This window comes from Cricetulus griseus, chromosome 2, assembly GCF_003668045.3.
Source record: "Cricetulus griseus strain 17A/GY chromosome 2, alternate assembly CriGri-PICRH-1.0, whole genome shotgun sequence".
NCBI classification, from domain to species: Eukaryota; Metazoa; Chordata; class Mammalia; order Rodentia; family Cricetidae; genus Cricetulus; species Cricetulus griseus.
In genome coordinates this window covers 38,045,363-38,117,451 of record NC_048595.1, presented here as the reverse complement: position 1 = coordinate 38,117,451, position 72,089 = coordinate 38,045,363, and the positions used below count along the sequence as shown (strand labels likewise).

Below are 72,089 nucleotides of genomic sequence, written 5' to 3'. Positions count from 1 at the left end.
CCCAAACAGACTCATGAATGTTTTTCATCTTAGAAATGTTGAACTTGGGCATCACCCAGATGCTGGGTGAAGGCTATAAGATGGCATATAAATCAGTCATCAATCTCATTATCAGGGGAGGGCATTTAAGGTAGCCTCTCCTCTGTTGCTTAGATTATTATTTGGTGTCATCTTTGCAGATCTCCAGACATTTTGCTAGTGCCTGATTTCTCCTTAAACCTACAATGTCTCCTTCTACTTTAGTATCTCTTATCTTGCTCTTATTTATTTTTCCCCATACTCAACCTTCCTGCTCCCACATGTCCTCCTCACCCCTCCTCTTTTCCCCTTCTCATCCTCCTAGCTCCTTCTCCCCTCCCCCAGGCTCCCAATTTGCTCAGGAAATCTTGTCCCTTTCTTCTTCTCTGGGGGACCATGCATGTCTCTCTTAGAGTCCTCCTTGCTTCCTAGCTTCTCTGGCGGTGTGGATTGTGGGCTAGTAATCTTTGCCCTATGTCTAAAATCCATATATGAGTAAGTATCTACCATGTTTGTCTTTTTGTGACTGGGTTACACTGAACTGAACTGGAATCCAGTTGCAGAGAAGGAGGAGTGATGAGCAAAGGGATCCAGATCATGCTGGTGAAACCCACAGAAACAGCTGACCTGAACACCCGGGAGCTCTTGGTCCCCAGACTGAGCTGGGAAACTAGCATGGGACTGATCCAGACTCCATGAACATGGGTGTCAGTGAGACATCAGAAATCTATGGGGCCTCCTGTAGTAGATCAGTACTTATCCCTAGCATAGGTATGGACTTTGGGAGCCCATTCCACATAGAGGGATACTCCCTGAGCATAGACACACAGGGGATGGGCCTAGGCTCTATCCTAAAGGATATGACAGACTCTGAAGACCCCCTATGGAAGGCCTCACCCTCCCTGGGGAGCAGAAAGGGTATGGGATAGGTAGGGTGTTAGTTGGGGGGGTCGCATGGGAGGAGGGAATGAGAGGGAACTGGAATTGACATGTAAAATAATCTTGTTTCTAATTCAAATAAAAAATGGTGAAAAAAAGAAATGTTGAACTTTTGCACTGATAAATTTGAGATTACTAAACCATGGCTGTTCTTAGGGATGGTGTCTATTTACATGACTTATAACCTTTTCATTCCTATAGTCACTTTTATACCTCTGTAGGAGCATACAATGAGGTAATAAAATAAATGAAAAATTAAATCTTGAAAACTAAAAGAATAATTTCCCTTTCAAGAAGAAGTTCAGCTCAAAATGGAATAGACTCAATTTGTGCTGCTTCAAGTCCAGGCCTGCTAGTGCAGCAATTCTATCTCATTCCGTATTTCCATTAGCTACAAACCAAACTTTCATATGGATCTCTATTAGGTCAAGCAGATCCTGCATTCCAATGGAGTTTTCTGTAGTGGAGTATCCTACAATCATGTGTTCCTCTTTCTCCATCCTACCCTTCTCTGTTCTAGGGTCTACAACTAATCGTCAACATCAGTGTCACCGTGTATTTAACCCAGAGCCTATTCAAATACTGAGTTTCTTAATCTGTACTATAGTACTCTTTGCTGTATATCTACCACTTCGGAGCAGAGGTAAATGGGATTAGTGGCTGTGGGATGTTTCTTAGTTGTCTAATTTTCCTACAAACAGTTTCCTTAAGATTTATGTGAGAATTCCATCATTACCAGGAGAACCTGTAGTTTAGGTGACAGCTCAGAGGACCATTTTCCCGCATTAAAATTATGGATGTCAAGGGCTAGGGCTGCTCTGAGTCTACAGCACTTTCGGCTGTGCTGGAAATCAGATCCTCCTGTTTCTTCTGCTATAACAACAACAACAAAATGTCCAGAATACATGCTTAAATTCAATGACTCACTTTTATGTATTTCCTGGGGTCACTTAACTGTCAGTATGAATTTGTGAATTTATGAGAGTAAGTTAGGTTTCAGTGTGTGTTGAGCCCAACAGTCTACACTGAAAGTATGCTAGATATTGACTTTCGTGACTGATTTTTCAGCACTAGAAATATATATATATATATATATATATATATATATATGTGTGTGTGTGTGTGTGTGTGTGTGTGTGTGTGTGTGTGTGTGTGTGTGTGTGTATTCAGGATACATTTATGCTAAGATATGGCCATTACTTAAAAGTAAATTAATGATTGATGTTATTATACTAGTTGTTTTTGATGCTTTGACAATTCTCCATTATTTAGAGGCTTATAGAGAAATGCATGTAGATGAGATTATCACAAATCAAAGCACAGAAACATTTTAGTTTTAGCATGACTTACCAACAGTAAGTGAGAATTTTATAGTTATAGGGGTTCCAAGAGGGCTTTCTTTATTCCTGTATTTCCCATAATATTTCTGGACAGGCCTTGGAAAAGAATAAGTATAGTCAGGTATTTCAAGCATCTCCATTGAAAATTACAACATTCTAAATTGGGATTTATAAAACATGTGATAAAAGAAAGTACTGTTAATTATTGTCCAATGAAAATAAATATATTGACATTCAAAATGTAAACACAGAGATCCAAGTTGAGAAAAAAAATCATCAAAACCCAATCTCCTCTGGATATTTTTATTCAACCTGTGCTTCTTGTCACACCTAAGGATCCTGTAGGAGAAAATATAAGGATCCACAAAACCAGAACCAAAGCCATTATAGCTTCTAAATTATCCCTGATTACAAAGGTCTTTTTCAAATTTAGTGACCATACAGGGATATTAGAAATGTCTTTGGAAATGATAACTGTAAATTGAACTGGATTATATGTTGAATATATGTAGAACCCTGTAAGCAACTATTAAGATGCATCAATTTACATATCACTAACAATGAACAAGGGAGCACTTGCCATTGAATTACGTGTTTCATATGTGTTAATCTTTGATCATATATATGGGTTACAAGTAATTCCCCCTTCTCTCATTTCAGTAGTTGTCTTTTCACTCTGATTTGTTTCTTTTGTTGTGCAAATTGCCTTCCAGTCATTTTTTTCTTTTGTGTCTATCTTTGTTGTTGTGTTCAAGAAATCATTGCCAAGTCAATGCCAACCAATTCCTTTATGTTTTCTTTTATACAACTTATGGTTTCAAGTATTAGCTTTACATGTTTAATCTATTGATTCAATATTTTTGGCATATGGTGTAATACAGAGGACTGTCATCATTCCTTTACATGTGGGCATCTATTTTTTTCCCAGAATCATTCATTAAGGACACCATTCTGTTTTCATTGTATATATTTGGTACCATTGTCAACTTCAATTGACTACAAACATATGAGTGTATTCTAGGTTCTCTCTTCTGGTATACTGACGCATATATTTGTTTCTATGTTAGCATTACATACACTGTTTAGAGTCTGCATTCAGTCTTTATTACTGAAAAAATATGTAGTTTGAAGTATAATGTCTCCAACTTTGATTTTCATGTGCAAGATCCCTTGGCCTACTTAGGAATCTCTTATGGTGCCATACTTTCTTTGGAATTGTTTTATTTACTTATGAAATTTAAATCATTTTTTTCTTCCATAGATGACTCCTATAATTATATAATTTCCATTCTTTCCTTTTTTACCTCCAAATTCTCTTGTAACACCCTTGTATCTCAAATTTATGATCCCCTTTTCTTTATTATTTACTCTTTTATATGTGTATATAAATATGGTACAAAAATATTACCTGTTGAGTCCATTTATGTTGCTCATACATATATGTATTTATAGCTAACTATTTGGGACTTGATAACTTATCCGGGGATTCATCCCTAGAGAAGACCAATTTTTTTTTCTTGCTCGGTAGCCATCAATTGTTTGTAGTTCTTCATTTAGGGGTAGGGCCTTGTGAGATTTTTGTGAATGATACTAACATGTCAACTGTTGTTTTCATTGAGCAAATATTGTTTAAGAGATTATACTGATGTGGTTTTGTGGGTCTGTCAACCTCCTAAATACAACATGCATAATAATTGACCCAGTGACTGATATTGGGGTTCAAACTTCAAGCTGGATATCAGAAAAGAATAGCAGTTGATAAATAGCGTCTTATCCTTACCTCAGGCTGAATGGGCTGATTTTGTCTCCATGATCTCTCACCAAGTCTCAGCGTGGCTGGAGAATGAATGCTCCTATCATCAGCATGGCAGGAGAATGAATGCTCTCTGAGACCTTGCTCTGTCTTATATACTTCCCTAATGTTGGGATTAAAGGTGTGAGCTATAATTCTCTTTTATACTGATTAACTCTTTTGTAGATCTGGGTGGCCTAGGACTCTAAAATATCTGTCTATCTCTTAATCCTGAGTCCTAAATTAAGGGTGTGTACCACCACGTCCTAGCTTCTGGCTGCTTGGATTAAAGGTGTGTATCACTGCTGCCTGATCTCTATAGCTTGATTCTGATTTTGCTTTTATGAATCTTCAGTCAAGCTTTAATAAATCATAAATAATATATCACCACACCTAAATGCTGATATTACAGGTGTGCATCACAGTTCTCAGCCCTAAAGTGAGACATTCTATAACATGTAAAGGAATATTAAATGTTATTTTTAAGAATTGATCCTGTAGTACACACCTGTAGTACACAATATTACTAGTTTCCTAATTTTTTCACTTTCTTTAGTCTCTATTTCAGATCCTCAATTTTCCTTATACAACTCCTGGATAACAGAATTGCTATTTGTGATATTTTTCCTGGTGATATGTTTCATCTTACCAATCATTATATCATTATTGAAAGAACGTGGAGGTTTCAATCAATGCAGAAGAAGACTCAGAAACTTAACTTCCATGAGACCTCAATCCTACACAAAGAACTGTAGGCAACTGAGGAAAGCTGGAAGCAGAAGAGGTGTTTTCCACGGGGAAGTGCTACCAATTGATTGTCCATTGACAAATCATTAGCCATAAAAACACATATAAGTCACTTTATATGAACTGAACAGGTTATATTTAAGATTGTATATTTTGGCTATACATGTTAACACACATGCACACACACACATGCAAGCAATAAAAACTATTAATGAAGAAGCCATGAATTTGAAGGACAGCTGGGAATCATATATCAGGATGTTTAAAGGAAGATTTAAAATATAATAATTGAATTATAACTTGAAAAGTTTTTACAAAGTTTTATAAAAATAGAAAAATATTTGAGAAAAGAATGACTGATATAGCCTATTGGTACTAATTTACCGATTTGATGTAATCTTATTATAAGACCCTAGTTTATGAATAACTATTATCTAAAGTTCTGCCTAGTCCTAAGATAAAGAAGGTATATGTAGTACATGAGTTTATTTAAGTAACATATTAGAAATCTGAGGGAAATTTTCAATTTTATCTTCCATGATTAACTTATTTTTTACTGTAATTGTGTCATCACAGAGGGCTGGAGCTTCTTTTACACTGTCTTTTCAAAAGTAACTCATGAAGTCATTACTGTGCATCTGAGTTGGTTTTTAATTCTTCTCTTTCAATATATAGGTCAGTTTTTTCCTGTTGAGTATCTATCTCAGCATCTTCTAGTTTGTCTATGCAGATAATAACTCTCCAAGCACATTCTGTGATACAGATCATTTTACACTGCAATTATGTATTCCAGTTACTTAAAATTATGTTTTAATCTTCCTTGGTTATTCTTTACACACTCACCCCTTAAAAACTCTTTCCTGTTGCTGAGAAGGGATATCATGACCGAGGCAATTTATAGAAGAGTTTATTGTGGCTTCCTTACAGTTTCAGAGGTTGAATCTATAACTATCATATGGGAAGCAACTCAACAAGCAGATAGGCATGGTTCTGGAGCAGTAGACAAGAGCTTACATCTTATCTATAAGTTGAAGGGAAGGAGGACAGGTGGGAGGGAGGGATAGAGGGAGGGTAGAAGGACAGGAGGGTGACAACAGACAGACTAAATGACCTGGGCCTATTTTGTGTTTTTGAAAGCTCAAACCAATCCCCAGTGACACCTCCTCCCACAAGGCTATACCTTCTAATTCTTCTGAAAACAGTTTCACCAACAAAGTACCAAACATTCAAATATATGAGCCTTTGGAGAACATTCTTTTTTGCATTTCCATAGAATCCTTGAACATATTTCACAATTTTCATACAGAGTATCTTGTCAGAAATGTTAACTAGGAACTGACAATAGTCTTATTCTTGAATTATTTCTGTATAAATGGAATGCAATCTGTCCTCAGATATATATCCTTATGTGAATAGTTGTGTACTAAGGTGGTAATTCATAAAGCCATGACAAATTCCTTCTGATTTCTTGATAGAATATTTCTTTTTTCTATTTTTTAATTTAAATTGGAAACAAGCTTGTTTTACATGTCAATCCCAGTTCCCTCTCTCCTCCCTCCTCCCTGCTCCCAACTAGCACTGCATTCCATCTCCTTTCTGCTCCCCAGGGAGGGTGAGGTCTTCAATGGGGAATCTTCAAAGTTTTTATAGAATATTTCTAAATGAGCATGATATTAAGTAAGTATTTAGCACATAATTTCTATCACTATATGTTAGAAACAATATTATTGAATTCTGAGGGAAAATGCTTTGAGCTCATAGTGTACTTAAATTATTCCAAATAATTTGTCATAAATACAAACAAAAATTATGTAAATCTTATTAAAAATTTTTTTGTTACTGTTGATCTTACAAAAAGCACTTCAAAATTTTGCCATAAATAAAATGAGAATATATAAGAAAAATGCTTCCGGGCACAGGTGGCATACACCTTTAATCCCAACACTCATGATGCAGAGGCAGGCAGATCTTTGTGTTAGAGGCCAGCCTGGTCTACAGAATGAGTTAGAGGACAGCAAGGACTAATCAGAGAAATCCTTTCCTGAAAAAAAAAGCATGCTAACATGTAATAATTAATCCTGTAAAATAGTTTAAATGATTATTTATAGTATAGTTTCAATGTAATCAATGTACCCACTTTTTGTTTCTTTGATTAAAACAAAACCTGGTAACTAGTGATATAGCTCATCAGATAAGGGTGATTGCTACCAAATCAGTAGACCTGAGTTTTATCCCTGTAACACACATGGTAGTAGGAGACAACTGACTTCCTCAAGTTGTTTTCTTACCTCCACATGTGTACTATGGTATGCATGCCACACACACACACACAGAGAGAGAGAGAGAGAGAGAGAGAGAGAAAGAGAGAGAGAGAGAGAGGGAGAGACTAAATGAATAATCAATTAAAATTAAAGTCTGATTAAATATCTAATACAGAAGTTCTCAATCTGTGAGTCATGACCCCCATGATATTGAATGACACTTCCACAGGGGTCACCTAGGACCATATGCATATTAGATATTTTCATAACCATAGCAAAATTATGGTTATGAAATAGAAGTTGGAAATAATTTTAGGGTTGGGGGTCTCCACAACATGAGGAACTATATTAATGGGTCACAGTATTAGGAAGATTGAGAGCCACTGCTCTAATCCAATCTCTGATTTTAAAAAATCTAAGAATGAGATAAAAATGAGAGATACACTCACGTCAAAAAAGGTCCAGTTATTCCCATTCACTGTAGAAGATAATCTCTCCCAGGATGAATAGAAAATCCACTGCCTATTGTAAAGAATGATACCACTGTAGATGGTTGTTTATCTAGTGAGGAGGAATCAAATATAACTAGACGAAGCAAAAAATGCAAATTTTTGCTAACTTCTATAAAGGATCTGAGGCCTCAGTTAAAAGAATGAATAATGAAGTGATTATTGGTTTGGTAGACACTGGGGCTGACTTAACTATTATAACCAAAAGTCTTGGCCTCCAAGTTGGCATCTACAAGAGGTAAATGTTCAATTCTTAGGTATTGGAACCCAATCTCAAGTACAACAGAGCACAATATGGGTTGATGGCATAGGACCAGAGGGGTAGAGAGGAAGACTAAAGCCATATGTGGCAGACATCACAATAAATCTCTGGGGTCGTGACCTTTTACAGCATTGGAATACCCAGATTAACATTTCTCCAGTAACAGATACAAATCATAAACAAGCTCTAGATGGTAAAAAAATATTGTAAGGCACTATAGAAAACAGATACCAACCATTCAGGCTGTGTATAGCAGAATACAAATGCCAAACCTACAGAAGAACCAAAAGCCCTACCCTTAAACTGGCTAACTGATGAAACTGTCTGGGTAGGACAATGGCCTATAACCTCTGAGAAGCTAGAGGCCTTAGAAAAGCTAGTTCAGGAACAGCTAAATGCTGGGCCTATCAAAGAATCTACTATTCCTTGGAATTGTCCTGTATTTCTTATCAAAAACAAGTCTGGAAAATGGAGAATGTTGATAGACCTGAGAGCCATCAATAAAGTAATTCAGCCTATAGGCTCTCTTACAGCCTGGGATGCCCTTGCCTTTCTTGATACCTGAAAATGGCAATCATAGTCATTGATCTAAAAGATTGCTTCCTCACTATACCATTACAAGAAAAAGATAGGGAAAAATTTGGCTTCACAATGCCTACTTATAGTAATTCTCTGCCAGTTAAGAGATTTCAATGGAAGGTTTTGCCACAGGTAATGTTAAATAGTACTACCCAGTGTCAATATTTTGTACAAAAACCTTTGGAAATAATTTGTAAACAATTTCCACAATCAATAATATACCATTATATGGATGACATATTGTTGGCTGACTCTAAGAATGAAATGTTGAAAAAGATGTTTGAGACAGTAAAGGAAGTTTTATCTCACTGGGGATTACAGATTGGCCCTTAAGAGATACAAAGAGGATATTCTATTAATTATTAGGTTATAAAATAGATGTACAAAAAATTAGACCACAAAAAGTACAGATCAGGAGAGACTGTTACCAAACTCCTAATGATCTTCAGAAATTACTGGGAGAAATTTCTCAACTACAATTATTGGAGTAGAAAGACATGACTTTAAGCATTTAAAAATGGCCCTAAAAGGGGACAAGGACTTAAACAGTCCATGAATATTATCAGCTAAAGTGGAAAAATAATTAAAATTGGTAGAAAAGAGAATGCTAGACACAGAATGTGGACCATGTGAATCCAGAACTAGACTATATCCTGGTTATTTTACTATCTAGAGAATACCCCTCAGGGATACTGACACAGAGGGAAAATTTCATATTAGAATGGATATTTCTACCACATAAACAGAATAAAAAACTAAAACATACATAGAAAAGAATTCTGATTTGATTCTAAAAGACAAATTAAGACTTTGTCAACTGACCAAACTCTCTGGAAAGAAAATGGGGCCCCACCTCATCAATTCCACTGGATCCAACTTGATGCATTTGAACTGTCAATCACAACTCTAAAACTGGTTTAGGAATACATCACTCTAGACAACTCCAGAGCAGCTAACTGAGATGGTGCAAATCCTAATTGCACTCTGGCCAGAGCTTTTATTTTTTTCCATTCATTTATTTAGCTCATAAATAAAGTCATGCACAATTATGATACATAATACAGTATGTTCACAATGGCATGGCTAAATTAAACCAATTAACATGTTATATCACACATATTCATCATTTTTGTTTTGAGAACACTTAAAGTATACTATCTTACAACTTTTAAAGTATAGCATATTGTTATCAACCATATTTATCATGCTCTCAGTAGACCTCAAGACATCACAGAGTCTATCTGGCCAGAGCTTTAGATAAGAACTTCAATCAAGATAAGGACTTCCATCAAGAACTTCAGTCAAGCATCTCCCACCAAACAAAGACTGGGTACAAATGTTGTAGCTAGTTCACTCAAGACTTTCACTACTCTACCATTTTTCCTATAGGATCCCATGAGGCAATCATCATCCCATTTCAGCAGGAAGTAACTCTGAGAATACAATGCCCTCTCTCCCCACTGCTTGCACTAAGGATAATGTACACCTGGTTGGGGTTAGTTTTCTATCATTTAGGGTTGTGTTTGGAAGGAGGTGTTCAGTCTTGGACATCTCTTTCAGATGAGTTTAGAGTTTAGATGGGATTGATATGGTTAAGATGAGATACAGGTAGATTATTATATCTTCTTGTGTTTCACCTTAATGATTATTAACTATAGATAACTTACACTGTTATAGATCCTTGTATGATGTAACTTATGTTTAATTTGTATATCACAAGTCGTGTTACTGTGTAAAGTCTTCTCTCTACTTATGATGATATATGCTCTTACATATGTTAAGACATTTTGCATACAATTTAGTTTTGTTTCAAGTTTAAATATTTTTTATACTAAAAGGGGAGTTGTAGGGAGAGACCTTGGATACCTGTACAGCTGGACTTGGTCACAGGTACATAGAGGGGTAGGATAAAGAACAAGGAGAGGAGGCGCTCCTCCTCTCTCGAGGTTCAGGCCAGGTCTCGGAGGCATCTGGGTCTGGGCTTCTCAGAGTGCCAAATCTGGTTATTGGCTATAAATGTGAGTTGTTGTCATTGTTATCATGTATAATATACCATCAATAAGTATATATTATGTACAGTTGTGTTCCTTTTCACCCATGCTTCAAATTATTCATGAAATTTGTCATGGAAATAAATTAACAATGAATAAAATTCATAATTCAAAAGACATGTGCTAATCAAAAGACATGTAAAAGTATACTAACTGTTGTAGTTTAAGTTCAAAGCACCTTCCCAAATCCATGTAGTAAAGCCTTACAAGACTCATACCTGGTGTTATTGGGGGCAGGGCATTGTGCTACTGTGTATATGCCCTCAGAATAAGTGGTTCTGGCCTCTTATTTTTCTTTGACTTCCTAGCCATGGTAAATGACTTTAATATTTATTCCCATCAAAAATCTGTGCAATATACCTAAAATCTACATGTTTACATATAATGACTTGAGATCTCAAAAATTAGCAGCCAAAATAAAGCTTGCCTCTTTTAAAGTTTATTAACTCACATATTTGTTATAGAATTCTAAAAGAATGAATATTTATAGGAATGGAAATACTAAAGGCAATGCTTATAGAATTTCAGATGAAAATGAAGTTTCTGTAGAAGACTGAGTTGTGAGCTACCTTTGTTGCTACTTCATAAGTGTAAGTTTGCTACTGTTATGAATGATAATATAAATATCTGATACACACATGGTCTTAGGCAACCCTTGTGAAAGAGTCATTTGACCCCCAAATAGGACACAATCTATAGGTTGAGAACCACTGATTGAGAGAATTTGTTTTGTTTGTGTCCTCCATTTCCCCTGGCTCTTACACCCTTTCTTATTTCCCTTCTGTGGGCTTCCTTGAGCTCTGAAGAGAAGGATCTGATGGAGACATCACATTTAGGACTGAGTGTTCCAAGGTCTCTCATTCTCTGCATAATGTCTTCATGGGGTCTCTATATTTGTTTCCATCTGCTATAGAAGGAAGATTCTCTGATTATGGCTGAACAAGACACTGATCTATGAGTACAGCAGAATACCATTGAGAGTCATTTGATCATTATATGTTTTTTTCCTTCAGATCATTATTATTTGGGTTTTACCTTAGGTCCCTGGATTATCTTGTCTCAGTTTCTTAGTCACCCAAGTGCTCTCAGGTATGGATTCCATTTTGTGGAGCGGACCTTAAGTCAAATAGGTTATCGGTTCATTACTCCCAAAAGCTGTGTGCCACCATTGCTCTAGCAGAACTGGGAACAATGCATCATTGTAGATAAAGAGTTGGTGGTTGGCTTGATGTTTATGTTTCCTTTTCTGTAGCATTCAGAGTATCTTCTTGTATCACTGGAATTTAGGGGTGGTCACTGTATATAGGCACCATCTTGACATCTCCACTTTTAATAAGTTGTGCAATTTTTGTTTTATATAAGAAGATCAAAACATGACAGTAATCCAGTACTTTGTTTCCATCAAGCAAACACACAATGGTCCTTTAATGATTTGTTTAAAGCAGTTTGCATTAATTATTTTTTGTCTTTAAAAGTTCCTTTTGTTCTTATTTTCGCTTATGTACCTTTCCATACCATGTGTAACTTCACAAATCTACCTCTATTCCTAGATAAAAGACCCTCTTCTTTCTACCACATATTAAAAGCTTGCCTGGAGAATGTTGTTCTCCTGTAGATTCTGATTATAGTACCATGGGGGATGATCTCCTCATCTCTTCTGCCTCAAAGGCAGCTTATGAGGAAGACCATATATACTTGTTATAGCTCTTAGCTGCTAAAGATCATAGTTTCTAAGGAGAAGTCACACTTAGTGGGAAACCAGGTAAAATACTTTGGAGTATAATCTTACAAAATGGATTATACTTAGATCCCAAATGGATGCAATTTGTTTTTGATTTTCCTAAATAGAAAACTAATTGGCAATTCTCTGAATTTCTTAGAATTTTTGGTTACCATTGTAACTGGTTCCATATTTTTTTCCTTTGTTCCAATTACTATATTAATACTTTGATTAAAAGTCAGGGTTCTGCTTTTGTCTTTCCAAGAAAATGAAGGTATCCAAGTAAGGAATCCGAAGACCATTGGACAAATGAGTCATTTGAAGAAAAAGGATGAATTATCCAGAGGAAATATCCCAAGAAAATTTTCCTAATATTATAGCACATTTTCAACAGAATAAAATTTCATAAACCTCCCAAATATTTGTTTCTTCTACTCTATACAAAATATAAGGTCTTTTTGTAGTCCTAGTTCAATTAAAAATTAAAGCTGGCGTTGGAGTTGAGCATGCCTCTCTCCATCTCTGAACTCAAGCATGCTTGTTAAAAGAAAATATCTGATGCTCTAGGCCTGAAGTCCAAAGATGGATGCCCCAAATGTTACAGAGGAGTCTTGGGTGACTTTCCTGGAACCCAAGATGTTTCTGTCATTTCTGTAGTTTTGGAAGGTGTTTGCTTTTCACCTGGTAATATTATATCCTTTTCAAGTCTCTGATAGATTCATAAAAGAAACTCACAAAAGAAGGGTAAATTGTGTAAGGTTGAGGCATAGAAGCTTAAATTGTTTATCTAAGAAAATGATCTGAGGTCTACAAAGATAGTTTTACATTGGTAATACAAGTTAGGATTCAAAGTGAATTGGGTACCTAACTTTGGACTCATCAAGATAGGATATAAAATGGAGTATTTTCTCTGAATTTTCCAAATGCAAATGGACAAGAAATTGTGAATGCAATTCTTTTTCTTTCTTTTTTTTTAATTAGTAAAAAGCTTGCTTCACATGTCAATCCCAGATCCCTATCCCTCCCCTCTTCCTCCAACTCCCACTAGCCCCCCAAGTCCCCACCCCATCCTCCTCTGCTCCCCAGGGAGGGTGAGGCCCTCCATAGGGAATCTCCAAAGTCTGTCATATCATCCCAGGCAGAGCCTAGGCCTTCCCCCATGTTTCCAGGCTGAGAGAGCATCTCTCCATATGGAATGGGCTCCCAAAGTCCATTTGTGTGCCAGGGATAAACAGTGCTCTACTACCCAAGGCCCCATAGATTGCTGAGGACTACTCACTAACACCCACATTCAGGGGGTCTGGATCAGTCCCATGCTGGCCTCCCAGACATCAGTCTGGGATCCCCTTGTTCAGGTCAGCTGTTTCTGTGGGTTTCACCAGCCTGGTCCCAAACTCTTTGCTCTTCACTCTCCACAACTGGGATCCAGAGTTCTGTTCAGTGTTTAGCTGTGGGTGTCTGCCTCTGCTTCCATCAGCCACTGGATGAAGGCTCTAGGATGGCATATAAGGTAGTCATAAATCTCATTATCGAGGAAGGATATTTAAGGTAGCCTCTCCACTATTGCTTAGATTGCTTGTTGGTGTCATCCTTGTAGATCTCTGGCAATCTCCCCAGTGCCAGATTTCATTTTAAACATGCAATGGCTCCTTTTATTATGATATCTCTTGTCTTGCTCTCCTCTATTCTTCCCCTGACTCAACCTTCCTGCTCCACCATATCCTCATCTCCCTTTCTCTTCTCCCCCTCTCTTTCTCCCAGCTCCCTCTCCCCTACCCCCACTTTTTTAAAAATAATTTAAGTTTATTTTATGTGCATTGGTGTGAATGTGTCAGATCCCTTGGAACTGGAGTTACAGAGAGTTGTGAGCTGCCATGTGGATGCTGGGAAATGAATGTAATTCTTACTTGTAATTGTTCTTATTGTATATAGTTTTTCTGTGTCCGTGTTAAAAAATCTTTCCTTTTAATTTAGACAAAAGGGGGACATGTGGCATGATATTTTGGTCACGCCCCACTACTGTTAATAAAGTTTGCTTTGCATCAGCGGGTAGAGCTAGCTACTAGCTGGTTAAATTTACTCACAGTGGTTTTGGAGGACTGAGGCCAGATAGAGAATGTAGTAAGGCAGAGCATAGAAAGGGTCTTAGCTCTTTTGTATTAAGGGACAAGAAAGAGAAGAGGCTACTAATCTCTTCTCTGTCACATCTCTGATCATTCATATTTTTCCCCAATAACTTAATTTTTATTAGTTGAAATTAAAAACAAGCCTGCCTCACATGTCAATCCCTTCTCCCTCTCCCTCCTCTCCCCCAAACCCACCGCCAGCCCCCTACCTCATCCCCCTTCTGCACCTCAGGCAGGGTAAGGCCCTCCATGAGGTTTCCCCAAAGTCTGTCATATCATCCTGGGCAGGGCCTAGGCCCTCCACGATGTGTTGAGGCTGAAAGAGAGCATCCCTCCATGTGGGATGGGCTCTCAAAGTCTCTTCTTATGGCAGGGATGAATACTGATTCACTACCAGGGGCCCCATAGAGTGCCAAGGCCTCCTCATTGACATCCATGTTCAGAGGTCTGGATCAGTCCCATGCTGGCCTCTCAGACATCAGTCTGGGGTCCATGTGCTCCATGTTGTTAAGGTCAGCTGTTTCTGTGGGTCTTACCAGCCTCATCCAGACCTCTTTGCTCTTCACTCCTCCCTCTCTGCAACTGGGCTCCAGAATTCAGTTCAGTGCTTGGCTGTGGGTGTCTGCCTCTGCTTCCATCAGCCACTGAATGAGGTCTCTAGGATGGCATATAAAGAAGTCATCAGTCTCATTATAGGGGAAGGGCATTTAGGGTAGCTTCTCCAACATTACCTAGATTGTCAGTTGGTGTCATCTTTGTAGATCTCTGGAAATCTCCCTAGTGCCAGATATCTCCTCGAATGGCTTCCTCTGCTATTTTATCTCCCATCCTGTTCTCTATTCTGCCCCAGACTCAAACTTCCTACTCCTCCATTTCCTCCTCTCGTTTCTCTTCTGTCCCTCTCATTCTCCCAGCTCCCTCTCCCCTACCCTCATGCTCCCAGTTAGCTCAGGAGATCCTGCCCCTTCCCCTTCTCTGGGGTCCATGCATTCTTCTCTTGGAGTCTTTCTTGTTTCCTAATTCCTTTGGTGATGAGGACTGTAGGCTGGTAATCCTTTGCTCTATGTCTAAAATTCATATATGAGTGAGTACATACCATGTTTGTCTTTTTGTGACTGGGTTACCTCACTCAGGATGGTTTCTTCTAGTTCCTTCCATTTGCCTGTGAATTTCAAGATTCCATTTTTTTTTCTGTTTAGTAGTACTCCATTGTGTAAATGTACCACATTTTCTCTATCCATTCTTCAGTTGAGGGGGATCTAGATTGCTTCCAGGTTCTGGCTATTACAAACAACACTGCTATGAACATAGTTGAACATATGTTCTTGTTGTATGAACGTGCATTCTTTGGGTATATGCCCAAGAGTGGAATTTCTGGATCTTGAGTTAGACTGATTCCCATTCTCCTAAGAAACTGCCATACTGATTTCCAAAGTGGTCTTACAATTTTGCACTCCCACCAACAACGGAGGAGTGTTCCTTTTTTTCCACATCCTCTCCAGCAAAGACTATCATTGGCATTTTTGATTTTAGCCATTCTGTCAGGTGTAAGATGGTATCTCAGAGTTGTTTTGAGTTGGATTTCCCTGATGGCTAAGGATTTTGAGCACTTTCTTAAGTGTCTTTCAGCCATTTTAGATCTCTCTGTTGAGAATCTCTATTTAGTTCTGCACCCCACTTTTTAATTTCATTGTTTGATGTTTTGGTGGTTAGCTTATTGAGTTCATTGTATATTTTGAAAATGAACCCTCTGTCAGATGTGGCATTGGTGAAGATCTTTTCCCATTCTGTGGACTGTTGTTTTGTCTTACTGACTATGTCCTTTGCCTTACAGAAGCTTCTCAGGTTCAGGAGGTTCCATTTATTAATTGTAGATCTCAATGTTTATAATACTGGTGTAATGTTCAGGAAGCAGTCTTCTGTACCTTGTTCAAGGGTACCTCCCACTTTCTCATCTAAGAGTTTCAGTGTGGCTGGATTAATGTTGAGATCTTTGATCCATTTGGACTTAAGTTTTGTACATGGTGATAGATATGGTTCTTTGAGCAGAAAGGATATGTGATAGATAGGTTTTTGGTTGGGGGGTGGTAGGGGAGGATGGGTGGGAGAAGGGAACTGGGATTGTCATGTAAAACAATCCTGTTTATAATTCAAATAAAAAAGTTAAAAAAAGAAAATCAACAAGATAGACAAATCTCTTTCCAAACTAACCAACAGGCAGAGAGAGAGAGAGAGAGAGAGAGAGAGAGAGAGAGAGAGAGAGAGAGAGAGAGAGAGAAAGAGAGAGAGAATGTTAATTAACAAAATCAGAAATGAAAAGGCAGATATAAAAACAGACACTGAGGAAATCTGGAGAATCATCAGGTCATACTTTGAAAACCTGTACTCCACAACATTGAAAAATCTAAAAGAAATTGATAATTTTCTGGATAGATATCACTTACCAAAATTAAATCAGGAACAGATAAGCAATTTAAATTGCCCTACAATCCCTAGTGAAATAGAAGCAGTCATCAAAAGTCTACCAACCAAAAAAAGCCCAGGGCCAGATGGCTTCACCGCAGAATTCTTCCAGAAATTCAAACAAGAGTTAATACCAGTACTCCTCAAATTGTTCCACACAATAGAAGCAGAAGGGACATTGCCAAACTCTTTTTTACAAGGCTACAGTTACCTTGATACACAAGCCACACAAAGACACAACTAAAAAAGAGAACTACAGACCAATATCCCTCATGAACCTCGATGTAAAAATACTCAACAAAATAATGGCAAATCAAATCCAAGAACACATCAGAAAAATCATCCACCATGACCAAATAGGCTTCATCCCAGAGATGTAAGGATGGTTCAACATATGAAAATCCATCAATGTAATCCACCATATAAACAGACTGAGAAAAAATCCACATAATCATCTCACTAGTTGCTGAAAAAGCCTGTGACAAAATCCAACATCTCTTCATGCTAAAGGTCTTGGCAAGATCAGGGATAACAGGAACATATATAAACAAAATAAAACCAATATTCAGCAAGCCAACAGCCAACATCAAAATAAAAAGAAAGAAACTCAACATGATTCTCCTAAAATCGGGAACAAGGCTGGCCACTGTCTCCATACCTCTTCAATGTTGTCCTTAAGACAAGAAAAGATTTCAAAGGGATACAATTTGGAAAGGAATAAGTCAAACTTTCACTATTTGCAAATGATATGATAGTCTACATATGTGACCCAAAAGACTCTACCAGAGAACTCCTACAGCATATAAACACCTTCAGAAAAGTGGCGGGATACAAGATTAACTCAAAAAAAATCAATATCCCTACTATATATGGATGATAAATGTGCAGAGAATGAAACAAGAGAAACATCACCCTTTACAATTGCCACAAACCACATAAAATACCTTGGTGTAATGCTAACCAAACACGTGAAAGACCTGTACAGTAAGAACTTCGAGTCTTTAAAGAAAGAAATTAAAGACGATACCAGAAAATGGAAAGATTTCCCATGCTCTTGGATGGTCAGAATCAACATAGTAAAAATGGCAATCTTGCCAAAAGCAATCTACAGATTCAGCACAATCCCCATCAAAATCCCCACACAGTTCTTCACAGTCCTTGAAAGAATAATATTCAACTTTTTATGGAGAAAGAAAAAGCTCAGGATAGCCAAAACAACCCTGAACAATAAAGGAGCTTCTGGAGTCATCACCATCCCTGACTTCAAGCTCTATTATAGAGCCATAGTCCTGAAAACAGCTTGGTATTGGCACAAAAGTAGACAAATAGACCAAATGGAATTGAATTGAAAACCCTGATATTAACCCACACACCTAGGAACATCTGACCTTTGACAAAGAATCTAAATTTATACAATGGATAAAAGAAAGCATCTTCAACAAATGTTGCTGGAAGAACTGGATTCGGACATGCAGACCATTGTAAATAGATCATTCATGTTCTTACCTTGATATCTGGGTCCTGAGTTTTTATTGAAAAGAATAATTAGGTAAATGCTTCAATGCCTGATTCCAGTTATCTTTCCCAGTACCATCTCCCTCTATTCTCTCCCCAACTGGTCTCTCCTGTTACCATGCACCCCCTTGTCTACCTGTGATGTCTATCTATTCCTTCTTTACAGTTGGAATCCTGTTTCCCTCCCTAGAGCACTCCTTGTTTCTTAGCTTCTTTGAGTTTTTGGATTATAGCATGGTTAATCTTTACAGCTAATATCCACTTAAAAGTAAGTACATACCATATTTTTCTTTCTGGGTCTGGATTAACTCACTCAAGATGATTTCTTCTAGTTGTATGTGTCAGAAAATTTCATCATGTCATTGTTTTTTAACAAATGAGTAATACTCATTGTGCAAATGTACTGCATTTTCTTTTTCTATTCTTTGGTTGATGGGCATCTACGTTTTTCCATTTCTGGCTTTTATGCATAAAACTGTTATGAACATAGTTGAGCAGGTGTCCTTGTGGTATGTATGGTACAGTGTCCTTTGTTTATATGCCCAGGAGTGGTATATCTGAGTCTTAAGGTATGTCGATTCCTAATTTTATGAGAAACTGCCATAAGTGGCTGTATAAACTTGCACTCCCGTTAACAATGGAGGAGTGGACTCCTTGCTCCACATCGTTGCCAGCATGACTGTCACTTGTGTTTTTGGTCTTAGCCACTTCTGACAGATATTAGTTGGAATTTCAAAGTCATTTTGATTTGCATTGCTTTGACAGCTAAGGGCATTGAAAATTTCCTTAAGTAATTTTTTTTTTTGCCATTTGAAATTCTTCTGTTGAGAATTTTGTTAAGATCTGTACCACATTTTTTAATTGGATTATTTGTTTTGTTGTTTCCTGTCTAGTTTCTTGAGTTCTTTACATATTTTGAAAATCAGTCCTCTGTCAGATGTGATGTTAGTGAAGATCCTTTCCCATTCTTTAGGTTGCCATTTTGTCCTTTGCCTTACTGAAGCTTTTAAGTTCCATGATGTTCTATTTATTAATTGTTGATCTTAGTACCTTTACTATGGATGTTCTGTTCAGGAAATTGTCTCCTGTGTCAATGCATTCAAGGGTGTTCCCTATTTTCTCTTCTATCAGCATCATTGTATCTGTTTGTTGTTGTTGTTGTTGAGGTCTTTGATCCACTAGGACTTGAATTTTGTACAGTATAATACATAAAGATCTATTTGCTTTTTCTACATGCTGACATCCAGTTAGATAAGCGCTATTTTGTTTTTTGTTTGTTTGTTTTTGTCCCTGAATCTTCTGATATTTTAACTACCATCTGGTCACCATGGCCCCACAGTTAGCTCCCAGAGACTCAGAACACAGCCTGGCAGGATTTCCAGTCCTGCTAGAACCAGCTCAGCTGTGGCTGCCAAATGTAGCTTTTTACTAAGTCTGTATCATTCTATTTACCAATGAAGACTTGGGAGTCAAATGTGGAGGTGAAACCCTACCAAATCAGAGAAGTCAAGAAGCAACCAGTTGACCTTTCTTTTTGACTGGAGACCCAGCAAGAGAACTTTCTCTCTACTAGTCCTAAACCAAAATGATTGAGAATTCTCTAAATCTCTCCCTACTCCTTTCTGTGTGTCTTTCTATCCATATTCCTGGCTCCTCCTTCCTCTCTATCGTTAATTTTCTTCAGTGAGTTACTGGCTCTGCCCCCTGATCTAAGGTTAATTTTTATTAAAACAATCTCAGAGTTTCAAATTGTGATCAAATATCCCACAACACCATTTGCTGAAGATGCTTTTTTTTTGCATTGTATGTTTCTAGCTTCTTAATAAAAAAATCTGGTTTCCTTAAGTAGGCAGATTAACGTCTGGGTCTTCAATTTGTTTCCATTGACCAACCTGTCTGTATTCATGCCAATACCATGTGGTTTTTATTACTATTGTTCTGTATTATAGTTTGAAATCAGGGATAGATATGGTGATACTTCCAGAAGTTCTTTTATTTTACAGGATTGTTATAGGTATCATGGGTTTTTGCTTTTCTATATGAAATTGAGTACTGTTCTTTCAATTTCTTGGATTCAGTTTGTGAGTATTTTTATTGAGTATTTTTGTAACAATATTCATGAGGGAAATTGGTCTGTAATTATCTTTCCTTGTTGAATCTTTGTGTGGTGTGGGTATCAGGGTGACTGTGGCCTCATAAAAAAGAATCTGGCAATGTTCCTTCTGTTTCCATTTTGTGAAATTATTTGAGGAGTATTATTGGTATTAACCCCCTTAAATCTGGTAAAGTTCTGTACTAAAACCATCTAACCTAGGGCTCTTTGGGGGGCAGGTATTGGGAGACTTTCAGTGACAGCTTCTATTTCCTTAGGGGGTTATAGGTCTAACTAAATTGTTTATCTGATTTTAATTCAATGTTGGTAAGTGGTATCAATCAAGAAATTTGTCCACTTCATTTAGTTTGTACCATTTTGTGAAACACAAGTTTTTGAAGCATGACCTTGTGATTCTCTGGATTTCTTCTGTGTCAGTTGTTATGTTCCCCTTTTCATTTCAGATTTTGTTCATTTGGATATTCTCTATCTTCCTTCTAGTTAGTTTGGATAAGGGTTAGCCTATCTTGTTGATTTTCTCAAAGAATCAACTCTTTGTTTTATTGATTTTTGTATTGTTCTCTTTATTTACATTTTATTGATTTCAGCCCTAACTTGGATTATTTCCTACTATCTACATCTCTTGTGTATGTTTTCTTCTTTTCCTTCTTGAGCTTTCAGGTGTACAGTTAGGTTTCTAGTATGAGATCTCTCCACATACCCTATGAAGGCACTTAGTGCACTTAGAACTTTCTTCTTACCACTGCTTTCATTGTGTCCTATAAGTTTGGGTATGTTGGGTATTCATTTTCATTGAATTCTAGGAACTTTTAAATTTGTTTCTTTATTTCTTCTTTGATCCTGTTTTGATTCAGTAGGGAGTTGTTCAGTTTCCATGAGTTTGTAGGCTTTCTGTTGTTTCTGTTTTTGTTGAAATCCAACTTTAGTCTATGGTGGTCTGATAAGGTACAGGGGTGTATTTTTATTTTCTTGTATCTATTAAGTCTTTCTTTGTGACCAAGTGTATGTTCAACTTTGGAGACTGTTATGTGAAGTGCTGAGAAGGGGGTATATTCTTTTGTGTTTGTGAAATGTTCTGGAGATTTCTGTTAGGTCCCATTTGTGTCATAACATGTTAACTCTATTATTTTGCTGTTTAGTTTTTGCATGGATGACCTGCCCATTGGTGAGAGTAGGTAGTGAAGTCCCCCACAGTTAGGATGTGTGGTTCAATGTGTGATTTAAGCTTTAGCAATGTTTCTTTACAGTGTGGGTGCTCTTGTGTTTTGGTCATAGATGTTCAGAATTAAGATATCATCTTGGTGGATTTTTCCTTTGATGAGTATGAAATGTCCTTCTCCATCTCTTTTAATTAATTTTGGTTAGAAGTCTATTTTGGTATGTGTGTGTTTTCCTTCTTGGAGTTTTGCTGGTTTGACATTATTTATTTTCTGTATTTCTGTGGGTGAGTGTAATTAACATCTGTTGTTTGTAGTTTTCTTCCTATTACATTCTGTAGGACTGGATTTGTGTATAGATATTGTTTAAATTTGACTTTGTCATGAAGTATCTTGTTTTCTCCACCTATGGTGATTGAAAGTTTTGCTGGGTACAATAGTCTCAACTGGCACCCATGGTCTCTTAGAGATTACACTTCATCTGTTCACGCCCTTCTTGTTTTTAGTGTTTCCATAGAGAAGTTGGGTGTAATTCTTATAGGTATGCCTATATATGTTTCTAGGCATTTTTTCTTTACATCTTTAACATTCTTTCTTTGTTTGGTATGTATATTGTTTCATTATTATGTGGTGAGGTAATTTTTCTGGTCCAGTCTATTTGGTGTTCTGTGAGCTTCTTGTACCTTTATAGGCATGTCCTACTTTAGGTTGTCAACATTTTCTCCTATGATTTTGTTAAATATATTTTCTGGGTCTTTGTGCTAGGATTCTTCTCTTTTTTTCTATTCCTATTAGTGTCAAGTTTAGTCCTTTTATAATGTCCCAGATTTCCTGGAATTTTTGTGTTAGGAATTTTTTAGATTTAACATTTTTTGACCCATGAATCTATTTTCTTTATCATATCTTCAATACCTAAGATTCTTCTATCTCTTGTGTTCTGTTAATGATACTTGCATCTATAGTTCCTGTTCATTTACCCATACTTTTCTATTTCTGAAATTCCCTCCATTTGTGTTTTCCTTATTCCTTCTATTTCCATCTTCATGTCTTGTAAGGGGAAGATTCCTCTCTAGGGGATCCTTAGTCTCAAATATCCAGCAGCTCATTCTCAAATTACTATACAGAGGCTTAATATTTCTTATAAATGCTCAACCAATAGCTCAGGCTTATTATTAACCAGCTCTGACACTTTAAGTTAATTCATATTACTTTTCTCAATATGGCATGCCCATCTTGCTTTCTCTGCATTTGGCTGGCACCTCCTGACTCTGCCCTTCTACTTCCCATTATCCTTAGTTTGGTCACTCTGCCTATAATTCCAGCTGGATACTGGACAATAAGTGTTTTATTAATCAATTTGAGTGACAAATCTTTATAATGTCCAAAAGGATTATTGTACAACAATGTCATGAACAGTTTTTTCTTGGCGCTTTTGGAAGTCCTCAATGAATTTATTGATTTCTTTCCATTTCAGTTAATCTTTTTCTCAATTTTTTAAAAGCATGTTTTTTATTTTCTCTTTAAGAACTCTATCATATTCACAAAGTTGATGGTTTTAAGATCTTTGTGTGTGTGTGTGTTTCAGCTATGTTGAAATGTTCAGGTCTTGCTGTTGTTGGATAGCCAGGCCCTGGTGGTACCACATTGCCCTTTCTGTTATTGACTGTATTCTTATACTGGCCTTTAGGCTTCTGGGTTTGGGATGATTTTAAGTTTAGGTATTGATTCCTGAGTTTTCATTGTTGGGTTAGTGTTTTGTTCCTAGGTTTCTGTTTTCTCTCTGGTCTGACCTTAATGGCCTAGAGTTTTAATGAGTCTTTGAATCCAGTAGGATGTTTCCACTGTTTTGTTTTTTTTTTTTTGGGGGGGGTGGGGGTTCTGCAAGACCTCTGGAGACTTGGATGCTAACATTGGCTTTGTGATTTCAAGTACCTATGCTGCCTCTGAGGTGTTGGGTAACTGCTTGGCCTCTGGAATTTCTAGTATGGTATGGCTTCCAGTACAGCAAAAGTTTCTTGCCAAAGTTGTGGGCTGGGATATGGAGCTCAGGGAATGGGGTACATTTGGGGGCTGTTCAGCTAGGCTTATGGAGTGTTAGTTGGCTGTAGGCAGTGTTTTTACCTTGGTTGCTTAGAACCGGTTTGGACTTGGTTATAGCAGAGTTTTCTACATTAGTTGTTGGATGGAATATCAAGCCCAGGGGAAGAGGTGCAGTTTGGGGTTGTTAGGTAAGCTTGAAGGAGTATTAGTGTGTAGTGGTTGGCATCTTACATGGGGTCCCTAGGTCCTGCCTGGACCCCAGTAAACCGGACAGAGTTGTGGACCTGAGTATGGAGCCCAGAAGAGGTCACACTTAGGCCCCTAGCTCCATCATGGTCCATGGTAAAGCAGAAGACTTCTGATAAAGTTTCAGGCTGGAATGTATAGTCCAGGGGAGAGTAAAACATTTGTTTTACATATAACTGTATGTAGGTTAGGATACACACAAAATATGTGCAATTTTATTATACGTTTGTATACATTCACATGCTTATATATGCATTTAATTATAATTATTATAAATCTATATGGTTATAGTATATATGATATAAATGTATAAGTTTATGTGTTATGCTAGGCTATAGTACATGCATATAAACATAAACTTAGCAAGTCATTTTTCTTAAATTATTATTATTTATTTAATATTTTTTCTTTCTGCAGCTCAACTCTTAACCATTCCTTCTTATTCTATCTTCCATTTAAGGCACAGTGAAGTACTTTATGTGAATTTTCCACTTAATATTCTCAAGATCATTTTGCTCAAAACCTGTCCTTGATGTATTTCTTTGCTTAACTTGGTTTTTGGATAATTTTGTTTCAAGACTCTTTGCAGTAATCACCAGCTCTTTGAAACGTCCCTTGAATGTATAACCTAGCTGGGAGCAATTTCTTTTGTCTAATTTTCTTTTCTATGTACAGACACAGGTTTAAAAATTAAATTTTCTCAGTCCTTGAATGCGCTATTAATTGCATGACATCAATGAGTCAGATTTTGTTTTGCCTCTTCCCACAGCAAGGAGAGTCATGTTAGTACTTGAGTCATACCAAGTCCCAGAACTGAGTTTCATTTACATATTGATGTCATCAGTCTACTGGAAATTTCCCTTTGAAAGTAATATAAATGTCAGGGTCAGAGAATCATATATCCAGAGTATGTGGGCAAAGAAGAAGCTTTGGTAATGCATTCTTCTAGCATTATTCTGCCTTTGGTATACAGTGCCCTGGCTACACGACAATCAAGCACTATTAGCCTTCTGGATTGTCTAATTGGCACCAGCTCTACAGGAACAAAAGGGAGCTGATCCAGGATTTCCAGAGTTAAGTAAGTGAGAGTATTTGGTCAGATCCTGGGACAGGTTCTCTTTCCATAGGTGATCATTTCTTTCATTCTTTCTTCTCCCTGTACTTTATGGAAGCCTCTCTGTCCCTAAATTCCCTGTCATTTGATCTACATCTGAAGAATAGTGCCATATAAGAAGTTAGAAGGGTTAAGTAATAGTTACCCGGTGGGGAGAAACTTTTCTCAAGTTTCCTTTGACAGCTGAAACTCAGTCTTGCAACACCAACTCTCAACAAACACTGGGATCACTTTCTGGAGTGTGGTTTGGTAAGGAATGAAGAAAGATATTCCTATTGATGTTATTTCTCAGAATAGATCTCAGTCCATAATATTGTTGTTGACCAGAATACCCTTTGTACATTATAGCTCATTGCAAAAAACAAAAATGATAAATATCTTATAGTGAGATATCCATGATGATTTTAAAGAAAGGGAAAAAAGACTTTAAGGAAAACACAAAGGAATTGCAGTGTTAGAGGAGATGCCATGTTAGTAGCATGGTATAATAGAATAGATACACTGTATTATACAAAATGTACAATGGCTGAATTTTGATGCAGCACTTAGCAAATCCAAAACTTTTGAGATGAAACCATAAGAATATCTCAAGTCAGCTATCTTTAAAACTCAAGAAGGATATTTTAGATGTACTATTGTGTTGCTGAAAACAAAGACATAGAATAAAGTGATGGAGAGGCACTGTTCGCTCAAGTTAGGAAACTCACCAGGATCCTATGGAGTTAAAGGTACACATCTTTTTTATGCTTTTATTCACTTTCTTGCTGAGACAAGTATCATTTATTTTAACTTGTATATTCCCTAAGTGGCATATTAATTTGTTGTCTGAATTCTTTAAAATATCAAACTCCTCCCTGTCACTGTGTACAGCCAGAGTCAGCCTGTTTGGTAGCATGCCCCACCCCCATACCTTAACTGGGCATGGGATACCCAAGTGCTTACCAAATCAACACTCTTAACCATGAGGAAAATTGTGTGCAGTTATCATCAGCAACCTAATGATGTAGGTGTACAGCAAGGGCTGTGTTAATGTCTGGGACATTTATACAAACGTGCCACTCTGGCAACCAGAGACTTCTCTCTCCACTCGATAGTTTGAGCAGAAGTAATTGCATCAATTCCTGTAAATTGCTACCTGATGTCTGCCCTCTCATTGTGGGATGGAAAGCCAGAGCTCTCTCCATGTGTGATGTGGCACAGCCAACCCCACAATCAAGGTAGAGGTGGTGTAAAAATAATAAAAACCCAGAGACAGATATTGGGATTCAAGTTAACGATCAGAAAAGCAAAGCAGCCAAACCACTAGAAAGTTCTCACCTCTACCAAGGCTAAGATGAAAAGGAGGAAAATCCTTTCTTCAGTATGACTGCAGACTGAATACCACATGAAATCTTGAGCTCCTGTCTTATATACCTCTATATTGCTGGGATTAAAAGTGAATGCCACCACTGTCCAGACTCTATGGCTAACTAGTGTGGCTGCTGGGATTGAGGGTGTGTACCACCACTTCCTACCCTCTATGGCTGTAGCTAGCTTTGCATTCTGATCTTCAAGCAAGATTTATTAGATTATAAACAGTATATCACCATAATAACCCCTTTTTGTCTAATACAAAAGGAAGGTTATAACTAATATAAGAAAAAACTATATATGATAAGTACAATAACTATATACAATATATAATGCAATAAATTCATCAACAATATCTAGTCCATTTGCATTTAACACATTCATAGAAAATACTCCATATCTCTCCTGTCTAGGTGGGTCCAAAATTTTGTACCTAATTTAATTTTTATCACAACTTGCATTACCATCCAAAGCTACCTGTTGATATCTCTCAACCTTATACACTTTATACCTCTTTAGTGGGTTTTTTTTCTGAGTCTGTTAAAAAGGAAAAATTATAACTATCTAGTCTTCAATCCCCTCAGAGACCTGATGAGGAAATAATATTAATTAGGTAAGCAGGAAGTAGGAGCAAGCAACTTCCAAAAACTATGAAAAATGACAGAAACACCTGGCTGCCTGTATAGTCTCCCAAGGTTCCTCTGCAATGTTAGGGCATGCATCTTCAGCATACAGGTCTAGCATATCTGAAAGACTTTTCTGTGAAGCAAGAATTTTGAAGGACTATCTCACCTTGTCTTGGCAAGATTGGGCAGTCACTCTCATTTGTGTCTTGCTTGTAGAATTTGGATAGTATACTGTCAGCAGTTGAGGCAATGGCACTTTCTTGCCCAGTAGCTTACGTTTGCCAGAAAGAACAGACTCTATGGCTAACTAGTGTGGCTTCTGGGATTAAAGGTGTGTGCCACCACTGCCTGGCCTCTATTGCTATGGCTAGCTTTGCATTCTGATAAACAATATATAACCACATAGAGCTGATTTCCTCAGCCCCTGCTTGTGATGCTCTGGCCATCAGCCAAGATTCCAGGGACTGATTCTCATGCCGCAGCAGCAACAAAAAATGTGGAAACTGTGCAACTAGATACTAACACTGGGCCATACAGGAAGAACCAACTCATTTCTCAGGATGCATCAAGCTCTGGACTCACAGTTTCGACAATGTTTTAGGTTCTTGGACCAGCACTAAGGGCATTAGTTTCATGATTCTGCCTCACAGATCTTATATCTTAGATGCTGTCCCACAGGGGAGTGGCTTGTTGTAGGCCGAGGGAGATGAAACATGGAAGTGCTGCATATGAATAAACCCTAGAAATACCAGCTGCATCTCCTAGAGAGTTGTGTGCAGTCCCTGAAGTTTTCTTATTGTGGTAAGTGCTTTGTGGGTACTTGACAATAAAACCTCTTCATGGCAGATTTAACACTGATCCAGTGTAATCTGGTCTAAGGAATTTTCTTCAGGGCTTGGCTGGGATATCTTTATGGATTATAACGACATAGTCACTGGTTCTGGGAACATAAAAATTACTATGTATGAAATCTTATTCTGAAAATGCTATATTTTTCATTTATAGTTTAGTTGAGTGAAATATTTTGAATTTAGAGGACTAGGAAAGTCATAACTTTAAAAGAAAAGAAAGAAAAACAAAACACCCAGAGTGACATGCTTCCACACATTGACCTGAAACTGCTAAAGAGGAGTCAAGTCCCAGTCTATCTGCAGTTACCTATCTACTCACTATGAACAAATGGAGCACCACAACCACAAAGACAGAGGATGGGGTGTGTGGTGGAAGAGGATATGTGGTTCCAGCTCCCTCACTCTGGGGGCATTTGCCACTTATGTTTGTGTCTTACCTAAGTGAAAACCTTTCCTTCCTGCCCCTTGGGGTTCACCTTGTTTTGAATACTTTATAGTGCAGTGATGTCACCAGTGAATTTGTGTCCTTATTTTACATCTCCTAACATTATTCTTTGTACTTTTATTGGTGAAAATTTTGTATAAAATTTTTTATTATTTTTATTTTAGAAACACTCTTATTTACATATCCATCCCCCCATTCCCTGGTCCTCCCATCCTCCCATACTCCCCACCAACACCCCAACCTAACCCCCACCCCCTCCTCATGGATAGTGAGGCCCTCCATGGGGGACCATCAAAGTTCCTCACATCATCTGGGGCCCAGGCCCTCCTTCTAGTATCTGGGATGCAATAGTATCCCTCCATAGGGAATGGGTTCCCAAAGACTATTCATGCTCTAGGGATAAACACTGGCTCTGCTGTTATAGGTCTCATAGACTGTCTTGGCCTCCTAGCTGGCACCCACATTCTGAGGGCTTGGTTCAGTCCAATACTGGTTCCCCATATTTATAACTGGGGTCTCAGTGCTCTCACTAGGTCAGGTCAGCTATTTCTACCACTTTCTCCAGCACCATCCTGGCTCCTTTGCTTATCCCTCCTCCCTCTCTGCAACTGGATTCCAGGAGTATGGCTCAGTGTTAAGCTGTGGGTGCCTGTTTCTACTTCGATCAGCTACTGGATGAAGGTTCTAGGAATGGTAACCAAGGTAGTCATCAATCTCATTATAGGGGAAGGGCATCAAAGGCAGCCTCTCCACCACTGCCTAGATTCTTAGTTGGGGACATCCCTGCGGATCCCCTAACATTACCCCTGTGCCAGACCTCTCTCCCAACCTGTACTGTCTCCATGAAGGCATCTCCTTTCTTGCCTCTCTCTATTCCTCTCCTGTCTCAGTCCTCCTGTTCACCTCTTCCCTCCCCTTCTACCCCTCTCCCCTTCCCAACTATTTCCTCTCTCCCCCCATGCTCTTAATTTTCTCAGGGGTACTTGTCCCCTCCTCTTATTTGAGGGACCATGCAATCTTCTCTTGGGGTCCTCCCTGTTTCCTAGCTCCTCTGACTGTGTGATTGTAGGCTGGTAATCATTGGCTCTATGTCTAAAATCCATATATGAGTGAGTACATACCATGTTTGTCTTTTTGTGACTGGGTTACCTCACTCAGGATGGTCTCTCCTAATTCTACTCATTTGTCTTTGAATTTCAACATTCCATTGTTTTTTTCTGCTGAGCAAGATGGTACCTCAGAATTGTTTTGATTTGCATTTCTCTGATGGCTAAGGATGTTGAACACTTTCTTAAGTGTCTTTTAGCCATTTTTAGATTTCTCTGTTGAGAATTCTCTATTTAGTTCTACACCCCACTTCTTAATTGCATTGTTTGGTGTTTTGGTGGCTAGCTTCTTGAGTTCATTGTATATTTTGGAAATCAGCCCTCTGTCAGATGTGGAATTGGAGAAGACCTTTTCCCATTCTGTGGGCTGCCATTTTGTCTTGCTTACTATGTCCTTTGCCTTACAGAAACATCTCATTTTCAGGAGGTACCATTTATTAATTGTTGATCTCAATGTCTGCGCTACTAGTGTTATGTTTGGGAAGCAGTCTCCTGAACCAATCCATTCAAGGGTACCTCCCAGTTTTTCTTCTAAGAGGTTAAGTGTGGCTGGATTTATGTTGAGGTCTTTGATCCATTTGGACTTAAGTTTAGTGCATTCCGATAGATATGGATCGATCTTCAATCTTCTACATGTCCGAATCCAGCTATGACAGCACCATTTGTTGAAGATGGTTTCTTTTTTCCATTGTATAACTTTAGCATCTTTGTCAAAAATCAGGTGTTTGTAGGTGTGTGGGTTAGTATCAGGGTTTTCAATTCAATTCCATAGGTCTACGTGTCCACTTTTGTGCCAGTACCAAGCTGTTTTCAGGACTATGGCTCTATAATAGAGTTTGCAGTGAGGGATGGTAATGCCTCCAGAAGGTCCTTAATTGTACAGGGTTGTTTTGGCTATCCTGGATTTTTTGTTTTGCCCTATAAAGTTGCGTATTTTTGTTTGAAGTTCTGTGAAGGATTGTGTTGGGATTTTGATGGGGATTGCAGTGAATCTATACATTGCTTTTGGCAAGATTGCCATTTTTACTATGTTCATTCTACCTATCCAAGAGCATGGGAAATCTTTCCATTTTCTGGTATATTTTTTAATTTCTTTCTTTAAAGACTCAAAGTTCTTACTATAAAGGTCTTTCACGGGTTTAGTTAGTATTACCCCAAGCTATTTTATGTTGTTTGTAGCTATTGTAAAGGGTGATGTTTCTCTGATTTCTTTCTCAGCACGTTTATCATGTGTATATAGTAAGGCTATTGATTTTTTGAGTCAATTTTGTGTTTGACTCAAACACTTTGCTGAAGGTGTTTATCAGCTGTAGGAGTTCCCTGGTGGAGTTTTTTGGGTCACTTATATAAACTATCATATCAACTGCAAATAATTAAAGTTTAACTTCTTCCTTTCCAATTTGTATTCCCAGATCTCCTTTTCTTGTCTTATTCCTCTAGCTAGAACTTCAAGTACAGTATTGAAGAGATATGGAGAGAGTGTGCAGTCTTGTCTAGTTCCTGATTTTAGAGGAATCACATTGAGTTTCTCTCCATTTAGTTTGATGTTGGCTGTTGGTTTCCTGTATATTGATTTTATCATGTTTTGGTATATTCCTGATCTTTCCAGGATCTTTATCATGAAAGGATGATGGAATTTGTCACAGGGTTTTATAGCATCTAGTGAGATGATCATGCACTTTTTCTTTTGTTTATATTGTGGATTACATTGATGGATTTTCATATGTTGAACCATCCTTGCATCTCTAGGATGAAGCCTACATGATCATGGTGGATGATTTTTCTGATGTGTTCTTGGATTTGATTCGCCACTATTTTGTTGAGTATTTTTGCATCAGTGTTCATGAGGGATATTAGTCTGTAGTTGTCTTTTTTAGTTACATTTGTGTGGATTGGGTACCAAGGTAATTTTAGTCTTGTAAAACAAGTTTGGCAATGTCCCTTATGCTGCTATTGTGTGGAACAATTTTAGAAGTACTGATATTAGCTCTTCTTTGAATTTCTGGAAGAATTCTGCACTGAAAACATCTGGGCCTTGACTTTTTTTTTTTGAGGGGGGGGATTGGGAGAATTTGATGGCTGCTTCTATTTCATTAGTGGCTTAGCTCGGTTTAAATTGCTTATCTGTTCTTGACTTAATTTTGGTAAGTGATATCTATCCAGAAAATTGTCCATTTCCTTTAGATTTTCAAGTTTTGTGGAGTACAAGTTTTCAAATTACGACCTGATGATTCTATGGATTTTCTCAGTGTCCATTGTTATGTCCCCCTTTTCATTTCTGAGTTTGTTAATTAGCATGGTCTCTCTCAGCCTTTTGCTTAGTTTAGATAGAGGTTTGTCTATCTTGTTGATTTTCTCAAAGAACCAATTCTTTGTTTCATTGAGTCTTTGTAATGTTTTCCTAGTTTCTACTTTATTGACTTCAGCCCTTAGCTTGAATCTTTCCTGACATCTACTTCTCTGGGTTGAGTTTTCTTCTTTTTGGTCTAGAGCTTTCAATTTTGCTGTTAATTCCCTAGTGTGACTACTCTCCAGATTCTTTATGTGGGCACTTAGTGCTATGAACTTTCCTCTTAGCACTGCTTTCAAGGTGTACCGTAATTTGGGGTATGTTGTGTATTCATTCTCATTAAATTCTAGGACGTCTTTAATTTTTTTTTTATTTCTTCTTTGACCCAGAAATGGTGCAAATTGGGCATTATTCAATTTCTATGAGTTTGTAAGGTTTCTACAATTTGTGTTTTTGTTGAATTTTAACTTTAAAGTATTGTGGTCTGATAAGATATAGGGGGTTATTCCAATTATTTTGTATCTGTGGAGGTTTGCTATGTTGCTAAGTATGTGGTCAATTTTACAGAAGGTTCCATGTGGTGCTGAGAAGAAGGCATATTCTTTTGTGTTTGGATGGCATGTTCAAAAGATGTCTGTTAATCGCAATTGTGTCATGACTCTGTTAGTTTCTTTGTAAGTTTTTGTCTGGTGGTCCTGTCCAGTGGTGAGATTGGGGTGTTGAAATTTCCTGCTATAAGTGTGTGAGGTTTTATGTGTGATTTGAGCTTTAGTAATGTTTCTTTTACGAATGTGGGTGCCTTCATATTTGGGGCATAGATATTCATAATTGAGACTTCATCTTGATGGACTTTTACTGTGATGATTATGAAATGCCCTTCTTCATCTCTTTTGATTGATTTTAGTTTGAAGTCTAATTTGTTAGGTATTAGTATTGCAACACCAGCTTGTTTCCTGGGTCTGTTCAATTGGAAAATCTCTCCCCCTCCACCTTTACTCTGTCTTTGACATTGATATGTGTTTCTTGTATGAAGCAGAACGATGGATTCTGTCTTCATATCCATTCTTTAGCCTGTGTCTTTTTATAGGCAAGTTAATACAATTGACATTGATGGATATTAATGACCATTGATTGTTGATTCTTGTTTGTTTTTTATTTGCTGCTGGTGGTGTTATTATGTGTGGATTCCCCCTCTTTTTTCATTTAGTGTTTCGTAAAGTGGGATTATCTATTGCCTATATTTTTGTGAGTGTAGTTATCTTTGTTGCATTGGAGTTTTCCTTCCAGTATTTTCTGTAGGCCTGGATTTGTGGATATGTATTGTTTAAATATGTTTTTGTCATGTAGTATCTTGTTTTTTCCATCTATAGTAATTGAAAGCTTTGCTGGTTACAGTAGTCTGGACTGGCATCCGTGTTCCCTTAGCATTTACAGAACATCTATCCAGGACCTTCTGGCTTTCAAAGTTTCCATTGAGAAGTTGGGTATAATTAGCATAGGTCTGCCTTTATATGTTACTTGGCCTTTTTCCTTTGCTGCTCTTAATATTTTTCTTTATTCTGGAAGTTTGGTATTTTGATTATTATGTGTCGATGGGACTTCTTTGTGTGGTTTAGTCTATTTGCTGTGCTGTAATCTTCTTGTACTTTCATAAGCATATAGTTCTTTAGGTTGGGGAAGGTTTCTTTATGATTTTGTTGAATATGTTTTCTGTACCTTTGAGTTGTGTTTCTTCACCTTCTATACCTATTATTCTTAGATTTGATCTTTTCATGGTGTCCTGTATTTCCTGGATATTTTGTGTTAGGGATTTGTTGGATTTGAGATTTTCTTTGGTCAATGACTGTATATCCTCTAGTGAGTCTTCAACAACTGAGATTCTCTCTTCCATCTCTTGTATTCTATTGGTTATACTTACATCTGTAGTTCTTGATCATTTACCCAGTGTTTCTATGTCCAGCATCTCCTGATTCTGTATTTTCTTTATTGTTTCTGTTTCAGCCTTCAAGCCATGAACTGTTTGAATTGTTTCCTTCACTTGTTTGGTTGTTTTTTTTTTTTTCTTGGCTTTCTTTAGATTCTTTAAGACATTTATTTATTGATTGATTATTTTGTTTGTCTTTTCCTCAATTTCATGTATTTTTTGTTTTTTTCTTCAATTTCTTTAAGGGTTTTTCTCCTTTCCTCTTTAAGGGTCTCTATCATCTTCATAATATAGTTTTTAAGTTCTGTCTCTTCTTCTTCCTCTGCATTGGGCTTTTTACGTCTTGCTGGTATGGTGTCCCTGGATTCTGGTGGTATCATATTGGTCTTTCTGTTTTTTGAGTGTATTCTAATACTGTTGTCTTCCCTTCCCTTCTTTGAGTGGGTGCAAGTAGGGTCTCTCTCTCTCCTCTAGTCTCCAGGTGGAGTATGTGGGCCAAGACTTCAGTGTCTGCAACTCTGGATGGTCTGGCCTCTCCTGGTATTCTCTTCACTCAAGCAGAAGGTGGAAAGTGGAGGGGGGCAAGGGTGAGTTGTGGCTAGACCCAGGGTGGGCCTTTTTGCCTGGGCAGGTCCACTGTACTTGAAGAGCAGGCCCAGGAAAATCCCTGGATAGGGTGTTGGGAGTTGGGGCTGGAGGAGAGGCCAGACTCAACTCAAACAGAAGGCATTGAATAGGCCAAGGGTGAGGTGTGGCCAGACTCAGTGAAAATCTTGTATCAATTTTAAGTATATTTGGTTTGTTACAATAATACCTTTAAAACAACAGGAAAAAAATTGGCTGGCTGAGGGTGTCCAGGTAGTGCATGCTGTCACAACTGCTGTGAGTTCATATGCCCTGCTATGTGTGGAAAACATTGATCCAATGTAGTCACCTACTACCTTAAGCTCAAACTAAACAAAATCCAAGCATGGAGTGGGGAGGAGGGCCTCAAGTCCCAATGTATCTGAAAAGTTATTGGTAATTGATAGCAGCCAGACAGCAGGAAAGGGAAAGTCAGTTTTCTTTTATGTGTGGTTCCTGGCAGGTAGATCATGGTACACTGGAAGTTGCCACACCCAAATGTATATGGGCACCTAAAACTGGCCTGAATGGGTTAACACAGAGAGAGAGCAGACACAAAGTTAGGTGGGAAGGGAAGGGGGACTGAACTGTTAAAAGTTGAGGGAAGGGATGAATATAATAAAAATAGTTTTGAAAAATTATTAAAATATTTTAAGACTCCATAATAAATTTTGTGGAAAATAATATTTTCATTTATTATTTTAAATGCATTGTTCAGTAACATTAAATATATTTACATTATACATACTATGTTGTACAACCATCATCCATACCTCTAGAATTTTGTATCTCCCTAATTTGAAACTCTACCTCTATGAAAGTACTAACTCACTATTATCAAATAACTTTTTACAAATTAGCATAGAATCAAATGTGATTGGTCAAGATCTTCTATGAAATGTGCAGGTATCTTTAGCAATGTCCTAAAGCACAAATTTTCCTATAGGAATGTCACTTTCATTCCAACTCTGAAAAAATTTAGATAGTTGGCTTCTACTTAGATGTCGTTACAATATAACTCAGAGAAGTGACAATGAATAAAGAAAGACATTATTCATCACAGTCAAATTTTGATTTTTGTCTAGTGCACAGCTCAGACTTGTCCACCAGTGCATAAAAAATTACATCATCACCATGGGCAGACCTCTAGTCCTGTATCATAAGCCTTAAGGACAGTGATTTGACCAAAGTTCTGGCCTGAAATTTAGACTGCTGCCTGTAGTATTACATAAAATAACTGTGCCAATTTTTGGAAAATAATGGGTATTTAAAAAACACAGCTTTTATAAAGTAAGCTAGCTACTGAACTTTAAATAGCATATTATAGTACTTGCACATTCGGGATTGACATGGAGGGTCTTCTTTAAACATTTGTTTCATTTTTATTGTGTGTGTGTGTATGTTCTGCTTATTTGTATGGCTCATGAGAGGAGATGTCTGCAGAGGCCAGTAGAGGGACTCAGATCTCTAGAATTACAGGCAGCTGTGAACTACTTCAATTATCCATTAACTCTGACTATTAGTCAAGGCACTGCTTTGGCCTTCAACCACTCTCTACAGGATGCAGTGACCCAACCATCTGACTAGTGGTCCACTGATGTGAGATCTTGAAATAACTAGGGCAAGTCTCATCTTCCAATGAATCAGATTCATAATTGGGTTTTCTGGTAAGATCTTAGAATCCCCAAACACTTGGCATAAATGGAAAAGGAAAATTGGTTTTGTAGATTCTAAAGACACTTAGTGAGATCAGAATCTGAAATACCTATCTTTTGGTTTGCAATCCTGTACATTTTACCACCAGAAAGTGGCATAGTCAGCCCCTAATTTAAAGCATATTTCATATGTTATAGAATTATTATCATAAGCCAGCTGTACTTTGTAGGACAAGAGACTATAATATTATTGAGTATGTTGGATATTTGTTGAAAAATGAATCAGTTGGTTAGAAATAAGCACACATAAAATAATATGGGGATGAAAAGACAATATATGTATCAATACTTGTAAAGTATTATAGTCAGGGAAGCCAGATCCAATGATAGTGTCTACATGTTGAGATAAGTTACTATTTCTTCTACTGTGGTTTTAATATGGAAACAGAACTTGGCAAAATCATCTACATGGTGCCAGATTTGCATTCATGCAACATAAAACTAGGAGGTGTCATGTAAGCATGCATAAAAATCCCCCAAACCCACTGAGACCCTATATGGCTGGGTTGAAATTCCTGGTTGGAAGCTCCCAAGAGAACATTGTATGAAACAATGAAGGAAAACTTATGTTCCAAATTTAAGGAATTTTTAAGGAAATTTAAGGAATCTGCAGATGTCAGGTCCAAGAGACATTGATTAATGATAGTTGGAGACACAGAATAGGCCTGATCCCACACAAAGGCTATATGTATTGCAGATGGCAAAGCTTGAGGAACAAGGTAACCTTTGGGGCACAGAATTATTCCAGGCATGAAACTGTAGTGCTTGGTGTTTGCTCGGGTGGGTTTTAGTCTTACTTTTTCTCTAATATTCCTATCTTATTGTTCTTCACTTTTGGGATTGAAATGTTTGCTCTGTGACATTGTCTATTGGAAGGATGTAGCTTGTGATTGGATTTTTGAGTGGTCCAGTTAAGAGATTACACTTTGAGTCTCAGGATAGACTTTCAACTTTTGGAAAACATTAATAACATTAGCGACTGTGATGAATTCTTCATTTGGAATATATGCACTAGCTTTATGTGATGGATATGAATGTATAAGGGCAAGGGTGGACTGTTGTGGATTGAATATGAAATGTCCCTTTATTAGCTATGCTCTTTATTGTTGTCACATCTTGCCATATAAGAAAGCAACTTAATAAAGGTTGGGTTTATTTCAGCTTAAAATAAAAAGAATGAGCCAATTGTGGCAAGAAAGTAATATTGGCAGAAGCATGAGTCAGCTAGCTAGTCACTACCCAGAAACAGAGATTAAGGACATTTTTTCTACTGACTTTCTCTCTTTTATATTTATTTAAGGACCTCACCCCATGGAATATTATTACACACAGGTAGGCTGGGTCTTCTTACCACAATTGCCCTGGTACAGAATTTCCCTCACTTATTTATCTCCTAGGTGTTGCTATATTCAGTTAAGTTGACCAGAAATATTGACAGTTAGTCTCCATAAGGTCATATGTCTGAATGCTTCATTAATAAATGGTAGAGTTATTTGGAAAGCTGTGGAAACTTAAGGAGATGGACCTTTGATGAGGTTGCCATCTGGGGATAGGCCTTTTGATTTGATATCTTGACCTTACTTCTATCTTCTCTCTGTTTTCTGACTGCAGACTCAGTGTTGCTTTACACACTGGCCACCATGTCTTCCCAAATATGTTATGCTGTATCCCTTCTTAACTGTAAGGAAACACCAAATGTTTCTCCTTTAATTTGATTATTTTCAGGCATTTTGTAATGAGGAAAGTGACTAATAGATATATGATAGATGATACCAGATAACCATGAGGCTCCTTAGTTGCAAATGAATTTCCCCAACTGTCAGGAAATCCATGCTAGTGATCCATGCAAGGCTCCATCCTCTATGCCAAATTGTTCTTACCCTGGCTGCCCTTCACTGTCCTTAATTTACATTAAGATTTGGCACAATGGATATTTAAATTAAGTGTTGGTCCAAATTTTCATCCCTTTAAATCAGAACCAGGATTAAAACATTACCAGTAGCTCCCATAATAAGAAAGAATATGAAGACTTTCTTCAGAGCTATGATAGAGACAGCCTATTTCTCCAATGCTTATTCTAAGCTTTGAAATTGCTCTATTTCTTATATCCATTTTCTAGGTCTGTCAGAAAGGGTGAAGAATGCCACAATTTTACAAATATTTTCCCTTATAGTGATCATTCTATTTACTCTTCTCTCCTCTGTATTTAGTTCACTTCTACAAATTCTTATTAACATTTTTCCTCTTTGTAACTTGCCTCCTTCTTTTTATAGGTACAATGGGATCTACAGGACCATGTTTCTATGGACACTGTATTGTCATGTTCCTTCTTCACATGATCACACCAAGCTCGGGTATAAATCTGTCACTCACTCTTATAGCTTTAGCAATATTAAGTGTGCCAGGAATAGTAAGGAGCAAGATTCTAAGACTGTTATTCCTAAGGTTCTAGGTAACTGTGTTACTTTTCTATTTCTGCCATAAGCAACCTAAAAAGAAAGCATTTAATTCAACTGAGGGTTTCAGAGGGTTAGAGTCCATGATGGTGGACAAAGGCCTGATGGCTATAGCAATTGAGAACTCAGATCTCATATCTGTTAAGCATAGTGCACACAGGAACTTAAAGAAATCTCCAGTAACATACTTCCTCCAACAGCCACACCTGCTAATTCTTCCCTCACAGTTCCACCAATGTGGGGCCATTTTCATTCAGACACAGTAACTACAGGGGGTAGGAATGAATTATTCTCAACCAGATATAAATTTTTTAACTTAGATTTGTTTCTGGTTTGGGGAGAAAATACAAGCAAAGAATATTAAAAACTTGCTCCTCAGAACTCAGTATTCAAACATGACTCATATGCCACTTTCATATTGGGGAAATAGTTCAGTGGTGACTTCACATAGGGATCCACGAGAGTTATCACATACAATATGATGAGGAAAGCTGCATCCTTGACTTTTGATACATTTGAGTTTGAAAGGGCGTTTGTGAAGTCAATATATAGATTCTTTGGAGCACATAAAAGAAAAGTATGAGACAATAAATGGCACAGAAATGTAAAATGTTCTAGTATAAGCTGCATGTTAAGTGTGAAAATTCTTATTGAATCATATTTAATTGTGTCTCACACTTGGCCAGGTTGCCACAAATGTGTTTTCACATAGTCTTGAGCATAACTGCGAATACAGCTATAATCATTTCTGTGAGTTGGGATGCTGGTGCATGTTTATATTTTACTATTTTATTGTGGTATTGGAAATGTTATTCTGCACTTTGCCATTTTATATCTTTGTTGATAGTATACATGAGCTTGTAAGGTACATCTCACAACTGACAATATTGTTTTGTAACATCTACAGATAAGAAATTAGAGTCTCTGTGATTACTTTTTATTTGGAATTAATCAATAATGCCAACTATCATTCAAAATCTACAATTTTTCTAAAGTACATTTTTGTCCTATTTCCTTTGCACTCCTAGTATTCTCTTCCTTACTTTTAAACAACTTTTAAGAATCAATTTCTTTCTCTGTTCTACATTATCCAAGTAATTCTGTCTTAATAAAATTCAAAATAATTGCCAAATATATTTTGGATGTGTAGAATTTTTTGCTATGATGTTTTATTATTTCCTTGTAGTTCTTGCCATTTGTTCCACAAACACTTGCTTATCTGTTTTAATTGATATTATATTCATAATAGCTAGAAAATGGAAACAAATTAAATGATCTTCAAATGTTGTGTGAATAATGAAAATGTAGCATACATATACATATATATATATATTATTCAGTTGTAAAAATGAAATCATGAACTTTGGAGGAAAATTAATAGAACCAGAAAAATTATATTGATTGAGGTAAGCCAGACACAAATAGCAAATGTCACATGCGCTCTTTATCTAAGATTCCAAAGTCCAAATCTTCAGATAGAGTTTAATTCCCCAAAGAAATGAAATTCTTTTTTAGCAATGCTCAGAGTTATACTAATTTGTAAAGATTAATTATGTAGGCACACTATTATCCTATTAAATGGCCAATAAGATAAACATTTTGTAATATAAGAAATTTATTTAGATTTTAACTTCACATTAACAATAAACATTTTCAACTTTACATATAATACATGCAACATACTTCTTTTTTCCCCTCCCTCTCAACCCTCCCCCATCCCCCTACTGTCCCCCACCCCATCCACCCTCCACTCCCCATGCAGGGTAGGGCCCTCAACAGGGGCTCCCCAAAGTCCACCACATCATCCTGGGCCGGGCCTAGGCCTTCCCCCATGTGTCCAGGCCAAGAGTGCATCCCTTCATGTGGGATGGGCTCTCAAAGTCCCTTCTTACACCAGGGAAAAATACTAATCCACTACCAGGGGCCCCTTAGAGTGTGGAGGCCACCTAATTGTCATCCATGTTCAGGGGTCTGATTCAGTCCTGTGCTGGCCTCCCAGACAGCAGTGGGGTCCATGTGCTCCCCCTTGTTCAGGCCAGCTGTTTCTGTGGGTTTCACCAGCCTGGTATCAACCCCTTCGATCTTCATTCCTCCCTCTCTGCAACAAAGTTCCAGAGTTCAGTTCAGTGTGTATCTGTGGTCTTCTGCCTCTGCTTCCATCAGCCAATGGATGAGGGCTCTAGGATGGCATAAAAAGTAGTCGCATTATAGGGGAAGGGAATTTAGGTTATCCTCTCCACCATTGCCTAGTCTGTCAGTTTGTGTCATCCTTGTAGATCTCTGGAAATCTCCCTAGTGCCAGATCTCTCCTTGGACCTAAAATGGCTCCCTCTATTATGGTATCTCTCATCCTGCTTTCCTCTATTCTTGCACCAACTCAATATTTCTGCTCCTCCATTTCCTCCTCTCGTCTCCTCTTGTTCTTTTAAGATCTGTAAATTTTATGTTGAAATTTTGATGGGGATTGCATAGAATTTGTAGATTGTCTTTTTTTTATAAAATGACCATTTTTTACTATGTTAATTCTACAAATCCATGAAAATGGGATCTTTCTATTTTCTAATACTTCTGCAATTGCTTTCTTCAAATACTTGAAGTTCTTGTCATTTAGGTCTTTCAATTGCTTGATTAGAGTTATCCCCAACATATTTTATATTATCTGTGTATTGGTGCCTTGAGAGTTTTGCTCTGCAAAGCTGCCTCCATGATACAGGTCAAAAGACACAGAGAAGTAAATGGAACTTATGATATTTTTAATCTGAGGGGTAAATGCTCACATGCATGATGTGAGGGTCATTTTCTTTTATTCTTCATTAATTCTAATCTCTTGTCATAATGGTCTTTAATTTCTTAGCTCTATTTTTTTAGTTCCAAGTCTAATTCCAATTCCAATTTCTCCTGATTCTTGTTCATCTAGCTTAAATACACTTTTTTTCAGGAGGCTTGAAGCAATCACAAGTTACATCTCATTGGGTAAATGATAAGGGCAGAACCATTTACCAGGGCAACACAAGTTTCAGGTTTCAGGAATAAGACTGTGATAAGAGCTCAATGTAACAATGGCCAGTTAGATAATGTTTGAGTCTTAGATGGGTTAGATAGGTCTTTTATCAGCTAGACTTGGCAAGTGAAGAATTGGCATGATTTTTTAGGCTGCTTTGTATAAAAACCTTGATCAGACACCTGTGAATCTATTTTAGTTTGCTATAAATCTTCTGAAAGACTTTGATCCTACAAGAACAGACCCCTGAAATTTTATACAATAAGTAAATTTATGAAAGTTCCATTTGACCTCTCCAGAAGGACATGTTGTTTGGCCAAATTGTTCTGTCAGTAAGACAAGTGTAGAGACCATGTTTCTAAGTTTCTCACTGTAATGTGGAGAGCTTGTTTTATTTACCAGAATGATTTAATATAGAAATAAATCATCTTCCTGACTATGGACAAATATATATGCCATTAAGATTGAGATGTAATCACTAGATTACATGTAAACATTACATGAAAAGCATGGTAATGGAAATGCAATATCTGTATTTGCATAAGAAAGATTACAAACAGGAGCAACAGTTTTCAGAGTCTGTGGCCCTGCAGATCATACCTGACAGGCTTCCTCCAACAGAGAATCATTCCTCTGGTGGGCTGACATCTGAACTATCAATTACTACCTGCTGTAAGTGTATCATATCCTGCACTAGCTTGAGACACTTTTTACTGACATTTGTGGCTATTATGAAGAGTGTTATTTGCCTGATTTCTTTCTAATCCTGCTTATAAGTTATATATAATAGGGCCAAATATTTTTTGAGTTAATCTTGTATCCAGCCACTTCACTGAAGATATTTATCAGCAGTAGGAGTTGCCTGGTAGAATTTTGTTGGTCACTTACATATACTATCATATCATCTGCAAATAGTTGTACTTTGACTCCTCCCTTTCCAATTTGTATGCCATTGATCTCCTTTAGCTGTCTTATTGATCTAGCTAACACTTCAAGTACTATATTGAATAGATATGAAGAGAATGGACAGCCTTGTCTTGTCCCTGATTTTAATAGAATTGCTTTGAGTTTCTCTCCATTTATATTGATATTGGCTGCTGGCTTGCAATGCATGACTTTTATTATGTTTATGTATATTCCTTGTATCCATATTCTCTCCAATACATTTGTCATGAAGGGGTGTTAGATTTTGTCTAAGTCTTTTTAGCATCCAATGAGATGATCAATGTGGGTTTTTTTCTTTTAGTTTGTTTATATATGGTGGATTACAAGGACAGATTTTCATAAATTGTATCATTGCCCCATCTCTAGGATGACTCCTACTTGATCATGGTGGATGATCTTTTTGATGAGTTTTTTTAAATCCAGTTTGCAAGTATTTTATTGATTATTTTTGTATCGATGTTCATAAAGGATATTAGTCTGTAATTCTTTTTTGTTGTATCTTTGTGTGGTTTGTGTATCAGAGTGATTGTGGCCTCATGAAAATTTCCCAACCTAAAGAAGGGCCTGCCTATAAAGGTACAATAAGCTTACAGAGCACTGAATAGACTGGATCAGAAAGAAATGTCCACTGACCACATGATAATCAAAATACTACACATACAGAATAGAAAAGGAATATTAAAAGCTGCAAAGGTTTTATATGTTACTTGTCTTGTCCATGATTTTAGTGTAATTCCTTTGGGTTTCTCTCCATTTAATTTTATATTGGCTGCTGGTTTGCTACCAGCCAAATAACATATACAAGCATTTATCTATTAGAATTATACCTGACTTCTCAGTGGAGACTGTAAAAGCCAGGAGGGGCTGGACAGATGTTCTGTAAACTCTAATAGATCATGGATGTTATTCTAGATTACTATATCCAGCAAATTTAAATCATCATAGATGAAGAAAACAAGATATTTCAAGACAAAGTCAAATTTAAACAATGTCCATCCACAAATTCATCTCTATTGAAGATTCTAGAAGGAAAACTCTAACTCAAGGAAGTTATCTAAATCCATGATAACACAGGTGAAGAAAAATCCAATACTAGAAAAATCCAGAGGGGCAACACACACACACACACACACACACACACACACACACACACACACACACACACAATTACTACTACCACTGGTACTACTACCAACAACAACAATAACACCATAACAGAAATTGACAGTAGCCATTGATCAATAATATCTCTCAATATCTATGGACTTAAAATTCACCAATAAAAAACAAGGTTAACAGAACAGATATAAAAACAGAATATATCTTTCCAATCAAAGGTACCTAAGAAGAAAGCTTGTGTAGCTATCCTAGTATCTAACAACATAGACTTCAACCCAAAAATAATCAAAAGAGATGGAGAAGAATTTTTTTGTACTCATCAAAGGAAAAATCCACCAGGGACAGTGTCTCAGTTCTGAACATCTATGCCTCAAATACAAAGCCACCCACAGCTGTATTAAAACATTGCTAAAACTTATATCACATATTGGACCACATACATTAAGAGTGGGAGACTTCAACACTTCACTCTCGATAATGGACAGGATATCCAGAGAGTAATCAATCAGAGAAACAACTAACATTTTATGATTCAAATGGATCTAACAGATACCTAGAGAACATTTCACACAAACACAAAAGAATATACCTTCTTCTCAGCACCTTATGAAACCTTCTACAAAATCAAACATGTACTTGTTCACAGAGTTAAGTCTCAAAAGACAGAAAAGAATTGGAATAATCCATTCTATATTATCATATCACCATGGATTCAAGCTGTAGTTCAACAACAACACAAACTACAGAAATCCTACAAAGTTATGGAAACTGAATAAATCTCAACTAAGTTACCACTGAGTCAAAGAAGAAATAAAAAAGGCAATGATTTTCTAGAATTCAATGAAAATGAATGTACAACATACCCAAACTTATGGACCCAATAAAAGCATTGCTAAGAGGAAAGTTCATTGCACTGCATGTCCACATAGAGAATTCTCATTGGAGAAATCTCATACTAGTTACATAACAGCACTTCTAAAAGCTCAAGAAGGAAAAGGAGCAAACATACCAAAGAGGAGTAGATGGCAAGAAGTAAACTGAGGGCTGAAATCAACAAAATAGAAACAAGGAGAACAATACAAAGAATCAATGAAACAAATAGTTGCTTCTTTGAGAAAATCAACAAGCTGGACAAACTCTTTTACAATCTAACTGAAAGACATGGAGAATATATTCAAATTAACAAAAGAAGAAATGAGCAGGGCACTGGTGGGCTCATGCCTTTAATCCCAGCACTCAGGAGGCAGAGGCAGGCGGATCTATGCGAGTTTGAGGCCAGCCTGGTCTCTAGAGCGAGTGCCAGGATAGGCTCCAAAGCTACACAGAGAAACCCTGTCTGGAAAAACCAAAAAAAAGAGAAAGAAATGAAAAGGGGGTATAACAACAGACACTGAGGTAATCCAGAGAATCATCAAGTCATGATTCAAAACCTGTACTCTTCAAAACTGGAAAAATCTTTAAAAAAAAAACCTACTAATTTCTTGATAGATACCACTTACTAAAATTAAATTAAAATCAGATAAACAATTTAATTATTCCTATAACTCCTAAGAAAATAGAAGCAGTCATTAAAATATCCAAACCAAAAGAAGCCCATGGTCAGATGGTTTCAGCACAGAATTCTACCAAACTTTCAAAAAAGAGTTAATAGCAATACTCCTTAAATTATTCCACAAAATTGAAAGAAAAAGAACATCGCCAAATAAACATTTAAGACCTTATTTTATTCCTTATGAAAAACAATTTCACTATTTAAATAACAATTTATCAATTTGCTTAAATACAAATTTTAGCAAGTTTCTTATTGGAAAAATCATAATGCTAAGATAATCAACTTTGTTTTTCTTCTTACATTTAGTAAGTTTGACAGAACAGAAATTAACACTATAAAATATCTTCTATTCCCACCGTTTATTCCAATTAGTGATTCAATGTCAAAGTTGACAATTTTTGAATCTCTAACCTGACAGAGAATCGGATGTAACCACCTTGTATCAAAAGGCAAAATTCAAAACAAAAAACCCAAAGATATGTTTTACCTGGGGAATACTTACAGGGTACTTTAACATATCCTGCTGATGATTCTGAAACAGATGAAAGGGTTATATACTAAGACATTATATATATATATATATATATATATATATATATATAATTATATATATATAATTCATTATATATAATGAATTAAGAAGGGTTATGAATAAACATTCAATGAGTAATAATTAAGCAGACATGAAAAAAGATAAGAACTATGCAATTCAAGAAGCTCTGTCTAACTTTACCAGAAATGAAGCATAAATTTATACAAGTTTATTATAAAGTACATCAAATACTAAATCAGTTAAATTTTAAATTAAAGTATCTTTGGGATTAAGTAGCTAGTCATGAAGGAATTTTTTCTCTTTTGTGTTGAAGAGAAACAGGCAGAGGTAGAGGAGGAGAGGGAGACAGAGGGTAATAGGGAGAGACTGTTTTAAATAAAAGTTATGTCCTGTCGCTGCTACTTTAAGTTCTTTTTTTCCTTCCCAGAGAAATTCATGGTGACTGGCTTAGAAGGGCCAGTTGTGGCTCCATTGGGTGGAAACCTTGAACTCAGCTGTCAGTTATTCCCATCACAAGATGCACAGCACATGGAGATTCGTTGGTTCCGGCACCATTATACACAGCCAGTACACCTTTACAGGGATGGTAAAGACATATATGGAGAAACTATCTTGAAGTATGTGGAACGGACAGAACTCCTTAAAGATGCCATTGGAGAAGGAAGAGTGACCCTCAGGATCTTTAATGTGACTGTTGATGATGATGGGCCATACCACTGTGTCTTCAAAGACAGCAATTTTTATGAAGAGCACATCACAGAGGTCAAGGTCACAGGTAGGCATGGATCTTTCTGAGGTTTCTATGAATTCACATTCTCAATATGTCAGCATTTGAAGATTAGGAAATTTTCAGTGTTTCTGGGTCTATATTACATTGTTTGATTACCAAAATCAGTTTTATAATTTTTTAATTAGTTCAAAAATAATATTATGGCTGTATGCACATCAAGTCTTATCAGTAAATTCTGTTTTAGGTTTACACAAATTGCCAGATTTCTAACATATATACCAAGCAAAGATTCCCTGACTCTTCAGGCTTTAGTAATCAGTTAAAATGGGGGGTTCTATTTCCCATTTCATTCACTTAAAAATGCTGTTTTATCCCGGTGTTCCCCACCAGCTGTGGGCTTGCAGGTACAGATTCATGTTCATCCTCCCAATACCAAAGGTGTAATAGTGGAATGTAACTCTGGAGGTTGGTTCCCAAAGCCTCTCATGGAATGGAGGGACAGCAGAGGAGAGGTCATTCCAGCTGCAACAAAATCTCATTCTCAGGATGAAGGCAAACTATTCAATATAAAGATGATTCTTCTCATTAGAGACAGTTCCTCCCCAAAAGTCACTTGCTACCTTCAGAACCCTTTGACAGGCCAAGAGCAAAGGACCAGTGTTGCCATATCAGGTAAAGTTTGAGTATTTTTTTCTTTAGTATCAACTATTTCAGATAATTTAAAGCTAAACAGAATGTTCATTTTCCTAATTGACTTGGTTTCCAAAGCACTAGTTTATTTTAGTTTTATCCATCATATTATCTTATCTTGATTACTGTCTTTTCCACATTCTTTGATTTCAATTTGCCTACTATATAATGGTATTCTATGGTAGTTTAAAAATTTCTTTATTTGGGGATATTTTACACACACACACACACACACACACACACACACACACACACACACACACACACACACACAGTGAAGTATTATTATATCTACCTCTTTTCAGCTACCCCCTTATCCTTTTCAACACAACCATTTGTTTCCTGTGTAAGTTCTGTTCTCCTAATAAATTCCACTTCATGTTACTAGGTCAAGCATCCTGATTTCCACACTCAGACTAACATCTTCCAACTCCATATCCTTTTTGTAATTATAACCAACTATGTCCATTTAGTGCTTCCCATATGTGAATGACTGTGGGGGCATCCACTGGACCATGTGAAACCTCTAAGTGGCTACATCCTAACCAGATAATGAATTACTTTCTCTCAGAAACTATCTACTGCAAATTGTTCCACAGTTTGGGATGGGACCTGGAGGTCACTGACCCCATCTCTGCTAGGATTTTAACTGACTTGATCTCATGAAGGTCTGGTCCAGTGACTATGCATTCTTGTGGGCAACATCCATACCATATCCAAAAGAATTCATTTTAGAGTACTCTCATCCCCATCCTCTGGCTCTTAGATTCTTTCTGCCCTCACTTCTCAAATGTTTCCTGAGCCTTAATGATGGTGGGACTAATACAGATGTTATGTTTAGGAACTGAGTACTCAGTTTCTTTTTCTCAGAATTTTGACCATTGGCTATTTCCCATTGCAAAGGAAATGCCTCTGACCAAGATTGTGAAGAATGTAGGTTTGTGAGTGTAAATATAATTATTTAGAAAACAACTGGGTGTAGTTGTATAAAGCTCCAAAATCTTCAACAATCAGTCAACATAAACACTGAGAAAAATAACAATAACATATAATACACTAGTGCTAATGAGTTTCTGAGTAAGGAGCTTTTGACCAAGATTGTGGTATTAGGGATGAAATTCCCTCCTGTGGAGCAGGTGTCAAACAAAATCAGAAAACAGTTTACCTCATTAAAGTTGTACCACTATTGCCCCAGTATGTACAGCTTACATAAAACTTCAGTATTCTAGTATGCAGAGTTAAGAATAGGGCAGGACCATTGGTCTCTTTTCTTCCAGCCACCTGTGTGGAAGCTTCCAGTACTATACAAGCTAGTCAACAAGGATGAAGCTTGATTAATTCACTGCCTTCCAAATTACACATCATATATTCAGCTTCTCTAAACAAAATTCTTCAAGTAATTCTTAACTTCTTTCTGTATGGAGGTAGATGTTTTTAAAATGTATTTAGAGACTCATTGTTACTGTAATCCCAAAGCATAAATTTGATTCTTGGATTTGATGATCTAGATTCAGTCCTGTATTTCAAATGAAAAACAGAAAAAGATCTTGATGATGAGTGAACTGTGTTTGAACCAAGGGACTCACATGGTTCAAAGAAAGAACCCCTTCACACAGTAGTCCCCTGACTTCCTGATGTACATACATGAGCGTGTACACACACACACACACACACACACACACACACACACACACACACACACACACATACAAACACACAAATAGATAAATTTATAAGCTGAATAAAATTTAGAAAAAGATGTTGATGGTAATATATGATATGGAAATTTAATTTTAGTGGAGTCAAATACAAATCTGATTGCATCTCACTAGTAGTATCAGCTGCTGTCAGATTACATAGACAAGGATGAATAAATAAAAGAGTTGAGGGTTTTTTGAGGAAGACATCATGATAATGGTGTCAAGAAAGTTGTTGCTTTGTTAGGACTAGAGGGAAATCTCTTTATGGTGCAGGGTGTTTTTCAGACCTATGTTCCTGGAGTTCAAGATATGTAGAGAGAAAGAGCAACTCATAAAATAAAAGGGCAGAGAAAAAAATGGGAGTAGTCAAGTTGATGACTGTATTCTTCATGATCATTTTTGATCACTATTACCCCTGCCATCCAGTTGTAAGACTCCATCATCCATGCTCAGTTTTAGCAATTGGATCCTCAAATTTCCCAGTGCTACTTTTGCTCATGATTATATACAATCAACCAATAGGAGAAAAGACTTATTAAAAAGTAGTCATGAAACATTACTCTCTGTTCAAGTTCTTGAAAATTTCCCCCATTTTTTCCAGAATAAAATGTCTCACGGTGTTCTGTGTTGTATTTGCCCATTATCTTATTTGATCTCATCTTCTATAAGCTTCAATTTTCCACACCAATCTACTCACATGAACTCTGCTTCTTTTCATCCATAAAGACTAACTCTTACCCTCAGGTCTTCACTATGGATGTCGTTTATTCTCAGCATACTATAAATCACACTCACTCCCTATTTCTTTTAACTGTCTTCTGCTCAACTATAAACTGTCTTAAAGACTACATAGACAAGAAAACCTAAAAGCGTATGATCTCTCTCCTCTACACACCCGGTATTCTGTTACTTCACCATTTCTTATTTTTTAAGAATTATTTCCCTTTAACCTACTGTTTAACTTAATTACATTATTGTCCCTTACCTACCTATATCTCAAAAGCATAAAAGTAAATCTTTGTTGGCTGTATATACTGATATGTGTAAACTGTTTTAAATATTTTATACCATATTATCTTCAAACAAAACCAATTGAAATAACTGAATTGAAATAAAACTTAAAGTGTACCTTATAAACTAGCAAATAATCATGCATGTGTCAGTTGCTTATATGTGTATATGATACCAATGTAAGATTGACATGAAGAGAGGCATGATGAAAATTCAAAAGAATTATATAGGGATAACTCGCCTAACACTTTAGACAATTTAGTTTCTTCAAAATATCTCTGCATTCATTTTTCACTCCAGTTCATTTTCTTATTCAATTAAATCTTCAATAAGAAAGTAAAGCTTTGTACTATAGTTGTGTCAGAAACAGGAAGATAAATAACTCCAAGATATAAACAAAATTTCAATAATCTAGCCTCATTCCAGAGTTCATAGCATTTATGTATACATATACATGTGTGTGTGTGTGTGTGTGTGCGCACGCGTATGCATGCACATACTCTCTCACAACATACATATATATGACATACTATGTGTATAGAAACACATATAAATCACATATGTATATAGTATATCTATAATATGTACATATATAAAAAACAAAGAAAATGGGAGATATTTGTTACTTATTTACAACTTGAATCTTACACTATTTCATACTGGGCTTAGCTTAATTTCAGCCCTGCCATGCTTTTCATTGGGCCCACAATAATTTTCCCTAAAGTGTATTATATCGAATATGAGTGATATGAGATCTTAAATAGAAACATACATTGCAGGCATCATCATTTGTTATGGGATGGGTACAAACACTTGATATTTCCTACATTCTAATATTTGTAACCATCTATTTCAGATGCATTTTTTTCATGGAATAGGAAATGGAAAATGATTTTGAGTGTGATATTATTTGTGATGGTGTTCTCTGTAATGGATTCTAGTTGTCAGATATATATCAGAAAACAAAGTAAGTGGGTTGAAAGATGGGAGATGTAAAGTGGGAAAGTGGGGGGCTGGTTGCTAAAACTGAAGGAACATTGATTCCCAAGCCTTTCTGTTTATAATGCACTAATCATCAGTTAGATGCACGTCCTTAGTTACTCCTTGTTCCTAGATTTCTTATCTTTCTGCTGGAGCTGTTGGCAAAGCTGTTTACAAAACTTGGAGTCCTAGAACCTCAATCATGTTGGAATTTCTTTGCCCTATTATGTTAGAGACCTAAACTAACCTGGAGAACATTTTAAAATGTAATGCCATCCTCATAGGTTTGTCATTCGTTTCTTTGGGGATACAATGATCATGTCAGGGTTTACAGTAATGTCCTCAATTGTACATGGTAAAATGACTAAACAGAGGACGTCTTTCACAGCAAAGGGAGAATAGAACACAGAGAGAAGGTGTTTCATGAATTCTAAATACCTAGATACAGATTTGGAGTTTAAGCTGAAGATCAGAAAAACAAAGCAACCAGACTGTAGCACTTACCTCTACCAAGGCTGAAATACAGATCCTGTCGTCCATGTGCCTGGAAACTAAATCTCATATGAGACCCTTTGCTTCTACCTTATGTAACAATCTAGACTGGGATTAAAGGCATGAGCTCTGTTACTCTTTTAGACTGAATCACTCTCATGTAGTCCTGGGTGGCCTTGAACTCACAGAGATCTATCTGCCTCTGTCTCCTGAGTCTTGGGATTAAAGATATGTGCCACCACTGCCAGCTTCTATGGCTAACTAACTGTGGTTGGCTTTGCATTCTGATCCCCAGGCAAGCTTTATTAAATCATAAACAATATATCACCATACGAAGGGTACTAAATGTGACATCTGGTGATTTACTTACAATAGAAGACAAAATTTTCATCCATTCTCAACTGTACTTCATTCAGGAGAAGATCATGGAAGGATTGCTATAGTTATATCATAAAAAAATCTGCCTTGGATTTGGGGTTTCTCTCAATTTAAAAAAAACCTCAAATACAGATTTCTTTTGAAAGAGTACAATTAGGCCTCCTAGATCTACTTCTATAAGTAGTTTAGCCATCAGGGAAGGGTTTCAATCTTAGTGGTCTCAAACTTCTCTTTAGTCCATAAATTTCCTGATGACATTTAAAACTGGCATTCTAGCCTGAGCTTGCTAGTGTACTCAAGTAGCTTTCATTTTCTACAATTGCATCTAAGGGATGTAGGGAAGTGTGATTGAAAGACATGTGGACAAGACTGACTACAAATTTATTATTCTTCGGAATGACCTTGAATTTCGTTTTTTTTTTCCTTGCAACTTCCTAACACTAAGACATAGATATGTGCTGCAAATATGATTTTAATTAATACTAGGAATGGAACCCAGTGCTTTATTTATAGTAAGCACACAGTCTATTAACTGAGCTATATCCCTAGTCTGATTTTTTTAAGTGTAAATATAAGGAAAGATACTTAGAATGTAGGTAGATATTACATAGGTTTAGTTAGTAAAGTAAACATTTTAGGTTCTCCTAAAGGTCCATGATTTCACTAGTCCTGGAAGGTTGACTAGGATTCCAGGAACAGAGATGATTCTCTCTTGTTGAACAGGTATTAAGTAATGTTATATAGTTGTTCATTCCCACTGAGGCATGCATGCCAGTATTATAGCCTAAGGGCTCCTATGGTATATGCACATGTATGTATGTAACAACAATTAAAAAATAGTCCATGTATCTTAAAGATATCAGTAGAAGAGGGGCATTATGGGAATGTTTGGAGGGAGACTTAGGAAGAAGAAAAATATATAATTATATTATCTCAAAAATCCCACATTTAAAAAAAATGTAGAACTGATTCTTTGTGTCTCACCATTATTCATCCACCAAGCATTAAATGTAGTTTTCTAAACATCTCTTGAGAGATTTACATTAAAAATATTTCTAAATAGAGCTATACTATAGAAATCTGCTCCTTTTATTCAACTGCTTCTTATTGGTGCACTTTGAACCCCTAACATTTTACTAACTTTTGTAAACAAGATGTTGAATGGATCATTTCCAAGGGGGTGGAATTAATATTACAATGAGAATTATCATATTACAGGCTGATTGACAAGAGGGAGCAAAGAAAGATGAGCTTTTGTGTAGGGAGCCGTTTCTGCATTCTCTATTACAATGATGGTGTCTGCAGACACCATCTCCATTGTAATGGAGAATGCAGGAACGGCTCCATCATTGTAATAGAGAATGTAGAAACGGCTCCCTACACTTTTGTTTTTTCTGACGGCTTGTCAATTTCAGTCCAGAACTGCTCTATCCTATAAAGCACTCTGCCCCTTCTTCATATCACTCACTGTCAGATCTCTGATCTTCTATGCCATGATGTGTTTAATAAACACAGAGAGATGACATTAGATTATAGCTAACACTTTCTTGATGTACTTTACAAACCCAAGGAACTTTTACACCATAACCAGTGACTATAACTCTATTTCCTTAGATAGGTGGTGCACATGGACTGCTCCTTGGGTCATAGGCATATTGATCCTGGTGCTTTCAGTGTTGACTGTCATAGGAGTCCTGGTGTGGTTGCATATGAAACAAAGAGGTAGGTACCATCAGGTGTATGGAATCTTCTAGTAAACTTCCCTTTACCAAATACCTAGTCACTTGTAAGACATTTGGCTAAGGAAAAGTGATGCTTGTTTGGATTGCAAGATCAATAGGCTCCTGAACTATCTTACCTGTTCTACAATTTTGTTTGCATCCTCCTCAATTTCATAGGTGTAACGGAAGCAAGGTGAAAATAACAAAATGTAGTAATTTTTATATTAATCCAGAGTTGTAGCCCCAAAGTTCATTACAGAAGTCACAAAATTGAGTGAATTTTCAGTAATGTTTTCCATCAATTTTCTTTTGTGAGATTAGGTCACAGCCTAAAATCAAACTATAGTTAACACATACAATTATCGGTATGATTTTATTATATTAGTGATCCTTTAGAACATTGTATATAGTGTTATAATCCATTTGTAAAAAGATGAACAGATACGTTCTTTGCTCAGAATGAAGTGACCCTCTTGGTCTCTTTTCACTAATTTGGTTGAACATCTATTTTGTAACATATTGATACAGCATTCTTGCTTATTTCTTAGCCTTATCATTTTGGAATATGTTTTTCTATTCTTTTACTTTAGGGTGGTACATATTATTTAAGGTAAGAAATGCGTCTTTTAGACAGGAAAAAGATGGGGTTTGTTTCTTACCCACTTAACTAATCCGTGTCTTTTGACTGGGGAGTTGATGATATTGATATCTGAAATTATTAGTGAACTCCATTGCTGTCATTGGGGGGTTTACTGTTTGTGATTTTAGTATGCTTTGTGGTTCAGTAATTAAAACTTTTTTGGCTATCCTTATTCCTCTCCTCTTCCTGAAGTATTGCTTCAAGTACTCTATGAAAAGTTCATTTGTAGGGCATGAATTATTTTAATCTGTTTATATCATGAAAATCTTACCTGTTTTCCTTCAATTATGGCAGATCATTCCTCTGGGTATAATTGCCCATGTAGACATTTGTACTCTCTTGTAACTTGGTATCCATTTTCCAGACTCTTCTAGCTTTCAGAGTTTCCTTTGAGAAATCATCTGTTATTCTGGTAGGTTTTCCATTATATATGGCTTGTAGTTTTTCTCTTTTACCTTCTGTACTCTCTTTTTGTTAATATATTTAGTGTGTTAAGTGTAATATGTCATGGAGAGTTTCTTTTCTGGTCATGTTTTATTTGGTGTTCTGTGCATTTCTTGTATCTGCATGTTTTGTCTTTTCTTAATTTGTGGAACTTTTGTTTGTGGTGATATATTCTTTATAATTTATTAAAGCTTGTCCGATGATTCAGAAAGCAAAGTCAGCCAGAAGCCATGGAAGTCAGGAACATACCTTTAATCCCAGCAGCCAGAAGCTAGGATGTTGTGGTATACAGTTTTAATCCTAGGACTCAGGATTAAGAGGTAGACTGATCTCTCTGAGTTCAAGGCCACCCAGGGATATATGAGATTGAGTCAGTCTAAAAGAGTAATAGATCACATGCCTTTAATGCCAGCACTAGTGGGGTATAAAAGGTAGAAGCAGGGCCTTCACTATTCAGTAGAAGACATTCATTCTCCAGTCACACTGAGGAGAGATTACAGCCTGAGGCTTGGTGAGAGCTCATGGAGGCAGAATCAGCCCATTCAGCCTGAAGTAGAGGTAAGAAGATAATGACCAGCTGCTTTGCTCTTCTGATATTCAACTTGAGGTTTGAACCCCAATATCAGTCTCTGGGTTTTTTCAATTTTTTGTTACATCTCTTTTCTGATTCATTTGAAAATCTGATCTATGACATTGACTTGGGATTCTTTTTTTTATGCTTGCAGTTTGTAGAGTTGATCATTTATAGTGCCCTGATATTCCTATATTTCCTTTCCTGTGCTTTAAAAAAGTTATCATTGTTGTCTTAGTTAGGGTTTCAATTTCTGTGAAAAGACACCATAACTGTAGTAACTCTTATAAAGAAAAGAAATCACTTAATTGGGGTGGCTTACATTTTCAGAGGTTTAGTCCATTATGTTTATGGTGAAATATGATGTTGTGCAGACATGGTTCTGGAGAAGTAGCCAAGTATCCTATATCTTATCTCATAGGCATCAGGAAGTGGTCTGAGTCACTGGGAAGTATATTGAACATATATGAGACCTCAAATCCTACCTCTACAGTGACACATTTCCTCTAAAAAAGCTCACCTACTTCAACAACACCACATCTAAGAGTGCCACTCTCTTAGGACCAGTCTTTCACCGACTGGTCCAATTCTTCTGCTTTACCTTCAAGTCCTGACATTCTGACTTCTGTTTGATTCAGTCTCTTGGTAAGCCATTCCCTTGAATTTTTTCTCGGTAATTATGTTTCTTTATTGAATTAGATCTTCAAACTTCTATTATCTTCATAATTTTATTCAGTGGTTTGCATTTCCTTGCATTTCAATTGAGAGGTTTTTTTCTGTCCTCTAATAAGTTCATTCAGTTGTTTGCTTGTATTCTCTTTAGAGTTATTGAATTCTTTGATTATATTTATGATTATTCTTTAAAATGCAGGTTCTTAGTTTCATTTGGGTGATTCTCATGTGGAGAGTATAGGACTTGTCTATAGAACTCTTGTATAGTATTGGTAGACTTTATCAAGAGGAAATATTGTCTTGATCTTAGATATGGTTTGTTTCTTTGTGGTGGGACATAGACACAGGAGTTGTTTTACTGGCTGTGTATCTGGTATAAGATCCTAGTTTACCTATGTTTCTATGGATGAAAATTTGGTTCTGCTTTTGTTTTTGCCAAGCCTTGGTTGATTTCAGGTCACGTAGGAGGAGTAGCTGGGTCAGCCTTACTATATTTAGCATTGATTTTTGATTGGAGATATTGGTGTGACTGTGATCCACTTGTAACCATGTGATGCGATTCTTGTGAATCCTGTGAGGCTGTGTGGGGTTATTCCAAGGAAGTCTCTTGGTATGGTTCCCATCTAGGCCTGGACATGGAAAGGTAGGTAGAAGAAAATAAGGATAGAAATATGAAGTTCTAGTGTTTATGACTTCTGAGAATTGTGAAAACTCTTCTATTTCAGAGTGTCTGGTCCTCTAACAGTATTTATCCTTGTTTGATTTCTGTTGCTGTCTAAAGCACCATAAAATAGCAAATGGAAGGAATGGGTTTATCTCATCTTGCAACTTTCATGTCACCATCCATCACTAAAGGAAGTTAGGTCAAGAACTCAAAGTAGGAACCTGAAAGCGAGAACTGAAGCAGAGGCCATGGAGGAATGCTGCATATGGGATCAGTTATCAAGTATTGTTTAGCCTGCTTTCTTGTACCACCCAAGTCGGTTATTTTAAGGGGTGGCACTGCTCCCAGTGAACTATACCCTCCCATAGAAATCATTAATAAGAAAGGTTCACACAGAATTGCTACAGGCCAATCTAATAGACATATTTGCTCAATTTAGGCCCATTCTTCCCCAATGAACTTTGCTTCTGTCAAGTTTACAAAGCCTGACAGCGTAGTACCCACTACATGGCATATGCTACAAGCCACAGCAATCTGAGCATACTCTGCATTGGAGAAAGCACAAAAAAGGCTCCAAACTCTGGAAAACCAAAGCTACCACAATGCTGATGACAGGAGGATTAGGTTTTCTTTCCTCACAACTACATCTAGGTTTCACCGGCAGAGCCCAACTTCAACACCAACCACTTATCTTATAGCCTTCTCTCCCACACTTTTACCTTCAGAAGACACAGAGCAATAGAACCCAAGACTGTAGTCCAGCTTTATTTTCTCTGCTGCAACCATTCTAATTTTTGCAACTCTCTCCAGTTCCTATTTCAGATGCACATTTTGAATTGGATACTTTGTGGTTGGAAGATATAAGTGTCATCCTGTGTGCTCTTATGGTATCTGCCACCATGCTCATTTCCTATGTATACTTCAAATTGAAAGGTAAGTGAGATAAGTGCAACAACTCATAGAATGTGTTTCTGTGTAAATTTAGATACCAAAAACTGCAATTCCTAATCATTGTACCTTAGTTTGTTGTTGTTTTGATTTTTGGAACACAGAAAGCATGTGTTCTCTATAAACACTTTCAGTTTATACATTTCTCAAGTCTTCTAGTGAATATAGTCATACTATTGAATGCTGGTACGTCAAATGCTAAGAACAGCCTCAAATCTGACTACACACTTGTGATAAATGCATCAGGGAATGATGGAAAGATTGTTATGTTCCATCCATTTTCTGAAGTCTTGCGTGACTTCCTCCTATTTTATCTCAAATTTTAAGATGATAATGTAATGCCACAAATTCATCTATGAGAAACATGCAAGTTTTCACAAGGAATGGACAAGGAAAACTCCCAATCTTACATTCATATCTTAGAAACATTCCACAACTTATGGCCTGCTTTTATTTTGCAACTTATTGTCTTTATGCAAACATATAGAGCTATCAAAAAGTAAGCCAGAATAGAATTTTCAACACCTGTTTATTTGATCTACCAATAGCCTACAACCCTAAAGCATTCCATTAAAAATGTTCACATTATTAATTAATTGTAATTTTTATTGCCAGTGAGCTTTCCCCTCAAATACAACAAAAAGCTAAAGTGAGTTCTTACAGATGATCCAGAGAAATTATTTTTAAAAGACCCATAGATTAAACCCCACAAATGATGTTCTATATTTTAATATTTGCATCTGTTGACTTGGTTTTCTATAGGACTTTTGTTGAAGATGCTGGTATGGATTTGGGCAAGCCATAATGGGGATATTTGTCAAGCCCCAGCAGTACTTATCAAGTCTTAGCAGTTGGGATGTACCAATGCAAGAGACATGTGGGGCATTATAATGCAAATTATCATTCCTGTACCCAAATTCTGCTAGGAAATTCTCCTTCACTCTCTTGCATTAAGAAGAATGGATTAATAATAAAGAGAAACTATAAGAAATGTATGCCTAATATTCTTCTAGCCCAAATCACATTTACCTATTGACTCAATGGAATACAGCAGGAGAGAATCAATGAGGACTTGAGAAAGTCTCACAATACAGGAAACTACAGGAACAAAAACAAATTCTCTTCTCAGCTACCTGTGACAGCAGTGTTATTAACATTGCTTCTTTGTGTCCATTGAGAACAATGATACAGTTGATTTATCCATTTACATATATCATCAATTGATCTTTGTTTATCTAGATTCTGTGAAAACTAAGTTAATACAATATATCGTTGATTTCAACTAGAGATTACACACTGCAACGAACTTAGAACATATCTTTCTATAAATTGCTTTTAGTCTATTCTAATGTATATCAATTTGTTAATACATAATTTTATTACAAAATGTTAATGAAGAGACAAGCAAAAATTGAAATTGATCAAAATTCACTGCTGATTCAAATGCCTTCAATTAGCTTTAAAATTTTGAGCAAAAAATCATCCAGGAGCAATAACCAGATCAACTTTCTAAAAACATATGATGTCTCCAAATATGTGTATGTCCTGTACAATTTTTATACTCTTGAGGTATGGTAATTCTACATGGTCAATGCTCATATGGGACTTACTCTATAATCCAAGCTGGCTTTCATTATTGCAGTCCTCATGCACCAGCCTCTCAAGTACTGAAACTATAGGTCCATGACACCCAGTTCTAGTGTTACTTCATTTTTCTCATTTTTACAAGGTTTGTATTGGAATCCCAGGTTTTTTTTTTAAGTAACTGAACTCTCTGTATCCTTTTGGTTCTCCTCCTATGCTGAAAGGTTGATAACAATTATAATTCTATAAATTCACATTTGGAAGTTATAACAAAAGGGGATATATAAGGGTACACAGGGAGTTTTAAGAAATATTTTTAAAGCACACATACATACCCTGTGTCATTTCTGATGTCTTTCATATAAGCATCAATTTTATTTTGTAATATCATTTTCTAAGTAATGTATAGCCCGTGGAAATTCATTGCAACCTTAATCCTAAGAATTCAGAGAAAGACAGACACAGTGACACAGCAAGTATCTATGGCTCCTTTTTCTCAATAAACTATTCACTCCAGTACAAGGGACACTCAAAGAGGGATGCATGTATCTCCCTGGGAAGGTGAAATAGAATAGATTTTGCCTGTGAGCTAAGAGATGGTGGGGACAGGAACAGGAAAGATGGGGTATGGAGGGAGAGAGTATTGGGAGAGATGGATAGAATTTGGGGGCATTTGTGATAAGGAAACCTAGTGCAATGGGAACCCCATGGAATCAATGAGGGTCAACTTAGTGAAGACTACTTCTAATGGGGGATATGGAGTCTGAATACGTCATCTTCTGTAACCAGGCAAAGCTTCCAATGGTAACACTGGAACATCAAATCAGACACAAAATCTTAGACAAATTATCTGCCCTATCTTCTAGGTGTGCTGAGGTAAAGACAGTGAAGATCTTGTGGGAGTGGCCTGCCAATGACTGGTCCAACTTGAGGCCCATGACACAAGAGAGAACCCACATAAGATATACTGCCTGGAGAGCCAAGAACTAGTGACTGGATAGCCCAAAGACCTAGATAGAACCAAAAACAACTGGCAAAATAAAAGAAAAAGAAAAAAGTCAATTAAATGATTCTTAATGATACTCTGCTATATTCGTAGCTCATCTCCAAAACTATCATCTCAGTGAGGTGTCATCCAGCAAGTGATGGGAGCAGATGTAGAGGCTCACTGCTAAACAAAATGAAGACATCAGAGAACTGCTCAGAAGAGAGGGAGGAAGGATTCTAGAAGCCAGAGGGGTCAAGTACCTCAGAAGGACATGGCTCACAAAAATCAACTAAGAAGGGCTCATAGGAGCTCACAGAGACTCCAAGTAACAGTCATGGAGTCTGTATGGATGTGAGCTAAGTACTCCACATGTATGTTAATTTTGTATACCTTTTGTGGTGGTTTTGGGGACTCCTAACATTGGGAGTGGGTTTTGTCTCTGACTCTTTTGCCTGCTCTTTGGACAATTTTACTCCTACTGGATTGCCTTATCCAGCCTTGATATGACGGTTTGTGTCTAGTCTTATTGCATCTTGTTGTGATATATTCCATTGATATCCGGGAGGCCTGCTCTTTTCTGAAGGGAAGGAAGAGGAATGGATCCAGTGGAGAAGGGAGGTGGCAGGAGAACTGATAGGAGTGGAGGAATGGTAAACTAAAGTCAAGTTGTTATGTATGAGAGAAGAAAAAACAAATGAACAAACAAAAATAAATAAGGGAAATATTCAAATCGAGTCAAACTCTTTCCTAAGGTGCCCATTTTACTTGCAGATTTCTCCCTAGAGGTGCTTTTCTCTCATTGATTTAAACCAGGGAACTCAAGCTAATGAAAAAATCAAAGTTGTTACTTTTACCTTTGTAAGATACCTGCATTATCTTACAGGACATCAGTATGTTACTGTATGAGTTCTCAATTATCCTTACTTTTAGTAAGATATTATTACTTTGACAAGTTACCTACAGAAGTTAAGGGACTAAAAATAGGACCAGACTTCTCATGCAGAACTGTGGTTACAGAGACTAGAGAAAAACATTAGCTAAGATCTTAGAGAAAAATATGGTTCTATAATTCTGGAAATGCCCAGATGGAGAAGAAACACGTGCCATTCAAATTTGCATTCCACTGTTCATTAGATCTTGTGAAGATCATTTTAACTCAAATTCAAAGGTGGAAATATGGTCAGAATAAGAGTAATAGGAATAGTGAAAATGAAAGCAATAATTCACATGGCAAACAGATGTAATTGCCTAAAACTAGAAATAATTTAATGTAACTAATGAAGTTATGTATTTATGTCCAATAAAATGTAGTAAATAAACAAGTAGCTAAAAAAACTATTTCCAAGCAAGAAAGAGAAAGATAAATTCAGCATATTCTCTTGAGTGTATGAGACAAGATCTTTGACAAGAGCAAAATGGAATAGAGATCACTTAAGACAGGAAAACCTCTTTTATTTTTATTTTTATAATTGTAATTAATTAGACCAATTTAAAATTAAAAACAAGCTTGTTTTACATATCAATCCCAGTTCTCTCTCACTCCCCTCCTCTCCTGCCCCCCATCCAAACCCCTTTCTGCTTGCCAGGGGAGGTGTGGCCTTCCATGGGAAGTTTTCAAAGTCTGTCATATCATTTGGAGCAGGGCCTAGACCCTCCCACATGTGTCTAGGCTGAGAGAGTATCCCTCTATGTGGAGTGGGCTCCGAAAGTCCATTCATGTACTAGGGATAAATACTGATCCACTACCAGAGGCCGACGGGGAACAACTTTAAGGACAAGTTCAAAAAGCAGGCCAATGATAGAGTAAATGAGTTATCTCTGCTTCTTCCACAGCAGGAGAAGATAACTACCTGTTAAACAAGCTGTGCTGAATATGAAAGGATAATAACAAGAAAGGTAACAGTGGGTATCTTTTGGTGTGCCCTACTATATAGTATGTTACTAAGCAAAACACCATGCACAGCAGAGTTAGTGCAAGAGGTTTACTAGGGGAGGAAGAGAGCAAAAGAGTGAAAGGCCATGTCAGAGTGGGGTCATGAGAGCAATAGACAGACAAGAGAAAGAAGACAAGCAAAAGAGAAAAGAAAGGCAAGGGAGAAGAGAAGAGACAAAGAGGAGATAGAGGCAAGGGAGACAATTGACAAGAGAGGTAAAGAGAGAGAGCTGTGTTGGTGGGCATTTTAAAAGGTGCACATGTGGCATAGCTGAAGGGGGAAAGGCACCTTGTGACAGGTGATGGCGTAACTGCTTTGGTGGCAGAGGCAGACTGCTGCTACAGAGGAAAGTAACAGTATGCATATGTGCTGTGTGTGTGTGTGTGTGTGTGTGTGTGTGTGTGTGTGTGTGTGTGTGTTACATGTATGCCACAATGTTTGTGGACATGGATGTCAATGTCAAATATCGTCCTCAATCCTTCTCTACCTGTTTTTCTGTCCCAACAGCCCATTCCCAAATTACCACTTAATATTAGTTTAAAAAGCTTAGTCAATAGCTCAGACTTAAGACTAACTAGCTTTTACAACTTAAATTAATCCATTTCTATGAATCTAGGAGCTGTTCCAGGACTCATGGCTTTTGTCTCTCCAGTATGTCTTTCTTACTCTCCCTCTGTCTGGTGACTCTCTGTCTGACTCTGCCCTCCTTCTTTCCAGCCTCCTGTGTCTGGCTGTCCCACCTATACTCACTGTCTACTGCCGTCCAGCCAGCTTTTTATTAAACCAACATGAGTGACAAATCTTCACTGTGTACAAAAGGACTAATCCACAGCAGGGTCTTTCTTTTGAAACTAAAACTCTATGATTTAGCCAGAATGGCTGCCCCGAAAACCACAAGTATCTTCCTTTCTCCACCTTTCCCACACCACAATTATAGGCTTCTGTTACTGGGCCTGGACTACACACACGTAAATTCAGGTAATAATGCCCTCCCAGTAAGCTCTTTACATGCTGATATAATATAGAAATTTCTCTGTTATATTTTGAAATGCATACAGAAAAGTCCAAAATTCTCAGCACATAAAATTGTTACTGGCCTAAAAGGTGTAAGAGCTTATTACCCTGGTTTGATTATTACATGTTTTATACAGACACTAACTTACTGAAATGTACCTCATAAATGTATATAGATCTTATTTGATAAAAGTAAGAAAATTATTCTCAAATCTATAATGCTCAGAGGAGACATAAACATAACAGTAAAAAATTAAATACAAGTTTTCAAAGATAAAAGTTATGCAATGTGGTTTCTTGAGATGTCCACACTGAAAATATAACTACCACATGCACCAGTTACAGGAGTCCAGCCCATATGCACAAAGCTTTCTACATCTTGCTACAGAATACTTCCACATACATGTTTGTTGCTGCTCTTTTTGAAACAGCATAGGCATGGAGTCAGCCTAGATTTCCACCAACACAACCTTGGGTGATGACTTTGTGATCTATAAACACATAACAATTTTATTCAGCCATAAATGAAAATGAAACTGAAATCTGTAGGAAAATGATGAAACCATAAAATACTATATTAAGTGAAATAACACAAGCCCAGACAGACAAATACTGTGTTTTCTCTTATTCAGATCCTGGCCTCTAACGGTTTAATGTGAACATTTATGTGGAAACATGTGGACAGAGGGCAGGAACAAGAAAGGTGAACATGAGTTGAGGAGGGAAAAGACCCTTTAAGTGAGGCATTGGGTAATAGAACATATACATTTGATATGAAAATATCAATAAAATAGAAGGGGAGATATTGAGAAGGCTATAATGGGGATGGTGTGAGGAAGGTGAGTTTAAAAACCAGGCATGGGAGTGTCAACAAAAACCAAGCATGGTAGAAAATGTTACAAGAAAATGGTTACTTTGTAGGCTTATTAAAATATAAAAAAAACTAAAACTATGCATGCCTTCAAAAGGTATATGTAAAATAGAGTAATGAAGATCTACTAAGATATTTGAGAATTTAAAACTAATATTTAAAGCTATAAAATTTACCAGTATTTTAAAATGTGTTTTGAACAATATGAAAGACTCAATAATACATTGACTTTGACCATTCTGTAATAATGTATGTACTATTTTTCTTTTTCTATATTAGTTTCCATCTGACACCTTTAATGAATAAAAAGAAATTGTGGTACTATACTAGCTTTAAAATATTTCCTTTACTAGAAATTTCAAATATATTATCTACATATAAATAAAATTGAAATCATTTAAAATTGTGTTAATGTGTCTAAGATGAATGAAATACCAGTTTCCCTTCTAATTCTGAGTCTGTGATATTGTTATAATTTTCCTTCATCGGCTGGTCCAGTTATAATACTTGGTGCATGCAGTTTCTGAAGCTGTCATGTAGAATACCCATTTTAATTCCTTCTAAAGCATTTACTTTTATTTCTAAAAACAATTTAAAGTGTTTTAGTTCTTCTTTCTTGTCAACAATGAAAAATAAAGGAGCACAAGGAATGTTGTTGCTAGCATTTTAGCTTCCAGGACTTAGAAGTGAAGAATCTAGAGCCATGACCACCAGCAGGTGACAAAGTGAGATCACCAGATCAGATGTTTACCTTCAAACACTCAGCATGCAATGCCTCCACTTTTCTCTTGAGCCTGAAGTGTATCTTTATGTGCTCAGGGTTGAACTCATCTGCAACAGGCCCTGGAAATATAAAAATTATTTTGAACTGAAGGAAATTGAGTGGCTGAAGTTCTTTCTCTGTCAAAAAGCAGTGCCTCCCAAAAGAAGTCAACACTGAATTATCAAGACTCCCCTTTGAGTGAACAGGCCTTGGGTGGTGGGCAGAGGTACCCCAGAGTGTCCAGAGCTCGATGCATAAATACAGACACGCTTATAGAATCATCCTTCTCTCGTCTCTTTAGTCCATTTATCTCTCAAAACATAATTTTTACCTCTTATCAAAAATAAGGGGATTATTCCATTTTTTTTGTATCTGTTGAGGTTTGCTATATTTATTGCCAAGTATGTGGTTGATTTTAGAGAAGGTTTCATGTGGCCCTGAGAAGAAGGTATATTCTTTTGTGTTTGGATGGAATGTTCTATAGATGTCTGTTAAACCCAATTGGGTCATAACTTCTGTTAGTTCCTGTGTTTCTTTGTTAAGTTTCTGTCTAGTGGTCCTGTCTAGTGGTGAGAGTGGGGTGTTGAAGTCTCCCACTATAAGTGTGTGATGTTTTATGTCTTATTTGAGTTTTAGTAATGTTTCTTTTATGAATGTGGATGCCTTTGTATTTGGGGCATAGATGTTCAGAATTGAGACTTCATCTTGATGGATTTCTCTTGTGATGAATATGAAATGATCTTCTTCATCTCTTTTGATTGATTTTAGTTTGAAGTCTAATTTGTTAGATATTGGGATTGATACACCAGTTTGTTTCTTGGGTCCATTTGATTGGAGAATGTTTTTACAATCCTTAACTCTGAGGTACTGTCTGTCTTTGAAGTTGAGGTGTGTTTCTTGTATGCAGCAGAAGGATGGATTCTGCCTTTGTATACATACCGTTACCCTGTGTCTTTTTATAGGCAAGTTCAGACCATTAATATTGAGGGATATTAATGACCACTGATGGTTAATTCTTGTTTGTTTTGGATTTGGTGGTGGTGGTGGTATTGTGTGTGGACTCCCTAGCCCCTTTTTCTTTTGGCTGTTGGCAAAGCGGGATTATCTATTGCCTATGTTTTGTTTTGTGAGTGTAGTTAACTTCCTTGGGTTGGAATTTTCCTTCCAGAACTTACTGTAGGACTGGACTAGTGGATATGTATTGTTTAAATCTGGTTTTGTCATGGAATATCTTGTTTTCTCCATCTAGAGTGATTGAAAGCTTTTCTGGGTATAGTAGTCTGAGCTAGCATAGCCAAAACAACCCTGAACAATAAGGGAACTTCTAGAGGCATCACCATCCCTGACTTCAAGCTCTATTATAGAGCCATAGTCCTGAAAACAGCTTGGTATTGGCAAAAAATAGACAAGTAGACCAACACAATCGAATTGAATACTCTGATATTAAACCACACACCTACAAACACATGATTTTTTGAGCTAAAATTAAGTTTATTTTTTTATTTTAATTAGAAGATTTTTTTTAAATGTCAATCCAAGGTCCCTCTCCCTTCTCTCCTACTCTGCCTCCCCCACTAACACCCTACCTATCCCATACCCTTTCTGTTCCCCAGGGAGGGTGAGGCCTTCTGTAGGGGGCATTCAGAGTCTATCATATCATTTAGGATATGACTTAGGCCCACCCCCTTGTGTCTAGGCTCAGTGAGTATCCCTCCATGTGGAATAGGTTCCCAAAGGTCATTCCTAGGCTAGGAATTAGTACTGATCCACTACAAGGGACCCCATAGATTTCCGAGGTCTCCTCACTGACACCCATATTCAGGGGGTCTGGATCAGTTCCATGCTGGTTTCCCAGCTTTCAGTATGGGAACCAAGAGCTCTCCCTTGTTCAGGTCAGCTCTTTCTGTGGGTTTCACCAGCCTGGTATAGATCCCTTTGCTCTAGTCCTCCTTGTCTGCAATTGTATTTCAGTTCAGTTCAAGGTTTAGCTGTGGGTGTCTGCTTCTACTTCCACCAGCTACCGGATGAAGGCTATAGGATGGCATATGAGTTAGTCATCAGTCTCATTGTCAGAGGAGGGCATTTAAGGTAGCCTCTCCTCTGTTGCTTAGATGGTTATTTGGTGTCATCTTTGTAGCTCTCCAGACATTTCCCTAGTGCCTGATTTCTAAGAACACCTGATTTTTGACAAAGAAGCCAAAGAAAGCATCTTCAACAAATGGTGCTGGCATAACTGGATGCTGGCATGTAGAAGACTGCAGATAGATCCATGTCTATCGCCATGCACAAAACTTAAGTCCAAATGGATCAAAGATCTCAACATAAATCCAGCCACACTGAAATTATTAGAAGAGAAATTAGGAAATACCCTTGAATGAATTGGTACAGGAGACCACTTCCTGAACATTACCAGTAGCACAGACACTGAGATTAACAATTAATAAATGGGACATCCTGAAACTTAAAAGCTTCTATAAGGCAATGGACACAGTCAGCAAGGCAAAATGGCAGCCCACAGAATGGAAAAAGATCTTCCACATTTGACGGAGGGCTGATTTCCAAAATATACAAAACACTCAAGAAGCTAGTCACAAAACACCAAATAATCCAATTAAAAAGTTAGGTACATAACTATATAGAGAAATCTAGAATAGCTGAAAGATGCTTAAGAAAGTGCTCAACGTCCTTACCCAACAGAGAAATGCAAATAAAAACAACTCTAAGGTACCATCTTGCTCCTGTCATAATGGCTAAAATAAAAAAAATACCAATGACAGTTTATGCTGGAGAGGATGTTGAGAAAGAGGAACACTCCTACACTGCTGGTGGGAGTGCAAACTCATACACTCACTTTGGAAATCAGTATGATGGTTCCTCAGGAGAATAAGGAATCTACCTCAAGATCCAGCAATTCCACTCTTAGGCATATACCCAAAATATGCACATTCATACAACAAGGACATCTGTTCAACTATGTTCATAGCAGCATTATTTGTAATAGCCAGAACCTGGAAGCAACCTCAATGCCCCTCAACTGAAGAATGGATACAGAAAATGTGGTACATTTACACAATGGAGAACTACTCAGCAGGGAAAAACAATGAAATCTTGAAATTCGCAGGCAAATGGAAGGAACTAGAAGAAACCATCCTGAGAGAAGTAACCCAGTCACAGAAAGACAAACATGGTATGTACTTACTCATGTATGAATATGAGTATAGATTATCTATGAGCATAGATTATCAGCCTGTAATCCACACTGCCAGAGAAGCTAGAAAATAAGGAGGATCCTAAGAGAGACATTAATAGTCTCCTGGAGAAGGAGAAAGGGAAAAGATCTCCTGAGCTAATTGGGAGCATTTGGGGAGGGGAGAGGGAGTTAGGAGAAAGAGAAAGGGAGAAGAGGAGGGGAGAGGAGAACATGAGGGAGAAGGAAGATTGAGTGAGGGGAAGAATAGAGGACAGCAAGAAAAGAGATACCATAATAGAGGAAGCCATTATATGTTTAAAGAGAAATCTGGCACTAAGGAAATGTCCAGAGATCTACAAGTATGACCCCCAACTAAGAATCTAAGAAATAATGGAGAAACTACCTTAAAAGCCCTTCTCTGATAATGAGATTGAAGACTACCTTATATACCATCCTAGAGCTCTCATTCAGTAGCTGATGGAAGCAGAAGCAGACACCTCCAGCTAAACAGTGAGCTGAACTCCTGGAATCCAGTTTCAGAGAGGGAGGAGTGATGAGCAAAGGGATCAAGACCAGGTTGGAGAAACCTACAGAAACAGCTGACCTAAACAATGGGGCTCATGGACCCCAGACTGATAGCCGGGAAACCAGAATAGCTATGATTGATCCAGAACCCCTGAAGGTAGGTGTCAGTGAGAAGGCCTCGGTAATCTATGGGGCCTCTTGTAGTACATTAGTATTTATCCCTAATTCATGAATGGACTTTGGAAGCCATTCCACATAGAGGGATATTCTCTCATCCTAGACACACGGGGAAGGTCTAGGCCCATCTCCAAATAATGTGACAGACTCTGAAGATTCCCCCATGGAAGGCCTCACCCTCCCCAGGGAGCAGAAAGGGGATAGGATAGGGGAGGAGGGAGGGAGAGGGAACTGGGATTCACATGTAAAATAAGATTGTTTCTAATTTAAATTTAAAATATAGAAAAAGAATAAAAAAGTTTTTCTCATATATTATATCCTGATTATAGTTTTTCCTCTCTCCACTTCTCTGTTTCTTCCTACCACTCTTCCTATCCAGGTCCACCTCCTTTCTGTCTCCAATTAGATAACAGTCTTCTACTGGTATTCCTCTATGTTATCATGTGATTGTCTTTGTGTCAGTGGACTTCTGATTTTTATTAATATGGCAATGCTACTGAGATTAGTCTGCCCCATCTATACTCTTCCAGAGAAGGTTTTTAATTTTCTGAATTGAAGATATGTGACTAAAATTTACCTGAAGTCCAAGTTTTCTACCTTTGTAGACTTAAAAAAGAGAGGCAAGTCTACTAATTTCTTCATCTATGCTTCTCACCAAATTATTAGCATGTAATTATCACTCTGCTTCAGAGCTTCTGCTTTATAACAAGATATACCTGCTCATCCAACTTGTTACACATTTATTCAAATCGTGAAGATGTGAAATCAGCTGGGATATCCATTGACAGATGAGTATGGGAAATTTGGTGAGTATACACAGCAAATTATTGCTCATGTAAAGAAATGAAATAAATCCTCTCATTTACAGCAAATAGGTAAATGCAAAAACAGAAAGATGTGGGTTGTCTGTCATGTGTAGAAACTAAAACAAAAACAGTATGAGCACTATATTATTAGATTTCATTTCTAAGAAATCAAATGCAGAAAAAAGGGTTCTTATATACAATATTCATAAAGATTTCATTTTACATTCGTATGTTGCCATGTCTTTTGCTTTTGCTCCATCTGCTGAGAGGGAATGATGACAGAGAGAAAAGGGGGAGAAGAGGGGATAAGACAGAATGCCTGGGAGGTAAAGCTAAAAATTTTGTTCCCCAAAGAAATGGAAATATCTGGTTATTTTCATTTTATAATTTCTTTAAATTTAAATTAAAACAATTTTATTTTGCATACTAATCCCAGTTCCCTTTCCCTTCTATCTTCCCATTTCCTCCACTATTTCACTAGAAATATCTGTTTTAATGTTTGATTTTTTTTTAATTTTGGTTTTGCAAGACAGAGTTTCTCTGTGTAGTTCTGGCATTCCTGCAACTTGTTCTGTAGACCAGGCTGGCCTTGAACTCAGAGATATTCCTGCCTCTTCCTCCCAAATAATTGGATTAAAGGTGTAAATTGCCACCACCCAGATGTTTGATATTTTTGAAAGAATATTTAAAATACAGCTCATGTTTATTGCAAAAAGTTAAATGAGACACACTACTGAAGATACTTTCTATTTTTCTACTTTTGTTTTGATTTCCACAAGAAAGTGTAAAGTACCAATGTAGTTAGTATCCTATCACTTTATTATCAAAGTTCATAGACACATATGTAGAAAATGAAACATGATATCCTATTTTGTAGCCACAAATATTTTAGTTTCAACAATATCTGTGTCCTTCAATTCACAACACAGATTAAACTTTACTTCTTTTCATTTATTTCCATGAATCTTCTGACAGAGAATATTCCCAAATAAATATTAGAATAGGAAAACAAAAATTCATCAAAAACTATTGCATTATTTACTTTTCTCAACAGTGTGGCCAAATACCGAATAAAAATAAAGAGTGAAATATTTGATGCTCACCTTCAGTATTTTCTGTTCATGGATGTTTGGCCTCAAGCATTGAACAGAAAACATCATGCTTCCAAAACTTTGTGGTAGGGGAGTTTGTTCATATCATAATGGAAAAAAATCAAAGAAAAATAAGAAGGAGCTGGCATGGATCATTTCCTCCTGCTATGTCAAAATCTAGCCAAACTTCTATTTCTTACCAAATAGAGCCACTTCTATGGGGATCAAATCCAAAACATTTCATATCTACTTACAACAACTACTGACACCCTCTTTCTCTGAAAGACAATGTGGATTCATATTATCTCTATCCAAAGTTATCTTACGAATTATACAATGAAGACAAAATACAGAGGACTTTAAAATGAGATGGAGAAAGATACCAGACAGGGCCTACATCTACCTGTCATGTATAATTATTGGTGTGTTATGATGTAAAATAAAATTCAGTAGTTGCATTAACCATATGCATAAAGAGACTTTCTGTTGTATTTTATATCCAATAAGTACCCATCAAAACCAGAACCTAAAAGAAGGAAAATGTATGGTCTTCTCTCATGCATTTAATTTCTAAATGGTCATTTAGAACTTAGGATTTGGCTGAAGAGATAGCTTGGTGGTTAAAAGCACTTACTAATTTTCTGGAGGATCCAAGTCCAATTCTGAGCACAGATGTCAGGTGGCTCACAACTGTATGCAACTCCTGTTCCAGGAGATTCAGTGCACTCTTCTGTCTTCTGCAGGCACTTCTATACATGGTGTATCTACATACAGACATAGACAAACATTCACACACATAAAGAATTTTTTTCATAAAAGAACTTAGGATCCACAACAACTGTAACTATGACAGTGCTTGTGCTTTTGAATTATTTTATTGAACCCAATAATGGCAATCATTTGCAATTTCTCACTAGATGCAGATTTAAGAAAGAATATGGGCTAAGGCCCAGTTTTAGTATGGAGAATCCCATTAGTACTGTAATAACATAGAGTATAAGACAACTGCACTAGTGACATTGGCATTGCCTTACATAAGCCAGACAGCAGTATTAAAAGAAAGATTTATTTTGGTACAGTGCATGGGTGTTTGGCCACATTGCTCTTTTGCCTGTTGTTAAAGCAGCACTTACCAATAGTTTCCTATCACAGAGAAATCTGCTCATTCATGGAGGTACAGAGCGAAGAAGAAAGAGAAAAAGACAATGCACACAATTCTCTGAGGACCCATCTATGGATCTAAATAACTTTCTTTAATTAAGATGAACCTTCCAAATATTTGACTCCCAACAGTGCTGGTGATCAAGCTTTCATGAATGCACTATTGGGGGTCACTTACTGAAACCATAGAACTTCAGCATCAGGCAACTTAACTCAGGGTAAAATTTCTATACTTCTTTTATCTTTTGATTTAGTAGTCAGAGTTGTACCCTGAAATAATTCTGAATATGTGAACTCATCACTATGTTACTCACATTTCTTCCTGGCCACAGATATCTAAATACTTAAGTATTCTTTTAGGGTGTATTGGATTCTGCATTCATTTGAAAGCTTATGTGACTAAAGATCAAGACAGTTCATAGTGAATAATCACTGATTTCCTAAGCTGAGGATTTATCTTAGGCATGCTTCTGCACCCTTTTGCCAAGATTTTTGGATAGTTTTCGATAGTATTTGAACTATTTTTGATAGTTCAAATAATCATGTATTATCTGAGGAAATGGAGAACATCCACTAGGGAAATACATCAAAGGGTTATTATTAGCATTAGAGTCTACAGCAGTTATGAAATAAAATACTAACAGGTCTTTTCAGTATTAAATTCAAATAAAAGTTTGTCATATAAATATTAAATGATACACAGGTTCCCAATGTCAGTCTAAAAATTTATCTTAGTTCTGGAGAGTTAGTACAATTTTTAGGAACACTTGCTGCTCTTCTGGAGAACCTGAGTC

The 72,089-nt window shown here is 36.9% G+C and overlaps 2 protein-coding genes across 4 annotated transcripts in view; both read left to right on the top strand.

Moving 5' to 3' along the window:
* LOC100758708 (selection and upkeep of intraepithelial T-cells protein 8-like) overlaps positions 1–4,904 on the top strand; it is an 11,842-nt gene extending 6,938 nt beyond the window's left edge. The window contains 3 exon segments of the mRNA XM_027402282.2: positions 1,478–1,600; positions 4,646–4,764; positions 4,767–4,904. Of these exon segments, the coding sequence (XP_027258083.2) occupies positions 1,478–1,600; positions 4,646–4,764; positions 4,767–4,904 (380 nt within the window).
* Positions 4,905–24,777: 19,873 nt separating this feature from the next.
* Positions 24,778–61,329, top strand: LOC100758417 (selection and upkeep of intraepithelial T-cells protein 1-like). Of its 3 annotated transcripts, XM_027402475.2 has the most exons (8): positions 24,778–24,956; positions 38,197–38,277; positions 45,977–46,324; positions 46,670–46,951; positions 50,537–50,647; positions 53,146–53,253; positions 57,054–57,176; positions 59,875–61,329. In XM_027402475.2, exons 2-8 carry the CDS (start codon positions 38,202–38,204, stop codon positions 59,919–59,921), a joined length of 1,095 nt encoding a protein of 364 aa, XP_027258276.1. In that variant the 5' UTR covers positions 24,778–24,956; positions 38,197–38,201; the 3' UTR covers positions 59,922–61,329. The 3 variants fall into 3 exon arrangements, with proteins under 3 accessions (XP_027258276.1, XP_027258278.1, XP_035295608.1); XM_027402477.2 differs by lacking the exon at positions 38,197–38,277; XM_035439717.1 differs by lacking the exon at positions 38,197–38,277 and having other exon boundaries at positions 59,642–61,329.
* Positions 61,330–72,089: the final 10,760 nt, after the last annotated feature.

Coding starts and splice junctions, on each gene's coding strand:
- LOC100758417 (XM_027402475.2), top strand. CDS start 38,202: ATGGGATCTACAGGACCATGTTTCTATGGACACTGTATTGTCATGTTC. Junction 38,278..45,976: donor CATGATCACACCAAGCTCGG/GTATAAATCTGT, acceptor TTTCCTTCCCAG/AGAAATTCATGGTGACTGGC. Junction 53,254..57,053: donor GTTGCATATGAAACAAAGAG/GTAGGTACCATC, acceptor AACTCTCTCCAG/TTCCTATTTCAGATGCACAT.